The sequence below is a fragment of the Phyllobates terribilis genome, unplaced genomic scaffold (genome assembly GCF_046119375.1).
Source record: "Phyllobates terribilis strain yellow unplaced genomic scaffold, ASM4611937v1 Scaffold_51__1_contigs__length_9155689, whole genome shotgun sequence".
NCBI lineage: Eukaryota > Metazoa > Chordata > Amphibia > Anura > Dendrobatidae > Phyllobates > Phyllobates terribilis.
The window spans coordinates 507,065-572,594 of record NW_027362811.1 but is presented as its reverse complement, the minus strand read 5'-3'; the positions used below and the strand labels follow the sequence as shown (position 1 = coordinate 572,594).

The window sequence follows — 65,530 nt, the reverse complement described above, 5'->3', positions numbered from 1 at the left end:
TATGGATGTGCCATTTCTGGGGCAGCTGAGGGCTCCTGTTTCTAGCCTCAGAGGGGGCCAATATTCATGGACCCTTCGTAGGCTATTAATATCAGCCCCCAGCTGTCTGCATAGTCTTTGCTAGCTGTTAAAATAGGGGTCCCCCATTTTAATAGCCAGTAAAGGCAAAGTATTCAGCTGGGGGCTGATATTAGTAGCCTGGGAAGCTCCGTGGGTGTTACCCCCTTCCCAGGCTTCAAACATCTGCCCCAGCTGTCTGCTTAACTTCTGCTAAAGTATAAAATTAGGGGGGACCCCACGCCATTTTTTTTTTTTTTTTTTATAAATTCTTTATTTTAACAAATGACAAGTACAGTAACCAGCAGGGTCACTGTACTACTTTGTATGTGACTGACATTTTTCTATCTACACACGTGGTCAAAATTGTTGGTACCCCTCATTTAATGAAAGAAAAACCCACAATGGTCACAGAAATAACTTGAATCTGACAAAAGTAATAATAAATTAAAAATCTATGAAAATTAACAAATGAAAGTCAGACATTGCTTTTCTGCTTCCACAGAATTTAAAAGAAAAATAAACTCATGAAATAGGCCTGGACAGAAATGATGATACCCCTGAAAATAATGTGACAAAAGGGACATGTTAAATCACGTTGTGTCCACTAATTAGCATCACAGGTGTCTACAATCTTGTAGTTAGTCAGTGGGCCTGTATATAGGGCTACAGATACTCACAGTGCTGTTTGGTGACATGGTGTGTACCACACTCAACATGGGCCAGAGGAAGCAAAGGAAAGAGTTGTCTCAGGAGATTAGAAAGAAAATTATAGACAAGCATGTTAAAGGTTATCAGACCATCTCCAAGCAGCTTGATGTTCCTGTGACTACAGTTGCACATATTATTCAGAAATTTAAGATCCATGGGACAGTAGCCAACCTCCCTGGACGTGGCCGCAGGAGGAAAATTGATGACAAATCAAAGAGACGGATAATACAAATGGTAACAAAAGAGCCCAGGAAAACTTTTAAAGAAATTAAAGGTGAGCTTCAAGCTCAAGGAACATCAATGTCAGATCCAACCATCCATCGTTGTTTGATCCAAAGTGGACTTCATGGGAGACGACCAAGGAGAACACCATTGTTGAAAAAAAATCATAAAAAGAGCTAGACTGGAATTTGCCAAACTACATGTTGACAAGCCATAAAGCTTCTGGGAGAAAGTCCTATGAACAGATGAGTCAAAAATGGAAGTTTTTGGCAAGGCACATCAGCTCTATGTTCACAGATGGAAAATTTAAGCATATCAAGAAAAAAACACTGCCCCTACTGTGAAACATGGAGGAGGCTCTGTTATGTTCTGGGGCTGCTTTGCTGCATCTGGCACAGGGTGTCTTGAATCTGTGCAGGGTACAATGAAATCTCAAGACTATCAAGGGATTCTAGAGAGAAATGTGCTGCCCAGTGTCAGAAAGCTTGGTCTCAGTCGCAGGTCATGGGTCTTGCAACAGGATAATGACCCAAGAATGGCTAAGAGGAAAACATTGGACTTTTCTGAAGTGGCTTCTACGAGCCCTGACCTAAATCCTATTGAGCAGTTTTGGAAAGAGCTGAAACATGCCATCTGGAAAAGGCAACCTTCAACCACGAGACAACTGGAGCAGTTTGCTCATGAGGAGTCGGCCAAAATACCTGTCGAGAGGCGCAGAAGTCTCATTGACAGTTACAGGAATCGTTTGATTGCAGTGATTGCCTCAAAAGGTTCAACACAATATTAAGTTAAGAAGAAGAACCATCATTTCTGTCCAGGCTGATTTCATGAGTTTTTTTTTTTTAATTCTGTGGAAGCAGAAAAGCAATGTCTGACTTTCATTTGTTCATTTTCATAGATTTTTAATTTATTATTACTTTTGTCAGATTCAAGTTATTTCTGTGACCATTGTGGGTTTTTCTTTCATTAAATGAGGGGTACCAATGATTTTGACCACGTGTGTATCTATTCTATGTGTGTTATTCTATTCTTTCTATTCTAAATTGTCGGGTATCAATGTATTGCAACTGTACGGGGCTGATGAATTAACAGCTTTTTTTAAGAGAAGGGTGCGTGAAAATCGGATGGCACTCGCATGGTCCGTATGACGTCCATTTTTTTTCTAGGACCCATTGACTTGCATTGGCGAGTCTCGTCCGATATACGCAGCAAATCGCAGCATGCTGACGTTTTTTTTCTCAGTCCTATTTTAGCTGAGAAAAAAATTGCATATGAGATGTACCTCATAGATTAACATTGGTCCGAGTGCAATCCGATTTTTTTATCGGATTGCTCCCGTCCGTTTTTCTTCCAAGTGAGTATGAGCCCTTACAGACATACTCTTTAATATCCTTAAGAGCATTCTGCCAACAAAATGACCTAGATAGAGATCTCCGAATGGCAAACGAACCCGCATGCCCAGCTAAAACGGAATGATGTACTTTATTAATAAAATGTACGCATAAAGAGAGAGATACCTAAAGTTTGTTAATAGGTAACCCTTCCGTCGGCGACAAAACCAAACTAGCAAAAAATACAGGGTCCACCAAGCCTATCTGGTGTTTAAGCACTTAGTAGCATCAATATACAACAGGTTCTTATGATCGGTAAGGACCTTATATCTTGCCCCCTCCAACCAATGTCTCCATTCCTCAAAGACTCTACATCAAGGATGTAGATACCCACTTTTTTTTCTATGAAAGAACAGCTCTCATCCCAAAAGCAGAGGCGTCTACCTCTACTAAAAAAAGCAGATTGAAAAATGTAATTTATGAAATTTTTTTAAAGACTGCTGGAGCATTGGTTAACCCAAATGGCATCATCAAAATTTCAAAATGACCCTCAGGCGAATTGAACGCTGTCTTCCCTTCATCACCCTGACGTACGTATAAGGTTATATGCCCCTTTCAAGTCAAGTTTGGAAAATCATTTATCTCCAGATAATTGTTTAAACATCTCAGGTTAAAGGACAGGTATTGTGAACCGTGATTTTATTAATCTCTCTAAAATCCAAGTACGGACATAACTCTTCATATATATATATTTTTTAACAACCCCCCCCCCCACTGTGACTGGAGAGGTAGATGGAGGTGGATGGCCGAATAATACCCTTAGCCCTAAAATTGTAAAGTGCTGCGGAATATGTTCCCACAAGCTGGGAAGGGTAATTAATTATAAGTAAAAGATATATATCTCTGCGCTGGATCGAGTGAGTACAGGAGTAAGATAAAATAGAAAATGGACTAAGATGCCAAGTGGATATTAAAAATATATGGTTTATTTAAACGAAGGTAGAGAATTAAAATCCGTTAAAAAAAGAGATCATGTAGGTGCTTCTTGTTCACTTCCGCGAGGCTTTGTCTGCAAGAATGTATAAGTAGGCAGGAGGCTCCGGTGGGGGAATCCAAAGAAGATGGATTAGAGATGAGGTAGAGAATTAGTATGGGTGTTGTTGACTGGGCCTCCACAGTCACCAGACCTGAACCCAATCGAGATGGTTTGGGGTGAGCTGGACCGCAGAGTGAAGGCAAAAGGGCCAACAAGTGCTAAGCATCTCTGGGAACTCCTTCAAGATTGTTGGAAGATCATTCCGGTGACTACCTCTTGAAGCTCATCAAGAGAATGCCAAGAGTGTGCAAAGCAGTCATCAAAGCCGAAGGTGGCTACTTTGAAGAACCTAGAATATAAGACATATTTTCAGCTGTTTCACACTTTTTTGTTAAGTATATAATTCCACATGTGTTAATTCATAGTTTTGATGCCTTCAGTGTGAATGTACAATTTTCATAGTCATGAAAATACAGAAAAATCTTTAAATGAGAAGGTGTGTCCAAACTTTTGGTCTGTACTGTATGTGATAGCTAGTAAAAGGCTTGCCAATGTGGTTGAACCATCTTGAAGAGGAAGTATGTGAAGACCAGGAGTTCTGCGATGGCAGCGCAGCTGGGTGCTTGTGTCCCGTAGATGCCAGCATTGGTGGACTGTTTGATGGTAGGACCTTTATACCGCTGATAGGTGGAGGGCGATGGATCTCTCCAGAGGTTAGGAGTAGGCACGGTGGGCGGCACACTGGATACACTTAATCCCGGCCGGTGACTAAGTGGGAGGGTCGCCTCTGGAGGTTGGCGCGCTCGACGCTTCAGAACCTGCGAGACACGTGGACACGTGGTTAGGATCCATACGGAGGCCACAGAGGACCAGTTTCTACCCGTTTCGGAAATCTAGTGGTTTCCTTCGTCAGGGATGGGCCTTCAGGGTTTGTGGACTTTTTATATCCGTGCTGGTAAGTTGGATACAAATGTTATGTATCAATCAGTCGCATGATAATCCCCTTTCCTTGTTAGATTTAGTTGCAGGCAAATAGTTTGATTTCACTATTGAGGCCCTTTGGTCTCATTGTCCAGTGTAAATATCAAGTGGCTTTCTACTCTGGACATCTGTTTAATGAAGTCGCCCTTTCGCCAGTATTTCTGTACCACTTGAATACCCATAACTTGGATATTCTCGGTGGAGTCTCCATATTTTTCAATATAGCGGATGGCCATCAAATTTATTCTTAATATTCCTTAAATGTTCGCCTATCCTCGTGCTCATCTGGCGAATAGTTTGTCCTGTGTATAACTTGTTGCATGGACATTTGAGGCTATACACTACAGCTTTACTGGAACATGTTATGTGGTCTTTTATACTGTATTCGTTTACTCCACTCCATGGCCACCTCGTACACACGGCTCCGCTCCGTACACCTCGTACACGCACGGCTCTGCTCCGTACACCTCGTAAACACACAACTCCGCTCTATACACCTCGTACACGCACAGCTCCGCTCCGTACACCTCATACACACGGCTCCGCTCCGTACACCTCGTACACGCACGGCTCCGCTCCGCACACCTCGTAAACACACAACTCCGCTCTGTACACCTCGTACACGCACGGCTCCGCTCCGTACACTTCGTACACACGGCTCCGCTCCGTACACCTCGTACACGCACGGCTCCGCTCCGCACACCTCGTAAACACACAACTCCGCTCCGTACACCTCGTACACGCGCGGCTCTGCTCCGTACGCCTCGTACACGCGCGGCTCCGCTCCATACGCCTCGTACACGCGCGGCTCCGCTCCGCACGCCTCGTACACGCGCGGCTCCGCTCCGTACGCCTCGTACACGCGCGGCTCCGCTCCGCACACCTCGTAAACACACAACTCCGCTCTATACACCTCGTACACGCACGGCTCCGCTCCGTACACTTCGTACACACGGCTCTGCTCCGTACACCTCGTACACGCACGGCTCCGCTCCGCACGCCTCGTACACGCGCGGCTCCGCTCCGTACGCCTCGTACACGCGCGGCTCCGCTCCGCACACCTCGTAAACACACAACTCCGCTCTATACACCTCGTACACGCACGGCTCCGCTCCGTACACTTCGTACACACGGCTCTGCTCCGTACACCTCGTACACGCGCGGCTCCGCTCCGTACGCCTCGTACACGCGCGGCTCCGCTCCGCACACCTCGTAAACACACAACTCCGCTCTGTACACCTCGTACACGCACGGCTCCGCTCCGTACACTTCGTACACACGGCTCTGCTCCGTACACCTCGTACACGCACGGCTCCGCTCCGCACACCTCGTAAACACACAACTCCGCTCCATACACCTCGTACACGCGCGGCTCCGCTCCGTACACCTCGTACACGCGCGGCTCCGCTCCGTACACCTCGTACACACGCGGCTCCGCTCTGTACACCTCATACAAACGGCTCCGCTCCGTACGCCTCGTACACGCGCGGCTCCGCTCCGCACGCCTCGTACACGCGCGGCTCCGCTCCGTACGCCTCGTACACGCGCGGCTCCGCTCCGTACGCCTCGTACACGCGCGGCTCCGCTCCGTACGCCTCGTACATGCGCGGCTCCGCTCGCCTCGTACACACGCGGCTCCGCTCCGTACGCCTCGTACACGCGCGGCTCCGCTCCGTACGCCTCGTACACGCGCGGCTCCGCTCCGTAAGCCTCGTACACGCGCGGCTCTGCTACATCCACTCTGTAAACCCCTCCTGACCCCACACATAAACTTCAGCTCATCCAGCACCATGACAACCAGCACAGCAGAGTCCTGCATCCACTGAGGCCCCTGATCATGTGACCCCTGACTCCTCCCCTCCTGTGACCTCATCACAGCTCCTGTGCGCACACAACAGCCATATATGTGGTGGTGGCTCTGCAGGTGGAGGTATGTGGAGACCCCATTACTGGGCGCACGGGGCATTAACCCCTTCAGCACGGAGGCTCTCTGGGGGTCTTGTGTTGCCCCTTTATAAGAATCATAAGGTTTCTGTTCTGTTTCCTGTAATAGATACATACGACCCCACTATGGAGACAGGAAGGGAGGAGACGTCTTGTTCTCATTAGTGATGAGGGCGCGTGGATTGTTAACCCTTCGGTGAGCGCGCTCGGTGCTCGGCATCTATGTTGGTGCCGCCGCGGCTCATGTGTCATGGCGGTTGGGCTGCTGTGACACATGCAGGGATTTGCCTAACAAACAGGCTGTTCATCAGACATGGTGCCATTAACAGACGCCTTCACCGAGGATATTGAATAAAGGGCTCTAATGGAGTGAATAATAGGACCCCCAAACCCAAACCTATTTAACAGCGAGAAGACGAGCGACCAATTGACGGGTCAGACGCCTTCTCAGCGTCAATTAAGTGACATTTTATTGAATGAAATAAGTATTTGATCACCGACCAACCTGCGAGAATTCTGGCTCCCACAGTCCTGTTAGTCTTTCTTTATGAAGCCTCCTACTCTGCACTCATTACCTGTATTAATTGCACCTTGTTAGATGTATAAAATACACCTGTCCACACACTCAATCAATCACATTCTAACCTCTCCACCATGGGCAAGTCCAAAGAGCTGTGTAAGGACACCAGGGACAAAATTGTAAACCTGCACAAGGCTGGAATGGTGTCACGGGTGTGTCAGATGTGACAGACCTCTGCCGGGGGAGCGGTCTGGAGATGAACCAGTACTGGGGGAGGTAGCAGAACCCATGCAGTTAGGGGTGCCTTTACATCATACATTTTCCCGGAGATTCGCAAGATAAAAGCCGTATTTTTTTCTGGGAAAAAGGGACATTTTATTAGGACTTGTCCTTCAATTCCTAAACAAAAGGACAACTCACAGCAGAGAGGATTCTCTTATAACATAACCTTCACTTATACTTATAAAACTTATATATCCATTACTGAATCAACATAACCCCTATTAACCTAAGGACACAAAAAGACTCATTACAGATATTTACAGGATACGGTCTCCGGATGAATATATCCAGTCCTGACTGTTAAATAACATTAATCATAATCTAAAGTGCTATTGTGCAATATAGAAAGAAAATGTGTGGTTCTCACCCATTTTGCATCTAGGCACCATCCGGGAATTTCTGATGCTACCCTGTCATGACCCTGGGTTTAGCTCCCGCCCCGACACGGGCAGTACCCAAGTGTACCTTCTAACATATTCCACAAAAACCCTCCCGACGCGTTTCTTTCTCCTTACGGAGAATTCATCTGGGGAGTATGTTTAGCATTTTGGGGAAGGCACAAATAATGCAAAGAGAGAAGGTGACTCTGTGCCAATAAAGTGTCAAAGTGAGTAAAACAAAAAAATTCAATGAGGCTCACAATAGTGAGTGTTCATTACAGTCGTGCAGAGTGCTACTGACGTTGTAGTCTCCGTGGCGGCGACCCGTACCGTGCCCAGGGCGGTCAAACCAAATGGCCAGTCTATATACCGAATGTCCGACTATGCCACCCGTGAATTGCGGTCAGAGTGAACCGCCACTGCAGGGCAGACCGCTGAGGCTGGTGTTGTGGGTGCAGCTGAGCGTAGTATAACTCCCCACGGGAAGAGTATAGCCTCAGGGCAGTAAATGGGGATGTTGGTGGTGATGGTGCGCAGGAGCAGCAGTAATCACACGGAGACTGTCATGCAATTCAGGGTCTTTACTGTTGGTGGTATTAAGGGACCCGTCCGGAATACAGGTTAACAATGGAGGCCTGGTCAGTCTGAGAGCAACTGGGAAATCCCGCTGGTCAGGGGGAGTTTGTAGGCCTACCGTGCTGATTTCACTCTTTCTTGGCTATCCTGCTGTAGTGTGGTGGCAGCCCACGTCTCTGAGTGTACCGTGTTGTTCTCACCCGTATGACTGGCGACTCGGGCCTTCCGTACTTCTCACCCCTCCGGCCCGCCATTACAACATGTGGCTGTGGACTCCACAACGCTTCCGGTCACGTGGCACCCAAAACGCCTCAGTCACACGGCCGACCACATATGGTCACATGTCCCCATATATACCGTATTATTTCTGAATGATTACCACTGCCATAGTGACCATCAATCCAAATCGCACATGATGCTCCTTCCTACTTGGGGTAGGCTGGCAGCTTTAAATACAAACTTCATCAGGCGGACATAATTTAAATATACATATTTCATTCTGAAGGCACTCTTTAAGCAACCTGATGCCCACAATGTCATATATTATATATCTATCCATAAATTTCCCTTCTTCCTAAGGGTATATAATCCTTAAGGATATAAAGATCACCTTCTTTTGAAGGCACTCAAGATTTTAAAGGCTCAAAAATCTGATTTTGACAGGCTCATGTAATGGGACGCACCATGTAAGCATGATCAAACAGGGGGAAGGGAGGGGGAGGATTTTGTACGGTGGGGATCAGGAGATACTCCTTTCAGATAAAACAACTATAGCCAAGTTGCTCATTGAGCCGGAAAATCCATCTTGCTTCTTTTTGCTGTAGGATTCTGTCCATGCCCCCCCCCCCACTATTCATTTTCATGCAACCAATTCCCGTCAATGATATTACTTTCGGACCCCCCCCGTGCACTAAATTTACATGTTTAGCAATGGGCGTGTCATTATTGTTTGCAATATCACTTAGATGCTCTCCTATTCTTCTTCTCATTTCTCGTATGGTCTTCCCTATTTACTCCTTTTTGCAAACACATGTTGCTTTATATATCACAAATTTTGTTCTGCAATTAATAAAACTTCTAATATCAAAGGACAGTCCTGTAACGTTACTCATAAAGGTTTTTGTGGTCTTAACATTCGGACAGGCCACACATCCGCTTCATTTGTAGCAGCCATTCGGTCTCCCTGATAACCAAGACTTGTCCTTTTTAGATTGCACAAAATGACTTTTGACAACCCTGTCTCCAATCGTTTTGTTTCTATGAAACGTGATTTGTGGTTTTGTACCAACAACTTTTTTCAAATCCTCGTCCATGGCTAGAATTCCCCAATATTTTTCTATAATGACCCTTGCTTGTTGGGCACCATTATCGTATGTCGCAATCAACCTAATAAGTTATTTTCCTTTTTCATTATTGTCTTTTGTTCTTGGAGAGAGCAGATTTTCTCTATTTTGTTTTAAAGCAAACTGGTACGCCCTTCTCAAAACCCAATCAGGGTATCCCCTTCGTTTAAACCTCTCTCTCATTTCCTTAGCCTGCTGTATAAATTCACCATGAGTCGAACAATTCCTTCTCAGCCTGATGTATTGGCATTTTGGTATTCCCTTCGTCAGAGGGGGGGAGGATGGTGTTCTCCCACCGAAGAAGGGAATTTGTAGCTATTGGTTTCCGAAAAATTGTGGTATGTATATCCCCCTCCTCTTGTTTTGCAATCTGGTACACTTCTTCCACTACCTATCCCTAGTAGGCCATGGGCACACTTGTCCATGGATTTTATTACTGACCTCCCGGTTTCTGCAGGTAAAACAGTGGTCTTGGTGGTTGTAAATAGGTCCAGTAAAATGGTTCACTTCGTCGCATTACCTGCACTTCCAAATGCTAAGACACTTGGTCGGGTGTTTATAAATGAGATTGTGAAGCTTCACTGGGTTCCCTCCGATGTGGTATGAGATCGGGGGACCCAGTTTCCAAATTCTGGAAAGCATTCTGTTCTCGACTTGGGGTGCAGCTCTTTTTTTCCTCTGCCTTCCACCCTAAGACCAAGCGCGTCAATCAGAGTTTGGAGACCTACCTCAGGTGTTTCGTCTCCAAAAATCAGGAGGATTGGGCATCCTACTTACCGCTGGCAGAATTTGCAATTAATAATCATCTTCAAGTATCCACTGGCAGGTCACTGTTCTATGGTGCATACGGTTACCATCCACAGTTTGGCACCTTTAGTGGGGGAGGAGCTTCGGGAGTTCCTGAGGAGGAACGTTTTGCTTTGTCGCTCTCCTTTGTGTGGCAGGGGGGTGCTGAGTAGTTTAAAGATCATGGGAGACCGGTATAAACTCATGGCTGACAGAAAACGCTTGCCAGGTCCGAACCTGAATGTGAATGACTTTGTGTGGTTGTCTACCAGGAATATTAAGTTGAAAGTCTCTTCCTGGAAGCTGGGACCTAGTTTTATTGGTTCCTATAAAGTAACTGCCGTCATTAACCCAGTCTTGAGCTTCCTCAGTAAGAATATTGAAGATTGGTCGTGGTTGGGTCTTCCAGCATGACAATGACCCTAAACACACAGCCAGGGTAACTAAGGACTGGCTCCGTAAGAAGCATTTCAAGGTCCTGGAGTGACCTAGACAGTCTCCGGACCTGAACCCAATAGAAAATCTTTGGAGGAAGCTGAAACTCAATGTTACCCAGCGACAGCCCCGAAACCTGAAAGATCTGGAGAAGATCTGTATGGAGGAGGGGGCCAAAATCCCTGCTGCAGTGTGTGCAAACCTGGTCAAGAACTACAGGAAACGTCTGACCTCTGTAATTGCAAACAAAGTTTTCTGTACCAAATATTAAGTTCTGTTTTTCTATTGTATCAAATACTTATTTCATGCAATAAAATGCAAATTAATTATGTACAAATCATACAATGTGATTGTCTGGATTTTTTTCCAGATACTGCCTCTCACAGTTGAAGTGAACATGCAATAAAAATTACAGACCTCACCATTCTTTGTAGGTGGGAAAATTTTCAAAATCGGCAGTGTATCAAATACATATTTTCCCTACTGTATGTGTGTCTGTGTGTATATACATATATGAGTACCATACCCTTTCCTTTATACCTTGATACATATCTGTTCCTATTTAATGTATCAGTGTATTTTTTTATATATATTTCTATATATAAGAGCAAACAAGGGCTTGTGAGAGACACTCACCGCGGAGCGGGGGCGCCATTGTTGTTCCTTAGGATGTAAACCTCCGTGGCTAGGCAGTATCCGCTTTGTTTAGGTGCGGGATAGGGTAAGGTAGTGACTATCAGTTATTCAGCAGCATCATTGTTTACATCTCTTTATATACATCCTCAACAAACCATTCAGCTTGTAATTTTGCTAGTTATATAATATATTGTCAGTCCAGTTTTTAATGCATATATTTAATAAAGATTTAAGATTTTATTTTAGGGGGGGTTTCCCACAGTATTGGCCACTGCCCACACACAATATGGTACCATCCTCCCTACCGACTACCCCACGGCTAATGAATAAATACTCACTTAGCCCCATTCTTGGGGCAGATTCTAATGAACCCGGGACCAATGAGATATTTACCTCTCAATAGTTGGATAGGCAGGGGCGAATCATCCATAGTGGCAACCCACGTGACCGCTATGGTGCCCTTGAATTGATGGCGATGGCATTGAATAGAATAGTGAATCAGGGAGTCGAAAGCTCCCCGATCCACCATTCAGCCTTCGACTGTGAGTCTGAGACTCCATGCACTGCAGGCACAATGGCGTCACTACATCACACCTGTAGTACGGAGCCTCAGTACTATAGGCTCCCTACTACAGTTGGTTGAGTAGTTTGTGTTTTTTTTTTAAAATGTCAGGAATTGTGGGGGCATCATATTAAGTGAAGGGCTGTGGGGGCCATCATACAGTGTGGGTGTGTGGGAGCCCTCATACTGAGCTACATGGGCGCATAGGAGAACAATTTCCTAGTGATGAGTGAGATAGGGATAAGTAAGTCAGAAATACAGACCTTTGGTATATATGGTTGCAGACTTGAATTGATATAGTGTAGTGTGCCAGGAGGGAGTCATTAGGAGTCATAATACGTTCTGCCGTGCTTGGACGTCCATCTGTCGTGGCCTCCGCGGGGTATTAGACACCCGCTTCCCATTCAATTGAATTGGAGGCGGATGTGTAGTACACCGCGGCGGCCACTACAACTTGACGGCCAAGTACCGCAGGTAAGGAATTCCAGCCGGCGACCACCGCTGCTGGCACCGATAACAGCTGATCGGTGGAGGTGCCGCTTGCAGGACCCCAACCGATCATACATTGATGCCCTATCCTTTTTATAGGGCATCAATGTAAAAGTTGTGGACAACCCCTTTAAGGAAGGATTCCTTATCTTAGACAAACAGGATTTAAGAAAACAATTGTCTATACTAGAGAGAAAGCTACAGTGTCGCCTAATGGGGACACACGTTCTCCTATGAAGAAGTGAAGATGCAGTGCCACAGCAAGGAGTGTGTGGCCCTCATCTAATGGACTTTGAGAGCACTAGTGAGGAGTCGTACCGATGCACCTCAGTCAGTGAGGTCCTCACACATAAACTGGGAGCTGAGAGTAGCTCTGAATAGCCGTAGAGACACATCTTGACCCATATGGTCCCCACAGGGGATGATGGGCCTTTCCATAGTAGTTTGCTGGACTGTTTTAGCTTGTAACAAAAGTTATGTACTGCTACATGTAACCGAAAAGTTCTTGACTCTGCATAATGCAGAAGAAGCATTCATAAATTGTTGTGCCTGCTAGCTAATGTACAGTTAGGTCCATATATATTTGGACAGAGACAACATTTTTCTAATTTTGGTTCTAGACATTACCACAATGAATTTTCAACAAAACAATTCAGATGCAGTTGAAGTTCAGACTTTCAGCTTTCATTTGAGGGTATCCACATTAAAATTGGATGAAGGGTTTAGGAGTTTCAGCTCCTTAACATCCTGTTTTTAAAGGGACCAAAAGTAATTGGACAATTGACTCCAAGGCTATTTCATGGACAGGTGTGGGCTATCCCTTCGTTATGTCATTCTCAATTAAGCAGATAAAAGGCCTGGAGTTGATTTGAGGTGTGGTGCTTGCATTGGGAAGGTTTTGTTGTGAAGTAAACATGCGGTCAAAGGAGCTCTCCATGCAGGTGAAACAAGCCATCCTTAAGCTGCAAAAACAGAAAAAAAACATCCGAGAAATTGCTACAATATTAGGAGTGGCAAAATCTACAGTATGGTACATCCTGAGAAGGAAAGAAAGCACTGTTGAACTCATCAATGCAAAAAGACCTGGGCGCCCACGGAAGACAACAGTGGTGGATGATCGCAGAATAATCTCCATGGTGAAGAGAAACCCCTTCACAACAGCCAACCAAGTGAACAACACTCTCCAGGAGGTAGGCGTATCAATATCCAAATCTACCATAAAGAGAAGACTGCATGAAAGTAAATACAGAGGGTTCACTGCACAGTGCAAACCACTCATAAGCATCAATAATAAAAAGGCTAGACTGGACTTTGCTAAAAAACATCTAAAAAAGCCAGCACAGTTCTGGAAGAACATTCTTTGGACAGATGAAACCAAGATCAACCTCTACCAGAATGATGGAAAGAGAAAAGTATGGCGAAGGCGTGGTACAGCTCATGATCCAAAGCATACCACATCATCTGTAAAACACGGCGGAGGCAGTGTGATGGCTTGCCTGTGGCACTGGGTCACTAGTGTTTATTGATGACTAGATGGTGGCCCTATTCTAACGCATCGGGTATTCTAGAATATGTATGCGGCGGACCGGGCGCGACTAATCAGCGAAGCAGTGTTTAAATGGGTTGTGCACTACTTTAAATTAACCCCCCAATGTATCCCCCCGGGGCCCCTAATGAATTTTGGAGGACCGGGGAGCGAGGCCGCTGGTCGGGGAACTTCTGCTGCGAGCAGCCGGGAGATGACCGGCTAGCACAGGGTGAACGGGTGAGCATGGGAGCGGGTGAGCGTGTGAGGGTGAGAGTATGAGGGTGAGCGTGGGAGCGTGTGAGGGTGAGCATAGGAGCGTGTGAGCGTGAGCGTCCGAGGGTGAGCGTCAGAGCGTGAGCGTCCGAGGGTGAGCGTCAGAGCGTGAGCGTCCGAGGGTGAGCGTCAGAGCGTGAGCGTCCGAGGGTGAGCGTCAGAGCGTGAGCGTCCGAGGGTGAGCGTCAGAGCGTGAGCGTCCGAGGGTGAGCGTCAGAGCGTGATCGTCCGAGCGTGAGCGTCAGAGCGTGAACGTGTGAGCGTCCAAGCGTGAGCGTCCGAGCGTGAGCGTCCGAGCGTGAGCATCCGAGCGTGAACGTCAGCGTGAGCGTCAGAGCGTGAGCGTCAGAGCGTGAGCGTCCGAGCTCGAGTGTGTGAGCGTCAGAGCCTGAGCATGAGCGTCAGAGCGTGAGCGTCCAAGCGGGAGCGTCAGAGCGGGAGCGTGAGCGTTCGAGCGTGAGCGTCCGAGCGTGAGCATCAGAGCGTCAGAGCGTGAGCATCACAGCGTGAGCATGAGCGTCCGAGCGTGAGCGTCCGAGCGTGAGCGTGAGTGTCCGAGCGTGAGTGTCCGAGCGTGAACGTCCGAGCGTGAGCGTCAGAGCGTGAGCATCCGAGCGTGAACGTCAGAGCGTGAGCGTGTGAGCGTCCGAGCGTGAGCGTCCGAGGGTGAGCGTCAAAGCGTGAGCGTCCGAGCGTGAACGTGTGAGCGTCAGAGCGTGAGCGTCCGAGCGCGAGTGTGTGAGCGTCCGAGCGTGAACGTCCGAGCGTGAGCGTGAGTGTCCGAGCGTGAACGTCCGAGCGTGAGCTTCCGAGCGTCAGAGCGTGAGCGTCAGAGCGTGAGCATCCGAGCGTGAGCGTCCGAGCGTGAGCGTCCGAGCGTCAGAGCGTCCGAGCGGGAGCGTCAGAGCGGGAGCATCAGAGCGTGAGCGTGAGCATCCGAGCGTGAGTGCGTCTTATAGTCCGAAAAATACGGTATATAATAAATATACAGTACAGACCAAAAGTTTGGACACACCTCATTTAAAAGTTTTTCTGTATTTTCATGACTATGAAAATTGTACATCACTGAAGGCATCAAAACTATGAATTAACACATGTGGAATTATATACTTAACAAAAAAGTGTGAAACAACTGAAAATATGTCTTATATTCTAGGTTCTTCAAAGTAGCCACCTTTTGCTTTGATGACTGCTTTGCACACTCTTGGCATTCTCTTGATGAGCTTCAAGAGGTAGTCACCGGAAATGGTCTTCTAACAATCTTGAAGGAGTTCCCAGAGATGCTTAGCATTTGTTGGCCCTTTTGCCTTCACTGCGGTCCAGCTCACCCCAAACCATCTCGATTGGGTTCAGGTCTGGTGACTGTGGAGGCCAGGTCATCTGGCGTAGCACCCCATCACTCTCCTTCTTGGTCAAATAGCCCTTACACAGCCTGGAGGTGTGTTTGGGGTCATTGTCCTGTTGAAAAATAAATGATGGTCCAACTAAACGCAAACCGGATGAAATAGCATGCCTCTGCAAGATGCTGTGGTAGCTATGCTGTTACGGATCCAGGTGGTGGAAGCTCTGTGCTGCGTTGCAATGAGGGACCAGAGGGGCGTAACTAGGTATCAACTTGGACTGACCAAGGTCGCATGGCGGCTCAATCGACTCCGTGAACCAGGGAAGGACCGAGCAGAGGGACCAGGTTCTACTCTGGGCCTGTCCTTGAATGAGAGCAGGTGACTCCCACGGGTAACTGGCAGGAGCCTCCGGGTAGGCAAGGCAGGTAACTGACAGGAGCCTCCAGGTAGACAGACTGATAGGCACGGCAGGTGACTGGTAGGCGCCTCCAGGTAGGCAGACAGATAGGCACGGCAGGTAACTGGTACATTCTCCGGGTAGGCAGGCAAGCCAGGCCCATAGACAGACCGGCGGGTTTGGATCGTAGGCAGACCGTCGGGCTGGAGAGTACACTTGGCAGGCGGAGACTGGTAGTCAGGCTGGCAGGCGGAGACTGGTAGTCAGGCTGGCAGGCGGAGACTGGTAGTCAGGCTGGCGGACAGGACTGGTTGTCAGGCTGGCGGACTGGACTGGTAATCAGGCTGGCAGACTGGACTGGTAGTCAAGCTGGCGGACTGGACTGGTAATCAGGCTGGCAGACTGGACTGGTAGTCAAGCTGGCGGACTGGACTTGTAGACAAGCTGGCGGACTGGACTGGTGGTCAAGCTGGCGGACTGGACTGGTAGTCAGGCTAGCAGCGGGACCTGAGGGCTGAAGCAGAGTTTAGGACACAAAGCTACAACATTGCACGGGCACCTCCATTTTGGAGGAGGTGCCTTTTATATGAGAGGTCCTCCGGCCATTGGCCGGGGACTCCTTAGGACAGCGTGCGCGGCCCCTTTAAGAGGGAGGGTGCGCGCGCCCTAAGCACAGTGTCCGGGAAGCTGCGTGCGCCGACAGCAGCAGCAGGAGAGTCGAAAGACACCGAGCCGGGAGCGCAGCGGTAAGAGGGACGGTGTCTCTGCCTGTCAGTGGGCAGAGATGCCGATAATACAGTACCCCCCCCCCTTACGCCCCCTCTTTTTTAGGCCAGAAAGAATTTTTTTAAGAAGAAGTGGGGCATGGATGTTCTCCCTGGGTTCCCAAGTTCTCTCCTCTGGGCCAAACCCCTTCCAATCCACCAGAAAAAAAAGGTTTTTCCTCTTACCCTCTTGGTGGCCAGAATGTTCTCTACCTCATAGACGTCCTCAGCAGAGACCGAAGCTGGGGAGGTACCTGGATTGTCGGAAAAAGAATTAAGCACAACTGGTTTGAGGAGAGATACGTGGAAGGAGTTGGGAATCCGTAAGGTGGCCGGGAGTTTTAACTTGTAGGCTACTGGGTTGATTTGCTTGAGGACTTTGAATGGACCAATGAACCGTGGACCTAACTTATAGGAGGGTATTTTGAGGTGAACATGTTTGGAGGAGAGCCAAACCTTGTCCCCCGGATGGAACTGAGGTGGATCCAGACGTCTCTTATCAGCATGTTTCTTCATCCGCTCGGAGGATTGAAGAAGTGCGGACCTAGTGTCTTCCCAAATGGTGGAAAATTCGCTGACCAGAGACTCCGCGGCAGGATTGTCCACTGAAGCGGAGACGGGAAACGGAATCCGGGGATGTTGACCGTAGACCACAAAGAACGGGGACTTAGAAGAAGATTCACTCTCATGGTTGTTATAGGAGAACTCAGCCCTTAGTAGGAGCTCCACCCAATTGATATGGTGAGCGTTGACGAAGTGCCGGAGGAAGCTGGTAAGGATCTGTTTGATACTTTCCACTTGGCCATTGGACTGCGGATGGTAAGCAGAGAAGAAATCCAGGGTGACATCCAGCAGTTTACACGTAGCTCTCCAGAAACGCGAAGTGAACTGGATCCCGCGATCAGACACAATGTGGAAGGGTAGGCCGTGGAGACGAAAGATGTGATGGATGAAATCCTTAGCCAGCACAAATGCAGACGGGAGACCAGGCAGAGGGATGAAGTGGGCCATTTTAGAAAAGCGGTCAGCGACCACCCAAATGACCGTACAACCGGCAGAAGCAGGGAGATCAGTAATAAAGTCCATAGCAATGTGTTGCCATGGGGCAGCAGGTACGGGAAGAGGCAGGAGGCGGCCGGCTGGAAGATGTCTGGGAACCTTGTTGCGGGCACAGGACGAACAAGCCGTGACGAAGTCTACCACATCCTTGCGCAGGGTAGGCCACCAGTAATGCCGGGTAATGAGCAGGAAGGTCTTTTTCTGGCCAGCATGGCCGGCTAGTTTAGATGAATGACCCCAATGAAGAACCTTCTTATGATCCGAAACCGCTACAAACGTCTTACCGGGTGGGAGACGAGACAGGTCCAAGGGGGCCACATTCATCACTTTGGAAGGATCGATGATATGCATAGGCTCCTCTTGATCGGAAGACAGGAAGGATCGGGACAAGGCGTCGGCTTTAACGTTCTTGTCCGCTGGGCGGTAATGTAGGGTAAAGTTGAAGCGGGCGAAGAACAAAGACCACCGGGCCTGATGCGGATTGAGTCTTTGGGCATTCTGTAGATATGCCCTATTTTTGTAGTCAGTATAGATGACAATCGGGTGCAGAGCCCCTTCAAGCAGGTAACGCCACTCCTCCAGCGCCAATTTGATGGCCAGCAGTTCTCGGTCTCCTATGGAGTAGTTGCGCTCGGACGAGGAGAAGAGCTTGGAGAAGAAGCCACAGGTTACCATTCTCCCGGATGGTGATTTCTGGGTGAGCACCGCTCCGCCTCCGGAAGAGGAAGCATCAACCTCCAGAATGAACTGCTTGTTGCTCTCCGGACGGTGCAGCACTGGGGCAGAAGAGAAGGCTTGTTTTAAGGAGAGGAAGGCCTCCTCCGCTTCGGACGGCCATTCCTTAGGATTTGCTCTCTTTCGGGTGAGCGCAGAGATGGGAGCAGTCCGGGAAGAGAAATGTGGGATGAAGAGACGGTAATAGCTGGCGAAGCCCAGGAATCGCTGAATTGCCTTCAACCCCTCCAGACGGGGCCACTTTAAGACGGCAGAGACCTTCTTGGGGTCCATCCGTAGACCAGTCTTAGAGATAATATAGCCCAGCAACGGAAGAGAGGTCTGCTCGAAGAGGCATTTCTCAAATTTTGCTTATAGGTGATTCTGCCTGAGCCTAAGCAGGACCTGACGAACGTCCCTCCGGTGTGTGGGAAGATCCGGAGAGAAGACCAAGATGTCGTCCAGGTACACCACCACGCAAGAATATAAGAGGTCACGGAAGATGTCGTTAACAAATTCTTGGAAGACGGCTGGTGCATTACAGAGACCGAAGGGCATCACACGGTATTCATAGTGGCCGTCCCGGGTATTGAATGCCGTCTTCCACTCGTCTCCTTGGCGGATCCGGACCAAGTTATACGCCCCACGAAGATTGAGCTTGGAGAAGATCTTCGCGCCTTTAAGGCGGCCGAACAGCTCAGAGATGAGCAGCAGGGGGTATTTGTTTTTGATAGTAATCTGGTTGAGTCCTCTATAATCGATACAGGGGCGTAGTGAACCGTCTTTCTTTTTTTTTTTAAGAAGAATCCGGCTCCAGCCCTCTTCTTCTCCCCCTCCCCTATACTATTTGTCAGGAGAGAAGAGCTGATAATCTACTATCTGTCTGTATGCAAATTATCACCACAGCAGAAGTGGCTTGGACAGATGCTGGCACAAAGAAAGGTGCTACAACCCCAATTAGACCTCCGACAATTTACATCTAGCTGAGGAGGACGCAGCTCGTTAACTAAGACAATTCCCCAGCTGCAGGATTTTCGGAGCCAAAATAAAAGATGGAATAACTAAAGTTACATACGTCCTATGATAATGGGGCCCATATTTTTAGTGACAGGGTCAGCCAAGGAACAATATACTTATTTTCCCGGAGCTGTGAGCCCCTCCGGGGAGAAAAATGGACTGCAGCAATAACGTGTGTGGTCTCTGGAGACTCAATTGGAGTTTCTCCCCTCCAGCTATATTGAATCGTCTCTGCGATCGTATAGTAAGTTTCTTCTTTAATCCTTATTATTTTGTGTAACTGCATATGTATTGTATTGTCCCCTTGTGTAAAATCTTTGTACATTTTTCCTAAACACTGCCTCCCTTTTGGATTAAATATAAAATTTAATAGTCCTGTTTCTTTTGCTCTGTAATCATTCAATTTCTCGAAGCCATACACTACCAGAATGCAGGCGTCCGACCAGGCCTGTATTATATTTTAAATTTGGTCGGTGGTGGCAGCGAATAATAATAATTGGGCTAGCGTGAAACTGGTAATAACTGTACGAGATATGACATGGCAATGATGATGGAGGAGGTGGGGAAGATATGGCATTGATGGAGGATGTGGGGGGGGTGGCAATGATCGAGGAGGTGGGGGGATATATGGCAATGATGATGGCAATATGAAAATGATGGAGAAGGTGGGAGAGAGCAATGATGAAGGAGGTGGGGGGAGAGCAATGATGGAGATGGGAGTGAGCAATGATGGAGGAGGTGGGGGGAGAGCAATGATGGGGAATTACTTGGATGCTATATGCTGTTAATATCTGGTCTGGTCATGGTGTGGTGGTATTTCTCCCTTGTATGTAGTATTATTCAGTCACTATGTGGTGGTAATATGTGGTCTGGTCACGGGTGTCACTGTATTTCTCCCTTGTATGTAGTATTATTCGGTCACTATGTGGTGGTAATATGTGGTCTGGTCACGGGTGTCACTGTATTTCTCCCTTGTCTGTAGTATTATTCGGTCTCTATGGTGGTGGTAATATGTGGTCTGGTCATGGTGTGGCAGTATTTCTCCCTTGTATGTGGTACTATTGCTGTTGGTATAGTGGGTTTTGTTGGGTATGGCAGTCAATTGTTCTTTCTGATATTAGTTAGAAGATTATTTATTTCCATTAGTGATTAAATATTTGGAACAAGATGCACTTACAGGGGTTCTCCGGGGAAAACAAGTAATCACCTCTCTACAGGATAAGTGATAAAATATTGATTAGTTGGGGTCTGAATACTGGGACCTGCACCAATTGGTAGAATGTGGAGTTTTTATTCCCATTAGACTGGAGCTCATGTGCGACTTGTCCACTGATCTATTCTTTCCCTCACTTGCTGTTCTTGTCTTTTTCTGTAAGCCCCAAAGAGAATGAATGAGGCTGCGGTCAGACGTCCCACCTGCTGCTGTATTTTAAAATGGGGATAAGTGTCCTGACAGGGATAAAAGTTCCCCATTCTTCCGATAGGTGCGTTTTCCAATGTTCGGACCCAAACGATCAATAAGTTATCACTTATCCTTTGGAGCCCATGGATCGGTAATATCTTCTTTTCACCAAACAACCCCTTTAATACAAACTACCTTAATTGTACATCCTAGTTATAGTGGTGCACAGTAGATACAGGAGCCGCCTGCTGTTTACAGTCCTCTATAACAGGGATAACGGCTAACAGGTATTTGCATATAGCTGTAGAGTGGGCCCCGAGGATCAATTCCCCCTGTGGGCCCCGGACACCCCAGTCCGACACTGGCTGTCTTACATAGTCACCTGTATAAAAGACTCCTTTCCACAGACTCAATTAATCAGTCAAACTCTAACCTCTACAACATGGGCAAGACCAAAGAGCTTTCTAAGGATTTCAGGGACAAGATCATAGACCTGCACAAAGCTGAAATGGGCTACAAAACCATAAGCAAGATGCTGGGTGAAAAGGAGACAACTGTTGGTGCAATAGTAAGAAAATGGAAGAAATACAAAATGACTGTCAATTGACATCAATCTGGGGCACCATTTAAAATCTCACCTTGTGGGTTATCCTTGATCATGAGGAAGGTGAGAGATCAGCCTAAAACTACACGGAGGAACTTGTTAATGATCTCAAACCACAGTCACCAAGAAAACCATTGGTAACACATTGCGCCTTAAAGGTTTAAAATCCTGCAGTGCCCGCAAAGTCCCCGGGCTCAATAAGGCACATGTGCAGGCCCGTCTGAAGTTTGCCAATGAACACCTGGATGATTCTGTGAGTTATTGGGAGAAGGTGCTGTGGTCAGATGAGACAAAAATTGAGCTCTTTGGCATTAACTCAACTCGCCGTGTTTGGAGGAAGAGAAATGCTGCCAATGGCTCAAAGAACACAGTCTCCACTGTCAAGCATGGAAGTGGAAACATTATGTTTTTGGAATGTTTCTCTGCTAAGGACACAGGACTACTTCACCGCATCAATGGAAGAATGGATGGAGCCATGTACCGTAAAATCCTGAGTGACAACCTCCTTCCCTCCGCCAGGACATTAAAAATGGATCGTGGTTGTGTCTTCCAGCAAGACAATGACCCAAAACATACAGCCATTTGAAACACGCAGGCCACCTTCGGGAGATCAGCGGCGACGCAGCCGGGAGATGACCGGTGCTAGCCGGTCATCTCCCGGCTGCTCGCAGCAGAAGTACCCCGACCGGCCGCGGCCGGACCAATCAGCAACGCGGGATTTCCTGGACCGACAGACAGACGGGATAAGCCAGCCGATTATATAGTAAATATATATATATATATATATATATATATATATATATATGTGTGAAGGAAAGTATATAATTCCACATGTGTTAATTCATAGTTTTGATGCCTTCAGTGTGAATGTACAATTTTCATAGTCATGAAAATACAGAAAAATCCTTAAATGAGAAGGTGTGTCCAAACTTTTGGTCTGTACTGTATATATATATATATATATATATATATATATATTATATATTTTTTTTTTCCCTTCGGGGGGCTCAATTTCAGCTATTGCTACGTCACTGTGATTTCTATCTACGTCACTGTGTATAGAATGTGTATAGGATAACAGAGTATAAGAAAGTTGTTATGGACGTGACTTAACTAACATTGTGCAGTGAGTCTGGTTTCCCTGTAGTGACAGATATTTCTTGTTGCTAAAACTGTGATTTTTTTTCATGTTAAATATTTTTTTAGACAACTCTCATTAGTGCGATTGTGGCGCCCCTGCGGGTCCAGTTGCCACAGAAGTACTGCATCTCAGCCAGAGGTGTGGTACCCCACTCTCAGGTAAGGAGGGAGCACTACCCGGGACCCACACACTCACATCCAACACTACACCACTTCATAAGGGAAGGTCAAGATTGCTCCTAAGAGAGAGCACAGGCCTGGTCCCTTTCAGGAGGGTGGAACTAAGTGGAGGAGCTGGGTGGAGGAAACAGTTCAGGGGAGCACAGACAGGAAGAGTATAAAAGCAAGGGTAGAAACATCTAGAAGGGTCCATTTTCCTGGCTCCAGTGCTTGGAGCAGGAGTTCAGTGGATAGTGAGGAGTGTGGCCCAGTCAGAGGGGCCCAGCAGTAGGAGAGTGAAGGGAGAAGACCGGAGCAGTGGGAAAGACTCCAGAAATAGAAGGGATCCTAGGGGCACGGCGAGTGCGGGAAGCCATCCGTGCGCCCGAATTCACGCTGACCATCGAGGGATCAAGGCCGCAGGAGGGGACTGGCCCCAGACTAGTGGAGTACTTTAAAGCTCAGCTAGCAAACCGGAGGTTGCGGTATCTTTAGGTGCCGTAGCCACAGTCCACACATAATCGCTGAAAAGGTGGCCATATAGGATAAGGGGACAGTCCAGACGTCGCCTGACGAGGCCCACGGCCACTGGCTCGGGACACTGTGTCTGAGGCGCAGGGCAGGAGGGCGAGAGCTAGCGCAGTGAGACGGCCTGGAGAGGTACACCGAAAAGGGTTCCGTTCAAGTGCTCCTAAGATATCTGAGAGTTGGCTGGATCACTTCCCAGGAGGACACAGGACGATGTGGGTGGTTACAAACCGGTAACTGTAACCTGGAGAACTTAACAACTGTGAGTAAAACCTGAAGACTGCACCCCGCTGTGTCCTTGACTTAATTGCTGCGTCACCTGCCCTGCACTACACTGTCCCTGCTGACAACATCTACCTCATCAAGTCCTATATACTGCCCTGGGGCATAGCTCTACCCGTGGAGAGCCGAACCATCTCTGCTGCGTCACCAACAGCCCCAGTGGATCTGCACCACAGCGGGGGCCCCATATAGCCACATACCACGGGTGGCGTCACGAACATTATCCCCAAATCTTTATTTCCCCAAATTGACTTTCACTGTTCTTTATTTGACCGCCCTGGGCCACGGACTGGGTCACTGCCACCGTGACTACCCCAATACAGAACCGGCCCGGCTACCGTGTACCCCAGGGGGCACGTCACGATCATACAACATACAATCCTCTGATTGCTCAGGTGATGCACTGTACTGCTGTAGTGCGGTGTATTATCCTTGCCTGTCAGTGTAATCCGAACGGCTCGATACACATGAGATAAGTGGTGGCTGAACAGTCATTTGGCAGACTGCTATCTCTTCCATCTCCCTATACACACAAATATTCCAGCTTTCCTGTGGTCTGTATGAGAGAGTCGCCTCCAGACTCCTCTAGCGGACGATTATCTACAGGAAGAACAAACGGATTAGCCTCTGAATTTCAGGATGAGAGATCCTTCTCTGCCCTGACATCATCTGTCGGGAGGCCCCCAAATACTTTATATAGTCGACCAAACCCCCCCCATGGGGTATGAGGAGCACTGAATATACATGCTTCTTAATAGCGGCACACAGTGTAGCCGCAGCGCAGCTCCTGCTGCTGCCGGAATCACCTGTGCCCGCTGTTTAAGGGCATAAATATTCAACCTCTCTCCATGGGCGTGGGGAGGGGTGAATATTCATGCCCTTTAATAGCGGGCACACGCGATCGCCCGGCAGCAGGAGCCGCACTGCTGCTACGCTGTGTGCCAGCTATTAAGGAGCATGAAGTCCCAGCGTGAGGAGCAGTGACTTCCGGCAGCTGATCTCCCCTTGTGAGCCTCGCATGGTAGTGACGCCATGCGCGGCTCACATGGCGAGATCAGTGCGGGCAGATAGGACGCAGCGCTGGAGGACAGAAGAAAGGTGAGTAGGAGTGTTTATTTTTTTATGTGAAGCATGATGGGGATTAGGGGGACCATGCATACCAAAATAAGGATGAGGGGGCGTACATAACAGGATAAAGGTGAGGGGGCCATACATACCAGGATAAGGCTGAGGGGGGCATACATAACAGGAAAAAGATGAGGGTGCCATACATACCAGGATAAGGATGAGGGGCCATACATACCAGGATAAGGATGAGGGGTGCCATGCATACCAGGATAGGGATGAGGTGTGCCATGCATACCAGGACAGGGATGAGAGGTGCCATGCATACCAGGACAGGGATGAGGGGTGCCATGCATACCAGGACAGGGATGAGGGGTGCCATGCATACCAGGATGGGGATTGCTGTGCCATTCATACCAGGATAGGGATTAGGGGTGCCATGCATACCAGGATAGGGATGAGGGGTGCCATGCATACCAGGATGGAGGGGTTCCATGCATACCAGTATAGGGATGAGGGGTGCCATGCATACCAGGACAGGGATGAAGGGTGCCATGCATACCAGGATAGGGATGAGGGGTGCCATGCATACCAGGATGGAGGGATGCCAGGCATACCAGGATGGGGATGGGGGCCACGTATAAAAGGAAGGGGGGGGCATATATACCAGGATGGGGGATATTGTCAGAATTGGGGGACATTACCCCTATACCAGTGTCATCAGAAGACCCCCTCCCCCTTAAAAGTGCATCGTGAACACATTTTTTGCTTAAATTTTTTTCTATTTTCCTACTCTAAAACCTAGGTGCGTCTTATGGTCTGGTGCGTCTTATAGTCCGAAAAATATGGTATTTATGGTAATTTATAAGCCTTCCCTGTCTTCAAGACTATCAGAGCAGTAGCACATCCCTCTGGCCTGCCCTTGTATCCTATTACAGGTACCTCCTTCTCTGCCTCCTGAGAGGCGGAGAAGGAGGTAATACAAGGGCGGGCCAGACGAGTGAAAGAGGCGTGTTTTTCTGGGCACAGCACCGCTCTTTCTCTTTTTTCCATACCCCGGGCGTCCCGGACGCCTGCAGCTTGCTTCACTTACTCTTTCCCGGTGAGGCGCCCCCTCACCTCGTCACTGCAGTCCTCAGGAGCGAGATCAGAGAGGCAGAGAAGGAGGTACCGGTAATAGGATACAAGGGCGGGCCAGAGGGATGTGCTACCGCTCTGATAGTCTTGGAGACTGGGAGAGCTGGGCTCGCAGGAAGAGCTGACCAATCCAAGCAGGCTTTGTATACAACAACCAGCCAATCACCGGTAAGGTTCATCACTTTAAAATTACCATACTGAAATCAAATCTGATTTTTTTTTAAATTTTTATTGCATGTGCGTTGGAAGAGGGGTAGTCTTATACAACGAGTATATCCCAAACTCTATATTTTAACTGGAAAAGTTGGGGGTCGCCTTATACACCCAGTCTTCTTATACTCCGGATAATACGGTAGTTATTTCTCATGTCACGTGTAATGAATATCTCCTGCAGTATTGCTAATGCCGATTCCAGTGTTGGTAAAGGAGACGAGAATTAGCGTCATGGAAGATGAGTCTATGAGAAACGTATTCAGCTGCCGACTCCGAGGAAGAAAGAGGAAAACTAAACACTGTAAAATAATAAATCTCCTCATATGTTTCCCCTTATTATCTCCAGTAATTGTATTATTACACAGGATTTTTATGATGCTACATCTGCTCATCATCTTCTCATTCAGATCCCTACAATATCAGATCCTCTCAGTGAAGATCTTCTATATAAGAGAATTTTCCTTATTGATCCATAAAAGATGGACATGGACAGAGACAAGATGGTGGAGAGGATATTACACCTCACCCTAGAGATCCTCTTCCGGCTTACTGGAGAGGTGAGAGATTCTGATGACGTCATATTACATCATTATCTATGGGAATAACAGATGGACAGAACTGGAGAGGTGAGGACTCTGGAAATGTCTGTAGTGAGATTTATTAATGTGTCTCTCCATAACCAGGATTACACAGTAGTGAAGAAGACCTCTAGTGAGCGCTGTCAGGACCCTGTGTCTGAGGGATGGGGAAGACCCCTGAGCCCAATCACGGGGCCTCCACCTCACCCCCTGATACATGAAGACATCAATGACCAGAAGATCCTAGAACTCGCCTACAAGATGATTGAGCTGCTGACTGGAGAGGTGACACTGCTGGGAATGCTGGGACATTATACAGTAACGCTATGGAGGGATCGAGGGGATGACGGTATCATTGTATGCGTCAGGTTCCTATAAGGTGTCAGGATGTCGCTGTCTATTTCTCCATGGAGGAGTGGGAGTATTTAGAAGGACACAAAGATCTGTACAAGGGCATCATGTTTGAGGTTCCCCAGCACCTCACATCACCAGGTAATAGGACTAAATACACACTGTCTATAATTATCTGTATGTAAAGAATGAATTCAGACCCTGTATGTGTTTCCTCCAGATCTATCCAGTAAGAGGACATCACCAGAGAGATGTCCCCGTCCTCTTCTTCCACAGGACTGTAAACAAGAAGATCCCAATGTTCCTCAGGATCATCAGGTAGATGGAGAGAAGGTGTCATGAGATCTCCCCTATGATGGGTAGACGGCTGTGAAGGTCTTGTGCTCAGTCTTGTTTTATCCACCAGTATTATATGTTTTATACTTGTGTAATGAGAACGGTGGAGATGGCAGGATTAGAGCTGATCATAGATGGGACTTCTCCATCTGTCTGTGACTTTTACAATATTTGTTTCAGGGTGAAGATCTGACCCATATTAATACTACAGAGACATATGTGAGGGGTGATGAGCGGTGTAAAGAGGAGATTCCTACATATGACTACCCAGGTGAGTAGTGACCACTAAATGCAGAGAAGTCACAGATTCTTCTCAGTCACCGGCTGTGGCTGCTTTATCGGTGGTGTAGTCCGGCCGTATCACAATCGTGTGATCACCATTTTGCCTCTAGATCACAAAATTCTTCTCCACCCAAAACTGTTCAAATGAATTTGGGCATTGAAAACCCCTTTTCTGTAAAACTTACAACCTGGAGGATCCACCTACCCCCCTGGGATTAGTAGACGCTGACCCTTACCTGCCCAGATCTGTAAACTACAAAGCCAAATGACAGCGTACGTAGAATGTGCTGAAAACTTATAAAATCACTTGAAGAAAAACATTCTGATGGGCCTTTAACAGAAAGCGGAGGTTAATGATGCTGTTGGCTTCCTAGGACCCTGATATCTTATTGGATGAATCTACCTTCTCTCCCTTCTGTGTCGCTGAATGTGCTCATATGGTCCCTACAAGACCAGGTCCAGTCTTTCTGGCCAAACTACACTTTTATGATCAACAATATTAAATGTGCAGTGAGGGCCAAGTGTGAATTTCTGTACAATAACCACAGAGTTTCCCTTTATCCTGACTTTTTAATTTCTTTTAAAACTGACTAACTTCAAGCAGGATTGCAAAAAAACATTACACCTGTGCCATGATATCTCTCTAAGCTGTGCGTGGCTGATGGCTGTAATATACATCTATTCACGCCTCCAGGAGATGTGGTGGCATGGCTCGAGCCCTGGTTTCATGGATTCACTCCACGTCATGAATTCCATTATTTTTTTGATCCTAAGGAATTCCGATTCCTGCACAATCTCTCCTGAAATGGGGGCACTAATACTTTCTCTACTCTTCTGCTCAGAACTCATAGTAGCTCCAATGGTCCACCATAAATGAGTGCAACTCCGGTTTAGTGTTGGATTTCTCCCTTCATACATACATTTGTGTTGGGGATGTAACACATATTTTTATTGTTATATTTTTTTTACATGTTCATTCTGTATGATAGTTTATTTGGGGTCGGATCGGCCTGCCTCACCTATGTGAGTCTTTAACTACCTAGTAGTTACAGTTATAGACTGAAGTTTTTTTTTACTGAAGAAGACTGTTCAGCTTGATCGTTTCAGTCGGTGTTATTATCTGTAGTCACAGTTTTGCCCATTACCCTTTAATCCTTCCTTATGGATCTGGACTTACACAGAGACCCCTAGGCTTGGGCCATAGTGTTACTTGCTGTTCTGTGGAGTGAGATGGGAAGAAGAATAGTCAGGTAGCCAGAACCAGGAGGGAAGAGAAAGTACAAAATCAGACTACGCAAAAATAGTCAGTAAACGGGCCGGGGTCACAACAGGAAACAAATACACAAGCTGGGAGCTGATCACAGAGGACTGGACCAGAGGAGAACAAGGCTGGATCTGGCAGCTTCCGGCAATATGCTTCCAGCTTTAGTAGGGTGCGGTGCTTTCCAATTGCCAGAAGTAGGGAGCAGGTTACTTCAGCTGGACAGCACACACACCCATACCGCCAGACTGGATGGTACTACTGGTTCCATGCAAACTAATCTAAGTGCCTGGACAGAGCCTGTGCCGCCCAGAACTTTTGGTCCCGTCGTCTTCTCAATCACCAGCGCCGCCTGCAGAATAAATAGGACAGCACCTGGTGACAGAAGCAGACGTCGCCGGAGCAGATCCCAGGGGATATGGGACACACCACACCATACAAAATGTCAGAAAATCAGAGCAGTAGAAATTCTCATATATTGACTCCATTTTGAAAATTATGACCCTCAATGAATTAATCTTTAGAAGTTGTCACTACTTTGACTCCACAGTCACTTTCCGAAAATTAGGACACAGTACAAATAGGCCATTTTATTGCCCAACACATAGCGCCCAGATTGTGCTCCAGGAGACACACACACTGTAAATTAAGTGGGTTCTTCTCACTGTAGTAATGCCAAATACATGGATGATAAATGTGGTTTGGGCGCACTGCAAGGCTCAGAAGAGAGGGGGAGATCTGACTGTGGGAGAGCGGATATTGCTGGATTGGTTTATGGAAGCCATGTTGCTTTTCAAGAGCCTTTGAGCCACTAATAATGTGAAAATCTCTGTTTTTCCACTGACAGATGATGGACCTGAGTGGGGACTTGTTTTTTGTGAGATGAGTAGAAGTTTTTATTGGTGTTATTTTTGCCTACATAACATTGTTTGGCTTTTTATTCCATATTTGAGAGACTGAATGAACAAATAGTTGAATACCACACTCCACTGGTTCATCCTATGAGGTTTTCTATTACACTGTGAACTGTCATTGTCTTGGTGAATAATTCAATATTTTTTTTACATGAGTTGCTATTTTACAGTTTAAGTAGAAATGTTAAAAAATATATAATTCAAGGATATTTTATTCAAAAATAATTATTGGTTTTATCCTTGGCAGATGACTGTACCAGGAGATCAGACGGACAGCTGACATCTTCAATTTTTAAATCAGACGATCTTGAGATCCCAGAGGATACAATTGAAGTGAATGCAATTACTTCAGATCTACCATCATCCCTTCACAGGAAAGATCTGTCATCTGATCCTTTGAAACAGGTCCTGTCTTCTGATTCATTACCGACTACTAAGGAAAATCAAAGTCACAAAATAAGCATTAAAAAACAAACTACTCCTAATGAAAAGAAGCCATTTTCACGTTCAGAATGTGGAAATAGTTTTCTTAAGCATCAAAACATTCACACAGCGGAGAAAAGATTTTTTTGTTTCAAGTGTGGGAAATGTTTTAATCAGAAATCAAATCTTGTTAATCACCAGAGAAGTCACACAAAGAAGAAGCCATTTTCTTGTTCAGAATGTGGAAAATGTTTTATAGAGAAATCAAGGTTTATCAGACATCAGATAACTCACACAGGGGAGAAGCCTTTTTCATGCTCAGAATGTGGGAAATGTTTTAACCAGAAAGCGCATCTTGATAACCACCGGATAACCCACACAGGAGAGAAGCCATTTTCTTGTTCAGAATGTGGAAAATGTTTTACATTGAAATCAAGTTTTATCAGACATCAGAGAACTCACACAGGGGAGAAGCCTTTTTCCTGTTTTGAATGTGAGAAATGTTTTAACCAGAAATCAAATTTGGTCAATCACCAGAGAACTCACACAGGGGAGAAGCCTTTTTCCTGTTCAGAATGTGGGAAATGTTTTAACCAGAAATTAGATTTGGTCTATCACCAGAGAACTCACACAGGGGAGAGGCCTTTTTCCTGTTCAGAATGTGGGAAATGTTTTAACCAGAACTCAGATTTGCTTAAGCACCAGAGAACTCACACAGGGGAAAAGCCTTTTTCCTGTTCAGAATGTGGGAAATGTTTTAACCGTAAAGCAATTCTTGATAGCCACCAGAGAACCCACACAGGGGAGAAGCCTTTTTCCTGTTTTGAATCTGAGAAATGTTTTAACCAGAAATCAAATTTGGTCAATCACCAGAGAACCCACACAGGGGAGAAGCCTTTTTCCTGTTTAGAATGTGGAAAATGTTTTAACCAGAAATCAGGTTTGGTTAAGCACAAGAGAACTCACACAGGGGAGAAACCTTTTTCCTGTTCAGAATGTGGAAAATGTTTTAACCGTAAAGCAATTCTTGATAGCCACCAGAGAACCCACACAGGGGAGAAGCCTTTTTCCTGTTTAGAATGTGGAAAATGTTTTAACCAGAAATCAAATCTGGTTAAGCACCAGAGAACTCACACAGGGGAGAAGCCTTTTTCCTGTTCAGAATGTGGGAAATGTTTTAACCAGAAATCAGATGTTGTTATACACCAGAGAACCCACACAGGGGAGAAGCCTTTTTCCTGTTCAGAATGTGGAAAATGTTTTAACCAGAAATCAAATCTGGTTAAGCACCAGAGAACTCACACAGGGGAGAAGCCTTTTTCCTGTTCAGAATGTGGGAAATGTTTTAACCAGAAATCAGATGTTGTTATACACCAGAGAACCCACACAGGGGAGAAGCCTTTTTCCTGTTCAGAATGTGGAAAATGTTTTAACCAGAAATCAAATCTGGTTAAGCACCAGAGAACTCACACAGGGGAGAAGCCTTTTTCCTGTTCAGAATGTGGGAAATGTTTTAACCAGAAATCAGATGTTGTTATACACCAGAGAACCCACACAGGGGAGAAGCCTTTTTCCTGTTCAGAATGTGGAAAATGTTTTGTGAAGAAATTCTCACTTCTTAGTCACCAAAGTACTCACACAGGCGAAAAGCCATTTTCATGTTCTTAATGTGGGAAATGTTTTACACAGAAATAAACTCTTAATAAACTTAAGAGAAGTCACGCAGGGAAGAAGCCTATTTCAATTCTAACCGAAAACTGTATCTTCTTAAAGGGGTTTTCCACTTCTATTAGTACAACGCCTTCTCATTCCTCATGTTTGGCCTTGTTAAAATAAAAACACTCATACAAACCTCCCGTTGTGGCGCCGTTCCATTGGTGTCACAACTCGCGTTTCTGGGGCTCACATAAGGTTATTACATCACACAATCCTGCTCCCAATCAACGCCGCCTTCGGACATATTGAAAATCAACAGGAAAGACATGGCTTGGACATAGAAATGAGAGCACTCTCTTCAGACCGTGTTCCTGGGGGAATAATAAGCAATTTCCAGCCTTAAACATAACGTCCGATATGGGAAAGAAAGACGAGATCGGAGGTTAATCTGAGGTCCTCCACCTCGGTCAGCATGTCTGATATGCAGTGTTTCTTATCGAAAGTCTTATCATCCTGCTCTGGAGCCATTACTGCCTCATCTCAGCTTGGAAAAAGAAGCAATATTAACCCTCATGATGCCAGACATCTCAAGCCTGTAAGTCCTGCACTAACTTCTCTCTTAATGTAGGCCTCACAAGAAAACATCTCCACAAATCTCCCTGTATTCTCACCAAAGCCCACATACTGAGCAGTGCTTGCTGCACAGGAAAATATACTCCCCCCAGCCACAGGGATTTTAATATGGGGAAAGCCATAATTGATTTGTATTTCATATTGCGTCTATCCCTACTAAACAAGAGATAGAGCAATATATACAAAGGCTGAAGACCACGTACAAAACTGAAATACGTCCCCTCACTTCTAGCCTATCACAGCTTACTGACAAGGTACAGAGATAAGAGGATGATGTTGTACAAGTTGTGGCCATCAAAATGCTCAGAAACAAACACTGGATCTTCACAGCCAGCAAATAAACAGTCTCTTTAATATCATTGATGACCAAGAAAATCACAATAATATCCTGAAATCATCAATAGGCCGACACAGATCACTGCCGCATACTATTGTAGAAACACTGTCTGACACGGAGAGGATGTAGGTGTTTAAGATCTCCATCTATTCCAACATTTTGACTTTGGCAAACTTATATCTCCCTAATTGTGACCTAATTAAGACATGATGTCAATACTTAAACAAACTAAAGCATTTTCTGTAGGACCTTATCATCATTGAAGGTGACTTTCATTTTGTCTTGGATCCTTCTTTAGAGGCGTTCCTGGGCTGGAGTCACCAATCGAAATCACCCAAAAGCTTTGCTAAACGTGCTCCGGTCTTTCCAACTGGTCGATGTATGGAAGATACAACATCCAGACGTAAAGGATTATACGTATTATTCTCCTATACTCAATATGCATAGCCGTAGAGACTTTTCATTAAATTGCCATCACTTGCTTACATGGCAACCTACATCTCTGATAGGGATTGCTATATGGTCAGATCATGCTCCTGTATATTGTAATCTGACTATACCTGACTCCACCAAGGCTTCAACTGTGGGAACTTAAATGATTATCCGCTGAAAGACTCACTCTGTGTCTCAGACCTTCTTGAGACTACACTGTGTTCCAAATTATTATGCAAACAATATTTTCTCAGATTTCCCAAATTACCTATATGAATTGCAGTCATTATAATTTTCCAGTCAAATAGCTATTAGAGTACAATTGAAAGGTTTTTGTACAAACTGCCTATGATAACAGGATATTTTTTAAAAAATAAAAAACTCAAACTGCACTCAAAATGCATGTTCCAAATTATTATGCACAGCAGAGTTTTCAACCTTTTCATTTTAATAAAGAACAAAAAAATGGTCATTTTTGAAATTATAAGCATTAGCAGGTTATTAGAAACTGAAATCAAACAGTTTTCAACTCAAAACTTTATTCTAGGTGATGTTACATTTGCACATAGCACCGCTTGTTCGAAAGGAGCTTCTGAACTCTCTCGTCCATTGAATTTGTCAGGTTTTGGATGGTTTCTGCTTCCAATTATTTTGCATGAGGACAGAATACCCTCCCAGAGCTGTTGCTTAGATGTAAACTGCCTCCTGCCATCATAGACACTCCTTTTGATGATGCTCCAGAGGTTCTCAATGGGGTTGAGGTCAGGGGAGCATGGGTGCCACACCATAAGTTTGTCCCCTTTTATGCCCATAGCAGCCAGAGATGCAGATGTGTTATGTGCAGCATGAGACGGGGCATTATCATGCATGAAATGATCTCGATGGTCCAGATGGATGGAGTGGAGGATGGCTGGTTGATGGACACCCCATGCAAACACGGCTACGGCGCTAACAAGGAGAAGGTGGAGTAATGTTTTGGGCTGGAATCATGGGGAGAGAGATTGTCGGCCCTTTTAGGATCCCTGAAGGGGTAAAGATGAACTCCATAATGTATGTTGAGTTTCTCAAACAGCACTTCCTTCCATGGTTCAAGAAGAAGAACCGTGCATTCCGCAGCAAGATCATTTTCATGCATGATAATGCCCCGTCTCATGCTGCACATAACACATCTGCATCTCTGGCTGCTATGGGCATAAAAGGGGACAAACTTATGGTGTGGTACCCATGCTCCCCAGACCTCAACCCTATTGAGAACCTCTTGAGCATCATCAAAAGGCGTGTCTATGATGGCTGGAGGCAGTTCACATCTAAGCAACAGCTCTGGGAGGGTATTCTGTCATCATGCAAAACAATTGGAAGCAGAAACCATCCAAAACCTGACAAATTCAATGGACGAGAGAGTTCAGAAGCTCCATTCGAACAAGCGGTCCTATGTGCAAATGTAACATCACCTAGAATAAAGTTTTGAGTTGAAAACTGTTTGATTTCAGTTTGTAATAACCTGCTAATGCCTATAATTTCAAAAATGAACATTTTTTTTGTTCTTTATTAAAATGAAAAGGTTCAAAACTCTGCTGTGCATAATAATTTGGAACATGCATTTTGAGTGCAGTTTGAGTTTTTTATTTTTTTAAAAATATACTGTTATCATAGGCACTTTGTACAAAAACCTTTCAATTGTACTCTAATAGTTATTTGACTGGCAAATTACAATGACTGCAATTCATATAGGTAATTTGGGAAATCTGAGAAAATATTATTTGCATAATAATTTGGAACACAGTGTAAGTGAGCTGTCATTTATTCATAAGACGTTCTATTCTTCAGAGCTGAGACTGTAAAATAAAAAGTGAAGAATAAAATATCTGATGACTGTTCTGTCACTGTGAGTAAGAAACAGATAATAAAATTAAAGGAAAAAATAACTGAGGGGAGAACCCTGCAGGTTTATTGTCCTTCTATAGCTGTATGGTGGCAGGATGGTGACACTGCTGGAGTCCTGGTGAGGATCTGTGTAGCATCGGCGTCTCTGCCCCTTGCTAGGCAGAGACACCATCCCTCTAACCTCCCCGCTCCTGGCGCGGCGTCCTCTAGCGCTTCTCTCCCAACTGCTTCCGGCACGCGCTCCTTCCCCGGCTGTGTGCTTAGGGCGCGCGCTCGCGCACTTCCCCTCTCTTAAAGGGACCGCGCACGCCGTCCTAAGGAGTCCCCGGCCAATTGCCAGAGGACCTCCCATATATAAGGCACCTCCTCCAAAATGGAGGAGCCCGAGCAAAGTTGTTTGCACTGTGTCTGATCTGTGCTTCAGCCCTGAGGTCCCGCTGCTAGCCTGACTCCTCTTCCTGCCTGCCAGCCTATTATCTGCCCGTTACCTGCCAGCCTGCTCACCTGGAGTGCTCACCTGTTATCTGCCGGTTACCTGCCTTGGCTATCTGTCCGCTCACCTGGGAGCATCCGCCTGCCTTGTCTGTCAGACCGCTCACCTCGGAGCGCCCACCAGTTACCTGCCAGTTACCTGCCTCGTCTGTCTGGCCGCTCACCTGGGAGCACCCGCCTGTTACCTGCCTCGTCTGTCTGTCCGCTCACCTGGGAGCGCCCACCTGTTACCTGCCAATTACCTGCCTCGTCTGTCTGCCCGCTCACCTGGGAGCGCCCACCTGTTACCTGCCAGTTACCTGCCTCGTCTGTCTGCCGGCTCACCTGGGAGCACCCACCAGTTACCTGCCAGTTACCCGCCTCATCTGTCTGCCCGCTCACCTGGGAGCACCTGCCTGTTTCCTGCCAGCCTGCCTGGAGACCCTGCCGTCACTTGCTGTGACCACCTTCCTGGTAAACCTAAAGACTGCTGCTTGCTCTGCTTTCTTGAACTGTGACCACCTGTCTGCTACCAGAGACTTCCGCCTGCTTGCCGTGTCCATCCGCCATACCGGTCAGTCCCAGCCATCTGACCCGTGGGAGCCACCTGCTCTCTTACAAGGTCGTCCCCAGAGTAGCACCTGGTCCCTCAGCCCGGATCCTCCCTGGTCACAGTGTCGTTAGCTGCCGTACGACCAGGGTTGGTTCGGGTGGATAGTTAGTCACGCCCCTCTGGGTCCCTCCTTGCACCTCAGCACAGAGGTTCCACCACCCGGACCCATAACAATCTGCATGATATTAATTTCTGTTGACTTTTTATTGCCAACATATTCTGCAGTGATGTACATATAGTCCCTGCCCACAATGCGGTACACATGAGGGACAATTTCATATTAAGCCAAGTAACCTATGATGTCAGTTTGTTTTTGCAGTATGAGTGAAAATGGAGAACCCAGAGGAAATTCATGCAAACACGGGGAGAACATACAAACTCCTTGAAGATGTTGTCCTTTTTATTTACATTATATCCCTACCCTAAACTCATTAAAGTGGTTGTCCAGCTCCTTCTTAACAGCTAAACTGACCATCATAAAATAAACAACTACTTACCACCTGGATCAGCGCTTTTCAACCATCAGGAGAGATCTCTGCAGTGGCTTAACTAGAGTCCGATTGGCCCCATGCAAAATTTGGACCTTACCTTCTGTAAGCGTTCTAGAACCTACAAAAACATATATATTCGCCCCCCCCCATGTAATAATGTCCCCCATCCTGTCTCCTTCCTGTAATAATTTTCCTCATCCTGGTCCTTGCCTGTAATAATGTCCTCCGTCCTGGCCCCTTCAAGTAATAATGTTCCCCTCCTGACCCCTTCCTGAATTATTGTCCCCTGTCCTGGGCCCATTCCTGTATTAATGCCCCTCTATCCGATAACAATGTACCCCTTACTGTGCCCTTTCCTGGCAAAATATTCCCCATACTGTGTTCCTTTCTGATATAATGTCTCCCAACTTTGACCACTTCCTGGTATAAAGTCCTCCATCCTTGGCCCCTTCCAGTAATAATGTCCCCTTCCTGAAACCTTCCAGTAATAATGTTCCCCTCTTGGCTTCTTCCTGTGATAATGCCCCACTTCATCCTGGGCCCCATCCTATAACAATTTCCCACATCCTTGGCCCCTTCCTGATATATAGCTCCCCATCCTGAGTCCCTTCCAGTAATAATGTCCCCCTCCTGGCTTCTCCCTGTAATAATGCCCCTCTCCATCCTGGGCCCCATCTTAGAACAATTCCCCACTTCCTGGTCCCCATCCTGCTATATAGCCCCCCATTCTAGGCCCCTTCCAGTAATAATTTGTTCTCCAGTACATTTAAAAAAAAAAAAAAACATTAATTCTTACCTTCCCGCTGCCACAATGTGCGGCATCCTCTTTTATAGCTGGTGCAAAAGCCAGCAGCTGACTTTGATGAGCCTGCATGAGTAGCGCAAGACGTCATTTCCATGTGCTGCCCATGACGGGCAAGCCAAGGTCAGCTGCCAGCCTCTGATTGGCCGGCAGCATGTATTGAAGTGCAGGGAATCAGTGGGTCTCTGCGCCACAGTACATTTCATCTGAATGTGCATCCGAGGATGTACATCCAGGTGGAATAAGCGCTGGCGTAGGTGACGTCCCCCACATGAGCCTGATTGCCGTCGCCCACTCTTGTGATGTGATCATTACGCCCCTTCCTCCCCGCTGCCAATGGCTGCTGATTGGCTGCAGTGGTCATAAGACATGTCATGTGAAAGCTGGCAGACACAGCCCTGTGATTGGAGGAACCATGTTGGTCCGGGAGGTGTGAAGATTTTTTTTTTTAATTTTCAAAATGGCCAGTAAAGCTATTGGCCATTAGTGGAAAGCCCCTTTAAGAATCACTTTTAAATCAGGTGATAACTCCTTTAAAGTGAGTGTTTGCTTTTAAAACTAATAATTTTGAAACTTTATTTAACAAAACTCAGAGTCTCCTGGTTTTACTGTATAGTTATGGTATTTCAGTAATAAGATTTCTCCATAATTTCAAAATAATGCGACATCGTAAAATCATATAATATTCAACCTAATAAAGAAAAAACTGTGCTCCCCAATTTTAGAAGGCAGGGGTGTACCGGAGCAGACGTCGCATAAATGCAATGATTTTGTGCCTCTACACCTGTTCGGTGTACCGTTACAAATGGACCATTGATCCTAAACTTTCTGAGTCAAGGTCTCATATTTACAAGGTGCTTATTGGCAATCTGAGCCGGCGAATGGCTCTGTGTCCGTATATTCGCTATATACTGCCCGCAATATCTTGTAGAAAGCTCACAGTGTCTAAAAATGTATAAATAGTTCTCTTTGGAGAATTTAATTAGATCCATTCATACCTTACCTTATAATGAGGACTTAAAGGGCTTTTATAACTAAGTAAAACAAGCTTAACGGGACTGTCCAGGACTTATATATTAATGACCGATTTTAGGATAAGTCATCAACAGGGTGGGACTGGGCTGGCGGGGTACCCTCCTGCAGAGGAGAGGGGGAGAAGAGAATGAAGAAAAAAAAAACCTGCGGTTTTAAGGGGCACGGGCCCTTTAAAAGCGCAGGCACAGTGTATGCAGGGACGCGCGCACGCGGCGCTCATTACCTGAACCGCCGCGACACACGTCCCAGTGAAGCAGCTGAAACTGCGCGTCTCCCTTCCCCGGCCAGCATATGATGTCATCGTCATGCGCCTGCTGTGAAGGAGGCGCGCAACTCAGCCGCCGGAGAAGAAGGACACCGCACGGGAGCGCAGGAAGGTAAGAGGTGTCTGTGTCTGTGTGTGTGTCTGTGTGTGTGTCTGTGTGTATATGAGTGGATGCAGAATGGGATGGGCCGCTGGCTGGACACACAAGGGGGGGCCCGCTGGACACACAAGGGGGGACCCTGGCTGGACACACAAGGGGGGGCCCGCCTGGACACACAAGAGGGGCCTTGCTGGACACACAAGGGGGAGCCCTGGCTGGACACACAAGGGGGAACCCTGGCTGGACACACAAGGGGGAGCCCTGGCTGGACACACAAGGGGGGAGCTGGCTGGACACACAAGAGTGAACCCTGACTGGACACACAAGGGGGGAACCCTGGCTTGACACACAAGGGGGGGAGCCTGGCTGGACACATAAGGGGGAGCCTGGCTGGACACATGGGAAAGGGGGGCAGGATGGCTATATGGGGGGCAGGCTGGACACACAAGGGGGGGCCCGGCTGGACACACAAGAGGGGCCTTGATGGACACACAAGGGGGAGCCCTGGCTGGACACACAAGGGGGAACCCTGGCTGGACACACAAGGGGGAGCCCTGGTTGGACACACAAGGGGGGAGCTGGCTGGACACACAAGAGGGAACCCTGGCTGGACACACAAGGGGGGAACCCTGGCTGGACACACAAGGGGGGAGTCTGGATGGACACATAAGGAGGAGCCTGGCTGGACACATGGGAAAGGGGGGGCAGGATGGCTATATGGGGGTGCAGGCTGGACACATGGAGGCCAGGATGGATATGTGGGGGGGATGGATATATGGGGGGGCCGGATATATGGGGGGCGGGGCAGGCTGGACACATGATGGCCAGGATGGATATGTGAGGGGGCAGGCTGGACACATGAGGGGCTAGGATAGATATGTGGGGGGGGCAGGCTCGATACACGTGGGCTAGGATAAATATATGGAGGGGCCACGCTGGACATATGGGGGCCAGAATGGATATATGGGGGGGTGTCAGGATGGATATATGCAGGGGGGAAGGGCAGGATGGATATATGAGGGGGCAGGCTGGACACATGGAGGCCAGGATGGATATATGGGGGGGGCAGGCTGGAAACATGGAGGCCAGGATGGATATATTGCGGGGGGCAGGCTGGATACATGGAGGCCAGGATGGATATGTAGGGGGGCATGCTGGACACATGGAGGCCAGGATGGATATATAGGGGGGCAGGCTGGACACATGGGGCTTTAGGACGGATATATGGGAGGGGGCAGGCTGGACACATGGAGGCCAGGACAGATATATGGGGGGGCAGGCTGGACACATGGAGGCCAGGATGGATATATGGGGGGAACAGGCAGGCCACATGGGGGACTAGGATGGATATATGGGAGGGGGCAGGCTCGATACACGTGGGCTAGGATAAATATATGGAGGGGTCACACTGGACATATGGGGGCCAGAAGGGATATATGGGGGGGTGTCAGGATGGATATATGCAGGGAAGGGGGGGCCAGGATGGATATATGGGGGTGCCAGGCTGAACAAGGGACTTAATTACTGTTTGGGGCCAGATTGAGGAACATACTTTATTAGTTTATGGTGGCCAGTGGGGAACATTATTATTTTAGAGTCCAATTAGGGACATTATTACTTCTGTAATATAATTTACTTTTTAGGAAATTGTTTTCCATGGGATGGGACAAAAGCGGGCTACTGTTACTGTGCAGGGCCGCACTATATTGATTTTTTTCTTCAACTAGTGTAGTGTAGAAGTCGGGGGGTGGAGTGGGAATATTCTCTAGAAGAGATCAGTTATTGATAACTGTGTGTTATTTTCTGCAGAGATGATTCCTGGCTGGAAGAAGTGATGGCCGTCTGTGCCAGATGAAGAAGAAAAGCGAAGATGAAGGACTTCACCTAGAGAGGTCACTGGTGAGTCAGTGTATTACATGTACACTTACACTACACACGTGGTCAAAATTGTTGGTACCCCTCGTTTAATGAAAGAAAAACCCACAATGGTCACAGAAATAACTTGAATCTGACAAATATTTTGCTGAACAACCTTTTGAGGCAATCACTGCAATCAAACGATTCCTGTAACTGTCAATGAGACTTCTGCACCTCTCCACAGGTATTTTGGCCACTCCTCATGAGCAAACTGCTCCAGTTGTCTCATGGTTGAAGGTTGCCTTTTCCAGACGGCATGTTTCAGCTCTTTCCAAAGATGCTCAATAGGATTTAGATCAGGGCTCATAGAAGCCACTTCAGAATAGTCCAATGTTTTCCTCTTAGCCATTGTTGGGTGTTTTTAGCTGTGTGTTTTGGGTCATTATCCTGTTGCAAGACCCATGACCTGCGACTGAGACCACGCTTTCTGACACTGAGCAGCACATTTCTCTCTAGAATCCCTTGATAGTCTTGAGATTTCATTGTACCCTGCACAGATTCAAGACACCCTGTGCCAGATGCAGCAGACCAGCCCCAAAGCATAAAAGAGACTCCTCCATGTTTCACAGTAGGGACAGTGTTCTTATCTTGATATGCTTCATTTTTCCATCTGTGAACATAAAGCTGATGTGCCTTGCCAAAAACTTCCATTTTTGTCTCATCTGTCCATAGGACATTCTCCTAAAAGCTTTGTGACTTGTGAACATGTAGTTTGGCAAATTCCAGTCTGGCTTTTTTATGTTTTTTTTTCAACAATGGTGTTCTCCTTGGTCGTCTCCCATGAAGTCCACTTTAGATCAAACAACGACGGATGGTGCGATCTGACACTGATGTTCCTTGAGCTTGAAGTTCACCTTTAATCTCTTTAGAAGTTATCCTGGGCTCTTGTTACCATTCATATTATCCGTCTCTTTGATTTGTTATCAATTTTCCTCCTGCGGCCTCGTCCAGGGAGGTTGGCTACAGTCCCATGGATCTTAAATTTCTGAATAATATGTGCAACTGTAGTTACAGGAACATCAAGCTGCTTGGAGATGGTCTTATAGCCTTTACCTTTAACATGCTTGTCTATAATTTTCTTTCTAATCTCCTGAGACAACTCTTTCCTTTGCTTCCTCTGGTCCATGTTGAGTGTGGTACACACCATGTCACCAAACAGCACAGTGAGTATCTGTAGCCCTAAATATAGGCCCACTGACTGATTACAAGATTGTAGACACCTGTGATGCTAATTAGTGGACACAACTTGATTTAACATGTCCCTTTTGTCACATTTATTTTCAGGGGTACCATCATTTCTGTCCAGGCCTATTTCATGAGTTTAATTTTTTTTTCATTTCTGTGGAAGCAGGGTTGAAAAGCAATGTCTGTCTTTCATTTGTTCATTTTCATCGATTTTTAATTTATTATTACTTTTGTCAGATTCAATTTTTTCCTGTGACCATTGTGGGTTTTTCTTTCATTAAACGAGGGGTACGAACAATTTTGACCACGTGTGTATATAGTATATACAGAGCTCCTGTGTATGTCACTGGTGATCACTGTATTACCTATACACTATATACAGAGCTCCTGTCTATAATGTCAATGGTGATCACTGTGTTACCTGTACACTGACACTATATACAGAGCTTAGTTAGTATTAGTGGTTTTGTATTCATGATCAGTATTGTAGTATTTGGTCACTTTGGGGTGGTAATATATGGTCTGGTCATAGTGTGGCCATATTTGTTCCTTGTATGTGGTATTATTCGGTCACTATGTAGTGGTAATATGTGATCTAGTCATGGTGTGGCGATATTTGTCCCTTTTGTATGTGGTATTATTGGTGTTGATATAGTGGACTGTGTTGTGTATGGCGGTCATTCTGTTCTCGCTGATCTTAACTAGGAAAAGATTTTTTTCCATTAGGCCACAGCCCCACCATCAGTATTTGTTCAGTATTTTTCTCAGGAGTGGCTGCCAAAACCAGGAATGGTTGATAAATGCAGAATTGGTGACTTGTTTCTATTATACCTTTTCTCTGATTGTTCATCACCTGTTTTGGCTCCCACTCCTGAGAAAAAATACTGACTGGATACTGACCGAATACTGATAGTAGGGCCGTGGCCTTAGCGATTAAATACTTGGACCAGAGCGGCAGAGATGCACTTACAGGGGTTCTCCGGTGAAAACAAGTAATCACCTCTCCACAGGATCATTGATAATATTGATTGGTGGGGGTCTGACTGCTTGCACACACCGGCAGAATGTGGAGCTTTTCTCCCCATTAGACTGGAGCGGCATGTGAGATGCGACCACTGATCCATTCATTCTCTCAGTGGCTGTGAGCGCTGCTCTTTTTTGCAAGTCTCTAAGAGAATGAATAGAGCTGCGGTCAGACGTCCCACCTGCCGCAGCATTTTAAAATAGGGATAAGTGTTCTGTCAGGGATAAAACTTCCCCATTCTTCCGATAGGTGCGTTTTCCAATGTTCGGACACAAATGCTCAATAAGTGATCACCTATCCTGTAGAGCCCATGGATCGGTGATAACTTGTTTTAACTAGTGTTGAGCGAGTATGTTCTGTCCGAGTATGCTCGGGCCGAGCTCTGAGTATTTACAGCTGCTCGGTGATATGGTTGAATCGCTCCCGTGTGCATGATTTGCAACTGTTTGACAGCTTTAACCCCTTAACGACATGTCACGTATTAGTACGCACATGTCGTTATCCTCCGGTTCAGTGAGGGCTGCTGCGCTGAGCCCGCACTGAACCAAGCACATGTCAGCTGATTATTACAGCCGCGATCCACCCGCGGCTGTTAACATATTAAATGCCGCTGTCAATCTCCGACAGCGGCATTTAACGCGCGCTTCCTGAAAGTGCGTCACTTACCCCTCCCATCGGCGACCCCGTCACATGATCGTGGGTCGCCGATGGGTGGTCATGACAACCCTGGGTCTGCAGCAGACACCAGTGGTTGTAATGATCCTGTCGCTGTGAGCGCCACCTAGTGGTCGGCGCTCATAGCACAGGACCATTTCTGCTGCATACAGGGGATCTGATCGTCCTCTGTATGTAGCAGAGGCGATCGGACAGTTGCTGCTTCTAGTCTCCAATGGAAACTACAGAAGCAAGCAAAAAGTGAAAAAAAAAGTTTTAAAAAATATGAAAAAAAATAAAAAAATATAAAAGTTTAAATCACCCCCCTTTCGCCTCATTCAAAATAAAATCATAAAAAAAAACCCTACATACACATATTTGGTATCGCCGCATTTAGAATTGCCCTATCAATATAAAAAAAGAATTAATGCGATCGGTAAATGGCGTAATGAGAAAAAAATTCTAAACGCCAGAATTACGTTTTTTGGTCGCCGTAAAATTGCAATAAAATGCAATAACGGGCGATCAAAACATCGGATCTACCCCAAAATAGCATCTATAAAAACTTCAGCTCGGTTCACAAAAAATAAGCCCTCACCCTGCCCCAGATCCCGAAAAATGGAGACGCTACGGGTCTCGGAAAATGGCACCATTTTTTTTTTTTAACAAACTTTGGAATTTTTTTTCATCACTTAAATAAAAAAAAACCTATACATGTTTGGTGTCTACGAGCTCTTAATGACATGGAGAATAATAATGGCAGGTCAGTTTTAGCATTCAGTGAACGTGGTAAAAAAAAACCTCAGTGGTATTGCACTTTTTTTTGCAATTTCACGGCGCTTGGAATTTTTTTCCCGTTTTCCCGTACACGGCATGGTAAAACTAGTAATGTCGTTAAAAAGTACAACTCGTCCCGCAAAAAATAAGCCCTAACATGGCCATATTGACCAAAAATTAAAAACGCTATGGCTCTGGGAACAAGTGGAGCAAAAAGCGAAAATGCAAAAACGGAAAATGCTCCGCGGCTTAAGGGGTTAATACATGTGAGGAATGTCTATTTCTTACACATTCCTCACATGTATTAAAACCGTCAAACAGTCACAAATCATGCACACGGGAGCGATTCAACCATATCACCGAGGAGCTATAAATACTCGGAGCTCGGCCCGAGCATACTCGCCGAAAGGGTTAACAGAACATACTCGCTCAACACTAGTTTTAACCAAAGAAGCCCTTTAATGCAAACATGTCCATCCCAGTTAGAGTGTCGCCCAGTAGATGTGCAGGAGCCGCCAGTCAATGCTCCACTATAACAGCGAGAGCGGATAACAGATATTTGCATCTTGCTGTAGGTGGGCCCCTAGAGTTAATTTCCCCTGTGGGCCCCAGACACCGCAGTCCGACCCTGGTCATCAATATCAGATCAGTGAGGTTCCAACACACGGCCCCCTCACCAATAAGACAGCAGCTGGAAATACTCAGCGTAGAGACCAAACAGCACAGCGCTGTACACTGTGTAGTGGCCGATCTTGGTACTGCAGCTCCTATTGAAATGATTGTGATCTGAGCTGTAGTACCTGAAACCAGCCATTGCACAGTGTGCGGAGCTGTGCTATTCCAGCTCTTAACACTGTGTACATCATCTTGCAGAAGTAGCTGATGTCTGGGGATTTCAGGTGTCAGACCCCCACTAATCACTGTATGAGTTCTGCTCTACTCCTTTATTAAAGGGGTGGTCTTGTGTTCCTCTCATCAGAAGCTGAAGATTTACAGTTCTGGCCGGTGGCTTGGCTGAGCCGCTTGTCTGAATTGTGCCCTCTTGCATTCTGCGGGCAGAGGCGGCTTTGCCTCTGCAGAATGGGACAGGCACAGGGGCACTGAAGTCCACCAGTCTACAAGTGAGCGCTTCTTGCCAAGGAGACCAGCCACTTCTCAGGTGGTCAGTAACCATAGCAATGAGCTGTACACTGCAGAATTAAAAATCGCAAAGTTTCTTGTTTTTACAAGCTCTTTGCAAACTTAGCCTTTTAATACATTCATTTTATTTAGTTATATATTTATTTTACTCTCTTATATAGCGCCGTTAGATTTCGTAGCACCTTACAGACATTATCATCACTGTCCCCATTGGGGCTCACAATATGAATTCCCTATCAGTATGTCTTTGGAGTGTGGGAGGAAACCGGAGAACCCGGAGGAAACCCACACAAACACGGGGAGAACATACAAACTCCTTGCAGATGTTGTCCTTGCTATTATATGAACCCAGCCCCACAGCGTTAATCATTGACCCACCATGTTGCCCACATTCCTCGGCTTTTTTAAGATTTTCTGCAATGAATAAGAACACTGAAGAAAATCTAGATTGATCAACATTTCCTATCACAAATGCAGTTGCTGCAAAACTTGTCCATAGTCCTGTTCCCAGCTGAAAATTGGATACAATTGTATCTTGTGTAGACAATGCTCTGTGAGCTAAATAGCCGGGATCCACTGCTACAAGGCAGGAAACAGACAGATTCTGCTGATGGGTTCTGCTCCCAGAGCATTATTCAGCCTGGACATCTCAGCTCAGAGCAAAACCAGCTATAAGGCTGTGTGCACACCTAGCAGATTTGATGCAGATTTACATGCGTTTTTTTTGCCAGAGAGAAGCGTTTTCACATGCATTTTTTCAAGCAATTTTCCAAGCGATTTTGAGCATCACTTGGAAAAGTGCTTGACAAGTTGATCACACAATATAAATCCATGCAACCGAAATGGATCTATAATGTGTGAACAACTTAGATGCTTTAAATGCAGCATCTATAGTAAAAAAAAGAAAACGTTAATAAATAAAAAAAAACAACGGTATATTCACCTCTCCGGCGGCCCCCGGTCTGCTCTCCGGTCTCCTCCGGTCTGCTCCCGGCCGCGTCTTCTCTCTTCAGCGTCCCGCAGTGTACGGTCAGGACCTGCGGTGACGTCATTTAGTCAGCTGATGGTCACGCGACCATCACCTGATGCCGACGTCAGCGGTCATGCAACCATCACCTGACTAAATGACGTCACCGCAGGTCCTGACAGTACAGACAGCAGACCGGAGGAGACCGGAGAGCAGACCGGGGGCCGCCGGAGAGGTGAATATACAGGTTTTGTTTATTTTTAACTTTTTTATTTCTTTTTTTCACCGCGTGGTAGCCGGGATGAAGAGGAGTTGTAGTCTCGTCTTCCTCCCAGATACCACACGCATCGCGAATAAGCTTCAGCGTAATCGCAGTAGAAATGGTCATGCTGCGTTTTGCAAAGTAATGCGAATTCGGCGCGCAAATTAGCGCATCATGTGCACAGCACATCCGAATTCACATGGCTTTGCATGGCAGACTGTTTTACAAGCGTTTTCGCGGCCGTAAAAACGCCGCAAAAACGCTACAAAAACGCTACGTGGGCACATGGCCTAAGGCTGTGTGCCCACGACGCGTATTTTAAGCGTTTCCGCATGGCAAAAACGCTGCAGAAACGCTTAAAAACGCATGTTAGAAGGTCTGCCATGTTCCCCAATGATAGTCCGCATGTGCTGTGCACATGCTGCGGAAATTTCCGCTGCGGATTATCATTGCGGAAAAAAACGCAGCACTACCAATTATTTTGCGGAAGCGCAGCGTTTTCCTGGCCATTGACTTGCATTGGAACGCATGGATTCCGCTTCACTAGATAAGCACATGCGGAATACATGCGTTCAATGTGCGGATGGTACCCGGGTGTGGAGGATGGGAGACTCTCCTCCGGACCCGGGTACCATAGAACCTGTCAAAATAAAGAATAAAATAAAAAATAAATGTTATATTTACCTTCTGACGGCCCCCGCTGCGCTCGTCCTCCCATGTCGGCAGCTCGCGATGGACTGAAGGACCAGCGCTGACGTCATAGTCATGTGACGGCAGGTCCTTCAGTGTACCGCGATCTGCCGGCAGCCAGGACGGAGCGAAGCGAGACTGCGGGGGCCATCGGAAGGTAAGTATAGATTTATTTTTTTATTTTTAACCAGTCGTTGGGGTCACACTATATAAATCCATGCCGTTTTCATGGATTTCTATAGTGTGACCAAGTTGACAAGCACTTTCCAAGTGATGCTAAAATCGCTTGTAAAGCGCTTGTCAACCCGCATGCGGAAATGCATGTGAAGAACGCTCCACTTCTGCATGTCCCTGGCAGGAAAAACGCATGTGCAATCCGCATATACAATCCGCATGTACAATCCGCATATACAATCCGCATGTACAATCCGCGTGTACAATCCGCATATACAATCCGCATGTACAATCCGCGTGTACAATCCGCATGTACAATCCGCATGTACAATCCGCATATACAATCCGCGTGTACAATCCGCATATACAATCCGCATGTACAATCCGCGTGTACAATCCGCATATACAATCCGCATGTACAATCCGCGTGTACAATCCGCATATACAATCCGCATGTACAATCCGCATGTACAATCCGCATATACAATCCGCATATACAATCCGCGTGTACAATCCGCGTGTACAATCCGCGTGTACAATCCGCATGTACAATCCGCATGTACAATCCGCATGCGTTTTTTCTGCCAGGGAGATGCAGAAACGCTCAGGAAAAATCCAGAGCTTTTGTGCATCGTGGGCACATAGCCTAAGTCTCTGCATTTGTCTGCTTACACATCAGTACATTTCTGAACACATTCAGCAAAAATTGCAGTACATTTGTTAAAATTGGGCATATAGCATACTATAGGTGCTTCTCACAAAATTAGAATATCATCAAAAAGTTAATTTATTTCAGTTCTTCAATACAAATAGTAAAACTCATATTATATAGAGTCATTACAGACAGAGTGATCTATTTCAAGTGTTTATTTCTGTTAATGCTATTATCTCAGTAAATTAGAATACTTTATAACACCAGCTTGAAAAATGTTTTTAAAATCTGAAATGTTGTCCTACTGAAATGTATGTTCAGTAAATGCCCTCAATACTTGGCCAGGCTCCTTTTGCATCAATTACTGCATCAATGCGGCAATGTAGCATGGAGGCGATCAGCCTGTGACACTGCTGAGGTGTTATGGAAGCCCAGGTGGCTTTGATAGAAGCCTTCAGCTCGTCTGCATTGTTGGGTCTGGTGTCTCTCATCTTTCTCTTGACAATACCCCATAGATTCTCTATAATAGATTCTCTATGGGGTTAAGGTCAGGTGAGTTTGCTGCCAATCAAGCACAGTGATACTGTTGTGTAAACCAGGTATTGGTACTTTTGGCCGTGTGGACAGGTGCCAAGTCCTGCTGGAAAATGACATTTCCATCTCCAAAAAGCTTGTGGGCAGAGGGAAGCATGAAGGGCTCTACAATGTCCTGGTAGACGGGTGCGCTGACTTTGGTCTTGATAAAACACAGTGGACCTACACCAGCAGATGACATGGCTCCCCAAACCATAACCGATTGTGGAAACTTCACACGAGACCTCAAGCAGCTTGGATTGTGGCCTCTCCACTCTTCCTCCAGACTCTGGGACCTTGATTTCCTAATTAAATGCAACATTTACTTTCATCGGAAAACAACACCTTGGACCACTGAGCAACAGTCCAGGTGTTTTTCTCCTTGGCCCAGGTAAGATGCTTCTGGCGTTGTCTATTGGTCATGAGTGGCTCGACACAAGGAATGTGACACTTGTAGCCCATGTCTTGGATACGTCTGTGTGTGATGGCTCTTGAAGCAATGACTCCAGCAGCAGTCCACTCCTTGTGAATCTTCCCCAAATGTTTGAATGGCCTTTCCTTAACAATCTTTTCAAGGCTGCGGTTATCCCGGTTGCTTGTGCACCTCTTCCTACCACACTTTTTCTTTCCACTCAACTTTCCATAAATATGCTTGGATACAGCACTCTGTTAACAGCCAGCTTCTTTAGCAATGACCTTTTGTGGTTTACACTCCTTGTGGAGTGTGTCAGTGACTGCCTTCTGGACATCTGTCAAGTCAGCAGTCTTCCCCATGATTGTGGAGCCTACTGAAACAGACAAAGGGACCTTTTTAAATGCGTAAGAAGCCTTTGCAGGTGTTTTTTGTTAATTATTCTAATTTACTGAGATAATGACTTTTGTGTTTTCATTGGCTGTAAGCCATCATTATCAACATTAACAGAAATAAACACTTGAAATAGATCACTCTGTAATGACTCTGTATAATATATGAGTTTCACTTTTTGGATTGAAGAACTGAAATAAATAAACTTTTTGATGATATTCTAATTTTGTGAGAAGCACCTGTATGTTTGATGCATCTCATTAGCTAAGCTCAACCTCTTCCTTGCTTCACCTCAATTTGAGCCATAAATTGTGATATTTCATTTTGGTGCATTTTATGACTCCTTTTTGTCACACTTTTCTCATAACTATTTTTTTTATAACTGAGGGAAAATAACAAAATCTTATTTGTTGTACTCAAGTTTTCACAGAAACATCTGATAAAGTGTTGACTTATTTTTCTGAGTTAAACTCTTCCTTTTGGCCCTCTATATATTTGAGTTTGACAGCCCTGATGTAGATGGATGATGATGTGGCAAGAAGGGGCAGAGGGGCAGAGCCTCCTGGCTCTCAGCTTCACTCTCCACTGCTCACAGGAGACAGCAGTTACTTCACAAATGTAACTGATAGAAAAGATGTCACGTAAGAGGGGGTCAGGGGAGCGATGTGCTGCAGGAGGGGGAAGATTAGCCAGGGGAGAGGTGTGCTGCAGGAAGGGGAGGATTATGCAGGGGAGTGATGTAATGCAGGATAGGGAGAATCATGCAGGGAGCGATGTGCTGCAGGAAGAGGAGGATTAGGCAGGGAGCGCTGTGCTGCAGGAAGAGGAGGATTAGGCAGGGGAGTGATGTAATGCAGGAGGGGGAGGCTTAGGCAGGGAAGCGATGTGCTGCAGGAAGAGGTGGCTTATGCAGGGGAGTGATGTAATGCAATAGGAGAGGATTAGGCAGGGAGCGATATGCTGCAGGAAGTGCAGGATTTGGCAGTGGGCGATGTGGTGCAAGAGGGGATTTGGCAGTGGGTAATGTGGTGCAGGAAGGGGGAGATTTAGAAAGGGCACAATGTGCTGCAAGGAGGGGAGGATTAGACGGGAGCAATGTGCCGCAAGAGGGGGAGGTTTAGACAGGGGAGTGATGTGCTGCAGGAGTGGGAGAATTAAGCGGTGAGAAACATGCTGCAGGACGGGGAGGGTTAGGCAGGGGAGCAATGTGCTGCAGGTGGAAGGAGAATCTGTGACTACAGCCCAGTGTTTAAGGTTTATTGGAGCCTGTCTTTTATATATTTTATTGTTTTTTTTCTGACAAAACTGCATAACATCTGACATGAAGTCCGCTTAGCAGTCACTGTCCCTGTAGATTGTTACTGTCCAGGTTCACCGCGGTCTCTTTTTGTTTTTAGTGCCAATCTGACAGCAGTGAAGGTTCCGCTGATAATGGCGGTCGGGTTCCGAATAGAATGTTCATGTCTGTTCTCATTGTAGTAACATCACGGAATATGCTAATTTCTTCTGACCACACCCGATGACTGAATAAAGGCGCCTCACCCACTTGTCTATGTCATCACTTTGTGGTGTCACAATGATCTAAGGGGATAAAAAAACGCTCCTGGCAGCTTTACAGTCATTCGTCCCTTCGTGTTAAAGGAGCAGGATGATAGAGCCGCACCATGCCAGCCAGAAGAAAAGAAAGTGGAGCCCTTCAAGATGATGAAGCAAGAAAGCAGACTGTGGAAGGCCATCCAGGACCAAGAGCATCATGAGGGCCTGGTAACGTATACTACACAACTGTTCTGTATATGCTCATGCCATGTAAACCTATGGTGGCCGATTCATCAAGGCTGGTGGATTTCTATACCAGCATTCATGAAGCGCCTATTGGAGGAATGTGCACCAAATTCATTAAAAAGACTAAACCTCTTAATGAACTTGACTCATCCTTAAAGGGGTTGTTCCCTTTCAATAAATGAATGTCCCTAGCTGCAGGTCATTTAATTAAAAAAAAGAGGTTCCACCATCTCAGAGCTGCAGCAGCTCAGTGCGCTCAGCTGGGCAGTCCGTCTGATTACATTTGTTGGCTGCGGCAGTATTGAGGTGATGTCAGTGCCATACACAATCCCAGGAATGGGTCAGGACAGCACAGTTTGATTCTTTATACCTGCAGCTAGGGTCATTCATTTATTGAAATATCCCCTTAAAGCTGACGTACTACACCTCAAGAAATGTACTCCAGTCAAAAGATGGAGTCAATTTCAGTCCTATTTTACACCACTTTTCCAGCCTAATTTGTAATAAGTTTTCAGGTAAAGCTAAGCCACAAGCGGTCCAGATAAGCTCTGTTCACTATTTAAGAAGTTAAAAGAGTGGGTGTAAAAAGGTCAGAGTATTCAAATGTAAGTTGCGCAGGAATTTACTGAGATTCAAACAGTTGTGCAACACATTTCCGGTGAAAACTGCTTGATGAAAAATGTTCCTTGAATAATATAACATTTCAGGTTAGTGGTAATAGATTTTATTATGGGACGTTGATCCAGGGAACTAGTCTGATTGCCATATGTGGAGTCGGGAAGGAATTTTTCCCCTAAAATGGGGCAATTAGCATCTGCCTCATGGGGTTTTTGCCTTCCTCTGGATCAACACATTAGCTTTTAGGTTGAACTTGATGGACTTGTGTCTTTCAACCTTAAAACTATGAAACTGTCCCTGTATTGAGGTTCAAGGGTGAAGCCCAGGGTTCATTTGGAACCATCAGAAATGGTGTGTTTTGCGCCCAGTCTGTCCAAGGAAGCCTGTTTGAGCCAACGGCCTCAGAAATATCCTAACATTTCAGAAAGTAGCAATAGTTAGGGTGGCTGAACCATTCTAGCCTTAAGTTTGCCCCTCCAGTCAGCATCTACTATGTAGATGCAATCAAGGTCATGTAATAAGTCTTTATCGCTGTACAGGGCTGTAAGAGTGAAGGCCAGAGTTCCTTTGGAACCTGTAGGATAGACTGGCTTTTGCCAAGTCTTTCCAAAGAAGCTTTTTTGAGCCATAGGCCTCAGACAGGTCCTAATAAGAAAGTGACATTAGATAGGTTTTTCTTTAGTTAGGATTGATTCAACTACTCAAGCCTCAAGCGCACTCCTCCGGCCAGCAGCTACTCTGTAGATGCAACCCTGGGCCTATGGTAAGTATCTATCCCTGTACAGGGGTGTAATGGTAAAAACCTGGGTTCCCTTGGGATCTGCAGAATGGAGTAGCTTGCGCCAAGTCTGTCCGAGGAAGTCTGTTTGAGCCAACAGCCTTAAACAGATCCCAGTATTTAGGAAAAAAAAAAGCTTCAGTTAGAGTTGAATCAACCACTATAGCCTCAAGCTCGCTCCTCCGGCCAGCAGCTACTCTGTAGATGCAGCCCTGGGCCTATGGTAAGTATCTATCCATGTACAGGCGTGTAATGGTAAAGGCCAGGGTTCCCTTGGGATCTGTAGAATGGAGTAGCTTGCGCCAAGTCTGTCCGAGAAAGCCTTTTTGAGCTGATGGATTTAAACAAATTTCAACATTTAGGAAAAAAGCATTAATCTATTTCAGTAAGAGTTAATTCAATTACTCTAGCATAAAGATCCTAATTCACTTTGTCTAAAGGAAGTTAGTTGGCAAATTTTTATTGTGTGAGCAATGAGGTTATGGAACTCTCTACCACATGAACTTGAAATACTAAATTTTCTAAAAAAAATTCAAGGAGGGAATATGTGTGCCTTTCTTGAATAATATAAAATTGCAGGTTATCCGTACTAGATTTTGTTATGGGACGTTGATCCAGGGAACTAGTCTGATTGCCATATGTGGAGTCGGGAAGGAATTTTTCCTCTAATATGGGGCAATTAGCATCTGCCTCATGGGGTTTTTGCCTTCCTCTGGATCAACACATTAGCTTTTAGGTTGAACTTGATGGACTTGTGTCTTTCAACCTTAAAACTATGAAACTGTCCATGTATTGAGGTTCAAGGGTGAAGCCCAGGGTTCATTTGGAAGCATCAGAAATGGTGTGTTTTGCGCCCAGTCTGTCCAAGGAAGCCTGTTTGAGCCAACGGCCTCAGAAATATCCTAACATTTAAGAAAGTAGCAATAGTTAGGGTTGGCTGAACCATTCTAGCCTTAAGTTTGCCCCTCCAGTCAGTATCTACTATGTAGATGCAATCAAGGCCCTGCAATAAGTCTTTATCGCTGTACAGAGCTGAAAGAGTGAAGGCCAGAGTTCCTTTGGAACCTGTAGGATAGACTGGCTTTTGCCAAGTCTTTCCAAAGAAGCTTTTTTGAGCCATAGGCCTCAGACAGGTCCTAACAAGAAAGTGGCATTAGATAGGTTTTTCTTTAGTTAGGATTGATTCAACTACTCAAGCCTCAAGCGCACTCCTCCGGCCAGCAGCTACTCTGTAGATGCAACCCTGGGCCTATGGTAAGTATCTATCCCTGTACAGGGGTGTAATGGTAAAAAACAGGGTTCCCTTGGGATCTGCAGAATGGAGTAGCTTGCGCCAAGTCTGTCCGAGGAAGTCTGTTTGAGCCAACAGCCTTAAACAGATCCCAGTATTTAGGGAAAAAAAGCTTTAGTTAGAGTTGAATCAACCACTATAGCCTCAAGCTCGCTCCTCCGGCCAGCAGCTACTCTGTAGATGCAGCCCTGGGCCTATGGTAAGTATCTATCCCTGTACAGGGGTGTAATGGTAAAGGCCAGGATTCCCTTGGGATCTGCAGAATGGAGTAGCTTGCGCCAAGTCTGTCCGAGAAAGCCTTTTTGAGCTGATGGATTTAAACAAATTTCAACATTTAGGAAAAAAGCATTAATCTATTTCAGTTAGAGTTAATTCAATTACTCTAGCATAAAGATCCTAATTCACTTTGTCTAAAGGAAGTTAGTTGGCAAATTTTTATTGTGTGAGCAATGAGGTTATGAAACTCTCTACCACATGAAATTGAAATACTTAATTTTCTAAAAAAAATTCAAGGAGGGCATGTGTGTGCCTTTCTTGAATAATATAAAATTGCAGGTTATCCGTACTAGATTTTGTTATGGGACGTTGATCCAGGAAACTAGTCTGATTGCCATATGTGGAGTCGGGAAGGAATTTTTCCCCTAATATGGGGCAATTAGCATCTGCCTCATGGGGTTTTTGCCTTCCTCTGGATCAACACATTAGCTTTTAGGTTGAACTTGATGGACTTGTGTCTTTCAACCTTAAAACTATGAAACGGTCCCTGTATAGAGGTTCAAGGGTGAAGCCCAGGGTTCATTTGGAAACATCAGAAATGGTGTGTTTTGCGCCCAGTCTGTCCAAGGAAGCCTGTTTGAGCCAACGGCCTCAGAAATATCCTAACATTTAAGAAAGTAGCAATAGTTAGGGTTGGCTGAACCATTCTAGCCTTAAGTTTGCCCCTCCAGTCAGTATCTACTATGTAGATGCAATCAAGGCCCTGCAATAAGTCTTTATCGCTGTACAGAGCTGAAAGAGTGAAGGCCAGAGTTCCTTTGGAACCTGTAGGATAGACTGGCTTTTGCCAAGTCTTTCCAAAGAAGCTTTTTTGAGCCATAGGCCTCAGACAGGTCCTAACAAGAAAGTGGCATTAGATAGGTTTTTCTTTAGTTAGGATTGATTCAACTACTCAAGCCTCAAGCGCACTCCTCCGGCCAGCAGCTACTCTGTAGATGCAACCCTGGGCCTATGGTAAGTATCTATCCCTGTACAGGGGTGTAATGGTAAAAAACAGGGTTCCCTTGGGATCTGCAGAATGGAGTAGCTTGCGCCAAGTCTGTCCGAGGAAGTCTGTTTGAGCCAACAGCCTTAAACAGATCCCAGTATTTAGGGAAAAAAAGCTTTAGTTAGAGTTGAATCAACCACTATAGCCTCAAGCTCGCTCCTCCGGCCAGCAGCTACTCTGTAGATGCAGCCCTGGGCCTATGGTAAGTATCTATCCCTGTACAGGGGTGTAATGGTAAAGGCCAGGGTTCCCTTGGGATCTGCAGAATGGAGTAGCTTGCGCCAAGTCTGTCCGAGAAAGCCTTTTTGAGCTGATGGATTTAAACAAATTTCAACATTTAGGAAAAAAGCATTAATCTATTTCAGTTAGAGTTAATTCAATTACTCTAGCATAAAGATCCTAATTCACTTTGTCTAAAGGAAGTTAGTTGGCAAATTTTTATTGTGTGAGCAATGAGGTTATGAAACTCTCTACCACATGAAATTGAAATACTTAATTTTCTAAAAAAAATTCAAGGAGGGCATGTGTGTGCCTTTCTTGAATAATATAAAATTGCAGGTTATCCGTACTAGATTTTGTTATGGGACGTTGATCCAGGGAACTAGTCTGATTGCCATATGTGGAGTCGGGAAGGAATTTTTCCCCTAATATGGGGCAATTAGCATCTGCCTCATGGGGTTTTTGCCTTCCTCTGGATCAACACATTAGCTTTTAGGTTGAACTTGATGGACTTGTGTCTTTCAACCTTAAAACTATGAAACGGTCCCTGTATAGAGGTTCAAGGGTGAAGCCCAGGGTTCATTTGGAAACATCAGAAATGGTGTGTTTTGCGCCCAGTCTGTCCAAGGAAGCCTGTTTGAGCCAACGGCCTCAGAAATATCTTAACATTTAAGAAAGTAGCAATAGTTAGGGTTGGCTGAACCATTCTAGCCTTAAGTTTGCCCCTCCAGTCAGCATCTACTATGTAGATGCAATCAAGGCCCTGTAATAAGTCTTTATCGCTGTACAGGGCTGTAAGAGTGAAGGCCAGAGTTCCTTTGGAACCTGTAGGATAGACTGGCTTTTGCCAAGTCTTTCCAAAGAAGCTTTTTTGAGCCATAGGCCTCAGACAGGTCCTAACAAGAAAGTGGCATTAGATAGGTTTTTCTTTAGTTAGGATTGATTCAACTACTCAAGCCTCAAGCGCACTCCTCCGGCCAGCAGCTACTCTGTAGATGCAACCCTGGGCCTATGGTAAGTATCTATCCCTGTACAGGGGTGTAATGGTAAAAACCAGGGTTCCCTTGGGATCTGCAGAATGGAGTAGCTTGCGCCAAGTCTGTCCGAGGAAGTCTGTTTGAGCCAACAGCCTTAAACAGATCCCAGTATTTAGGAAAAAAAAGCTTTAGTTAGAGTTGAATCAACCACTATAGCCTCAAGCTCGCTCCTCCGGCCAGCAGCTACTCTGTAGATGCAGCCCTGGGCCTATGGTAAGTATCTATCCCTGTACAGGGGTGTAATGGTAAAGGCCAGGGTTCCCTTGGGATCTGCAGAATGGAGTAGCTTGCGCCAAGTCTGTCCGAGAAAGCCTTTTTGAGCTGATGGATTTAAACAAATTTCAACATTTAGGAAAAAAGCATTAATCTATTTCAGTTAGAGTTAATTCAATTACTCTAGCATAAAGATCCTAATTCACTTTGTCTAAAGGAAGTTAGTTGGCAAATTTTTATTGTGTGAGCAATGAGGTTATGAAACTCTCTACCACATGAAATTGAAATACTTAATTTTCTAAAAAAAAATTCAAGGAGGGCATGTGTGTGCCTTTTTTAAATAATATAAAATTGCAGGTTATCCGTACTAGATTTTGTTATGGGACGTTGATCCAGGGAACTAGTCTGATTGCCATATGTGGAGTCGGGAAGGAATTTTTCCCCTAATATGGGGCAATTAGCATCTGCCTCATGGGGTTTTTGCCTTCCTCTGGATCAACACATTAGCTTTTAGGTTGAACTTGATGGACTTGTGTCTTTCAACCTTAAAACTATGAAACGGTCCCTGTATAGAGGTTCAAGGGTGAAGCCCAGGGTTCATTTGGAAACATCAGAAATGGTGTGTTTTGCGCCCAGTCTGTCCAAGGAAGCCTGTTTGAGCCAACGGCCTCAGAAATATCTTAACATTTAAGAAAGTAGCAATAGTTAGGGTTGGCTGAACCATTCTAGCCTTAAGTTTGCCCCTCCAGTCAGCATCTACTATGTAGATGCAATCAAGGCCCTGTAATAAGTCTTTATCGCTGTACAGGGCTGTAAGAGTGAAGGCCAGAGTTCCTTTGGAACCTGTAGGATAGACTGGCTTTTGCCAAGTCTTTCCAAAGAAGCTTTTTTGAGCCATAGGCCTCAGACAGGTCCTAACAAGAAAGTGGCATTAGATAGGTTTTTCTTTAGTTAGGATTGATTCAACTACTCAAGCCTCAAGCGCACTCCTCCGGCCAGCAGCTACTCTGTAGATGCAACCCTGGGCCTATGGTAAGTATCTATCCCTGTACAGGGGTGTAATGGTAAAAACCAGGGTTCCCTTGGGATCTGCAGAATGGAGTAGCTTGCGCCAAGTCTGTCCGAGGAAGTCTGTTTGAGCCAACAGCCTTAAACAGATCCCAGTATTTAGGAAAAAAAAGCTTTAGTTAGAGTTGAATCAACCAATATAGCCTCAAGCTCGCTCCTCCGGCCAGCAGCTACTCTGTAGATGCAGCCCTGGGCCTATGGTAAGTATCTATCCCTGTACAGGGGTGTAATGGTAAAGGCCAGGGTTCCCTTGGGATCTGCAGAATGGAGTAGCTTGCGCCAAGTCTGTCCGAGAAAGCCTTTTTGAGCTGATGGATTTAAACAAATTTCAACATTTAGGAAAAAAGCATTAATCTATTTCAGTTAGAGTTAATTCAATTACTCTAGCATAAAGATCCTAATTCACTTTGTCTAAAGGAAGTTAGTTGGCAAATTTTTATTGTGTGAGCAATGAGGTTATGAAACTCTCTACCACATGAAATTGAAATACTTAATTTTCTAAAAAAAATTCAAGGAGGGCATGTGTGTGCCTTTCTTAAATAATATAAAATTGCAGGTTATCCGTACTAGATTTTGTTATGGGACGTTGATCCAGGGAACTAGTCTGATTGCCATATGTGGAGTCGGGAAGGAATTTTTCCCCTAATATGGGGCAATTAGCATCTGCCTCATGGGGTTTTTGCCTTCCTCTGGATCAACACATTAGCTTTTAGGTTGAACTTGATGGACTTGTGTCTTTCAACCTTAAAACTATGAAACGGTCCCTGTATAGAGGTTCAAGGGTGAAGCCCAGGGTTCATTTGGAAACATCAGAAATGGTGTGTTTTGCGCCAAGTCTGTCCAAGGAAGCCTGTTTGAGCCAACGGCCTCAGAAATATCCTAACATTTAAGAAAGTAGCAATAGTTAGGGTTGGCTGAACCATTCTAACCTTAAGTTTGCCCCTCCAGTCAGCATCTACTATGTAGATGCAATCAAGGCCCTGTAATAAGTCTTTATCACTGTACAGGGATGTAAGAGTGAAGGTCAGAGTTCCTTTGGAACCTGTAGGATAGACTGGCTTTTGCCAAGTTTTTCCAAAGAAGCTTTTTTGAGCCATAGGCCTCAGACAGGTCCTAACAAGAAAGTGTCATTAGATAGGTTTTTCTTTAGTTAGGATTGACTCAACTACTCAAGCCTCAAGCGCACTCCTCCGGCCAGTAGCTACTCTGTGGATGCAACCCTGGGCCTATGGTAAGTATCTATCCCTGTACAGGGGTGTAATGGTAAAAACCAGGGTTCCCTTGGGATCTGCAGAATGGAGTAGCTTGCGCCAAGTCTGTCCGAGGAAGTCTGTTTGAGCCAACAGCCTTAAACAGATCCCAGTATTTAGGAAAAAAAAGCTTTAGTTAGAGTTGAATCAACCACTATAGCCTCAAGCTCGCTCCTCCGGCCAGCAGCTACTCTGTAGATGCAACCCTGGGCCTATGGTAAGTATCTATCCCTGTACAGGGGTGTAATGGTAAAGGCCAGGGTTCCCTTGGGATCTGCAGAATGGAGTAGCTTGCGCCAAGTCTGTCCGAGGAAGTCTTTTTGAGCCAATGGCCTTAGACAGAACCCATCATTTAGTAATAAAAAAGCTTTAGTTAGAGTTATAGCCTCAAGCTCGCTCCTCTGGCCAGCAGCTACTCTGTAGATGCAACCCTGAGCATGTGGTAAGTCTCCATTCCTGTAAAGGGGTGTAATGGTAAAGATCAGGGTTCCTTTTGACCTGCTTATGCCAAGTCTGTCAAAGGAAGCCTTTTTGAGCTGATGGCTCTAAACAGATCCTAATGTTTAGGAAAAAAGCTTATGTGTATTTCAGTTAGATTAAAAGTAAAGCCAACAAAAGAGAATTTAACTTTCCCCAAAAAATCAATTATTAATATAGCATTTACCTGCCCAGATCTCAGAACTAATGCACTATTAGGATGTAGCAATCCCATATAATTTTGTGTGCAGTTTTAATACTATGTAATCACCCCCCTCCATTAATTGGTAATATGTGAGTGGTTGTCACATCAGTATTTTGCACCTGTGTTGCTGTCATCGTTATTATATGGTATGATTAGTACTGAGACCTAGGCAGGTAAACACTGTTGCCCTTTTTTCCTGTGTTAATTCTTGAATTTTGGTGGGAATTTAAATTTGTCTTTGCTTTTAATGTTAGTGTAGGGACTCGCAAGTATGAGGACCCTTGACGCGGGTTGCGAGCTTGTGTATTTTGGCCAAAATATTTACTAATACCTCATATATATCATATATATTTTTTGCACGTTATTTTTATTCAGGGTGCAGCCAGACCCATCAATGTTGGCCTTGTAAACTAGGGTGTCTGTCTTCATGGGGTGTACTTAAAAAGTGCTGGGCAGCCCGCCTAATCTAATAGTTTGGGCTTCACTAATAGGCTGTAAGCCAGACATTGTGCACTACCTATGTGTGACCAGTGCCCTATACAAGGCTTATTTGTGTGCAGTTTTAATACTAAGCTATCACCCCCTCCATGAATTGGTAGGTTGTGAGTGGTTGTCTCATCAATATTTTGCACCTGTGTTGCTGACTTCTTCATTATATGGGTTTGCTGCATCCTTGTAATTATTGTTGCTGTATTTGCTGTGTTAATTCTTGAATTTTGGTGGGAACTTTAATTCCTTGTTTTTGTGACTTTGCTTTTAATGTTAGTGTAGGAACTCGCAAGTATGAGGACCCTTGAGCAGGTTGCGAGCTTGTATATTTTGGCCAAAATATCGACCAATACCTCATATATATCATATATATTTTTTACATGCTATTTTTATTCAGGGTGCAGCCAAGCCCATCTACAGGTGCATCTCACAAAATTAGAATATCACCATAAAAGTTAATTTATTTCAGTTCTTCAATACAAAACGTGAAACTCATATATTATATAGAGCCATTACACACAGAGTGATCTATTTCACGTGTTTATTTCTGTTAATGTTGATGATTATGGCTTACAGCCAATGAAAACTCAAAAGTCATTATTTCAATTAATTAGAATACCTTATAACAACAGCTTGAAAAATGTTTTCAAAATCCAAAATGTTATCCTACTGAAATGTATGTTCAATAAATGCCCTCAATACTTGGTCGGGGATCCTTTTACATCAATTACTGCATCAATGCGGCAATGTGGCATGGAGGGATCAGCCTGTGGCACTGCTGAGGGGTTATGGAAGCCCAGGTGGCTTTGATAGAAGCCTTCAGGTCGTCTGCATTGTTGGGTCTGGTGTCTCTCATTTTCCTCTTGACAATACCCCATAGATTCTTTATGGGGTTAAGGTCAGGTGAGTTTGCTGCCAATCAAGCACAGTGATACTGTTGTTTTAAACCAGGTATTAGTACTTTTGTCAGTGTGGACAGGGGCCAAGTCCTGCTGGAGAATGAAATTTCCATCTCCAAAAAGCTTGGCGTAGCTAAGGTTTTGGTTCAGGGGGCCGAAACTTCTGAGTGGGCCTCTAACCAGGTAACCCTGATTACAACTATAGTGGCGCACCCAGATAGTGGATGTAGGAAAACCTCAGCAGATGACCGCGCTGTTACTAAAAATAATCTCTATACAAAGACCAGCACTGATATTACCGCCATATGGTGACATATATTGATAGATGCCAGTCCTGCAGAACATATAAGAGATCACAGCTCAGTTATATATAGTACCTTACAGCTGACGTTCTTTCTGATTAAATTGTTCACTTTTCCCGTCTTTTCCATCTGGCCCAGACCGACACGACAACTTCTCCAGCCAGGACTCAGAGTCTCAGGTATGCAGAGATCACAACAAAGACACATTTGACTCCTTACATTTCAGGCACTGACCACATCTATCCCCAACCTGCACAAACTTCTCATCCTGCTGATACCCCAATACTGAGCCTCTGCTGCAAAATGTGTCCCTATTACTGCACCTACTGTGTGCCCTCTAGATGGTAAAACAAACCTCTAAAATAAAGTAATGCCGTGTGCAAGTGTCCTAGAAAACAGTGCCCACATTGTGCCCCCTAGAAAGTAATAGTGCCCCTTCGACAGTCACGATAACCTGAGTTCCCCTATAACAATAAGTGCCCACCTAAGATTTAATAATGTCCTGAGTCTCCCCCCATGTAGAGCTCCGCTCTAACCAGTATGATGTTCTCCTATTCACGATATAATTCCCCCTCACTGTATAGTACCCCCACAAAGTATACTGACCCCTTAGTAGCCCCCAAGCTGATGGCTCCAACACTGTATGATGGCCTCCACACTATACAAAGATCCCACATTATCTCCCACACTGTATGATGGCCCCCACGCTGTTCAAAGAACCCACATTATCTCCCACACTGTATAAATAGCCTACATATAGTATAATGCACCAGATAGTCCTCAATATAGTATAATGCACTCCCCATAGTCCTTCGTATAGTATAATGCGCCCCTATAGGCAGAGTCTGTAGTAAAATGCTCCCCCCATTGACAGAGTGTGTAGTATAAAGCTCCCCCCCATAGGCAGAGTCTGTAGTATAATGCTCCCCCCCTCCTCATAGGCAGAGTCTGTGGTACAATGCCCCCCCATAGGCAGAGTCTGCAGTATAATGCCCCCCCCATAGGCAGAGTCTGTAGTATAATGCTCCCCCCTCCTCATAGGCAGAGTCTGTAGTATAATGCCCCCCCCTCCTCATAGGCAGAATCTGTAGTATAATGCCCCCCCCCCATCTCATAGGCAGAGTCTGTAGTGTAATGTGCCCCCCCTCCTCATAGGCAGAGTCTGTGGTATAATGCCCCCCCATCTCATAGGCAGCGTCTGTAGTATAATGCCCCACTTATAGGCAGAGTCTGTAGTAAAATGCACCCCCCATAGGCAGAGTCTGTAGTATAATGCTCCCCCCCTCCTCATAGGCAGAGTCTGTAGTATAATGCCCCCCCATAGGCAGAGTCTGCAGTATAATGCCCCCCCATAGGCAGAGTCTGTAGTATAATGCTCCCCCCTCCTCATAGTCAGAGTCTGTAGTATAATCCCCCCCCCTCCTCATAGGCAGAATCTGTAGTATAATGCCCCCCCATCTCATAGGCAGAGTCTGTAGTATAATGTCCCCCCCCTCCTCATAGGCAGAGTCTGTGATATAATGCCCCCCCCATCTCATAGGCAGCGTCTGTAGTATAATGCCCCACCTATAGGCCAAGTCTGTAGTAAAATGCACCCCCCATAGGCAGAGTCTGTAGTATAATGCTCCCCCTCTTATAGGCAGAGTCTGTAGTACAATGTCCCCCCATAGGCAGAGTCTGTAGTCTACTGCTCTCCCCTGCTCATAAACAGAGTCTGTAGTATAATGCCCCCCATAGGCAGAGTCTGTAGTAGAATGCCCCCCCATAGACAGAGGCTTTAGTATAATGCTCCCCCCCTCCCCATAGACAGTCTGTAGTATAATGCCCCCCCTCCCCATAGGCAGAGTCTTTAGTATAATGCCCCCCCTCTCTGTGGGCAGAGTCTTTAGGATAATGCTCCCCCATAGGCAGAGTCTGTAGTATAATGCACCTCCCCCTTCCCATAGGCAGAGTCTGTAATATAATGCCGCCCCCCACCCGGCAAAAAATAAATAAACAGTACTCATCTCTCCTCCTGGTTCCCTCGCTGCTCAGAGCACCCAGCACGCACACATCTTCAGCACAGCGGGCTGGGCGCCAAGTGATGATGTCAGAGACGTCAGTCACAGAAGGGACTAATGGGAGAGAGATCCGCGCTCCCTCTCTCATCAGTAAACTTGCGGCGGTGGCGGGCAGTGGGGCCCGATGCTGGCACCAGGGGCATGCTAGATACAGTTACACTGGCGTAGCCCTGGATGGGCCCCCTAAGAGCGAGGGGCCCGGGGCCACCGCCCCCTTTGCCCCCCTGGTAGCTTGATACTGTGGCAGAGGGAAGCATGAAGTGCTCTAAAATTTCCTGGTAGACGGCTGCGCTGACTTTTGTGTTGAAAAAACACAGTGGACCTACACCAGCAGATGACACGGCTCCCCAAACCATCACTGATTGTGGAAACTTCACACTAGACCTCAAGCAGCTTGGATTGTGGCCTCTCCACTCTTCTTCCAGACTCTGGGACCTTGATTTCAAATGAAAATTGGAACTCTGGACATCTGTCAAGCCAGCAGTCTTCATCATGATTGTCATGATTGTGGAGCCTACTGAAACAGACTAAGGGACCTTTTTAAATGCTTAGGAAGTCTTTGCAGGTGTTTTTTGTTAATTATTTTAATTTACTGAGTTAATGACTTTTGTGTTTTCATTGGCTATAAGCCATAATCATCAACATTAACAGAAATAAACACTTGAAATAGATCACTGTGTTTGTAATGACTCTATATAATATATGAGGTTCACTTTTTGCATTGAAGAACTGAAATAAATTAACTTTTTGATGATATTCTAATTTTGTGAGATGCACCTATATGTTATGGCCTTGTAAATTAGAGTGTCTATCTTCATGGGGTGCACTTAAATAGTGCTGGGCAGCCCGTGTTCTTGCCTCAGCAGCGAATTTAGCTATCCAGGGAATCTAGTCACTTTATGTGTATATCAGTTCTGACATTATGTTGCTTGCATTTGAATCCTGTCTCTTTTTTATTGTTTGATAACTGCACTGTCTGCTAGTGATTTAATGTATTTGCTCTAGTTTCAATTTGCAATGCATTATGGGAAACTTCCAAGAGCATTGTGAGACAGTTCTTGTTGCATTGTGGTCCTGTTCTTGTCACAGTTTGGGCAGCGACCATTATTTCCTCTTCTCTTCTGATGGAGAAGTTCCCTTATCACTCATCTTGTAAAGTGGCACAGAGCGGTAGTCGTGACTGAACGTCGGTCTGATTTCGCTCTGGCACTTTACAGACAATGGGTGTCCCAGTCCCAGTGTGCTCTAGGGTGTGGGGTGCAGCACACTCTCTTGTAGGCCGCAGGCCTCCACTGCCTTCAGGCTTCTGTCCTCAGAAGCCGCCGCACACAATTTAGGGGACACGAAGTTCTTTGTAACAGTCAAACATATACTTGACAGTTCAAGTTCATCAGGTGGGTACAGATGGGATAAGGCACAGCAATTCACATTATCCTCCTTCTTAGCATAACTCCTCTTCAGCCCTGTTGCTAGCTCATCCTGTATTTCTCGTCCACCTCTGCAGTGCACCCGGGACTGGCCTTCAACTTCCATCTATGCAGGTCCCTGTCCATCTTCCTTTGTACTTCAGAGCACACAAAGTGTCCGGCAGCTCCTATGCCAGACCTTAGGCTCTGGACGTGACTGGAGCGACTGCTCTGGATCCCAGTAATGCCTCCCACTGCCTGGAACATTGAGTACTATATACAGTGGGTACGGAAAGCATTCAGACCCCTTTACATCTTTCACTCTTTGTTTCATTGCAGCCATTTGGTAAATTCTAAAAAGTTCATTTTTTTCTCATTAAAGTACACTGTGCACCCCATCTTGACTGAAAAAAAACAGAAATGTAGAAATTTTGCAAATTTATTAAAAAAGGAAAACTGAAATATCACATAGTCATAAGTATTCAGACCCTTTGCTCATATTTAAGTCACATGCTGTCCATTTCTTGTGATCCTCCTTGAGATGGTTCTACTCTTTCATTGGAGTCCAGCTG

The 65,530-nt window shown here is 45.8% G+C and overlaps 1 protein-coding gene across 1 annotated transcript; it reads left to right on the top strand.

The window, feature by feature from the left end:
* The first annotated feature begins 6,182 nt into the window (after positions 1-6,182).
* LOC141191720 (uncharacterized) lies at positions 6,183-33,373 on the top strand. The gene is made up of 7 exons (XM_073661657.1): positions 6,183-6,268; positions 26,324-26,473; positions 26,600-26,779; positions 26,863-26,986; positions 27,066-27,163; positions 27,362-27,452; positions 29,886-33,373. The coding sequence occupies exons 2-7, from the start codon at positions 26,396-26,398 to the stop codon at positions 31,727-31,729; spliced, it is 2,415 nt and encodes an 804-aa protein (XP_073517758.1). The 5' UTR covers positions 6,183-6,268; positions 26,324-26,395; the 3' UTR covers positions 31,730-33,373.
* The last annotated feature ends 32,157 nt before the right edge of the window (positions 33,374-65,530 follow it).

Excerpts from the sequence above, each read along its gene's own strand:
- LOC141191720 (XM_073661657.1), top strand. The coding sequence starts at position 26,396 with ATGGACATGGACAGAGACAAGATGGTGGAGAGGATATTACACCTCACC. Across the intron at positions 26,474-26,599 it reads TCTTCCGGCTTACTGGAGAG|GATTACACAGTAGTGAAGAA; the intron begins GTGAGAGATTCT and ends CTCCATAACCAG. Across the intron at positions 26,780-26,862 it reads TTGAGCTGCTGACTGGAGAG|GTTCCTATAAGGTGTCAGGA; the intron begins GTGACACTGCTG and ends TGTATGCGTCAG.